General features: G+C 33.0%; 3 protein-coding genes across 5 annotated transcripts in view; 2 read left to right on the top strand and 1 right to left on the bottom strand.

Moving 5' to 3' along the window:
• Window positions 1-3,522: 3,522 nt before the first annotated feature.
• LOC143064885 (putative L-amino-acid oxidase YobN) lies at window positions 3,523-15,062 on the top strand. Of its 3 annotated transcripts, none has more exons than XM_076238076.1 (8): window positions 3,523-3,539; window positions 8,921-9,042; window positions 10,555-10,807; window positions 11,224-11,308; window positions 12,164-12,304; window positions 12,973-13,068; window positions 13,300-13,502; window positions 14,042-15,062. In XM_076238076.1, the coding sequence occupies exons 2-8, from the start codon at window positions 8,942-8,944 to the stop codon at window positions 14,915-14,917; spliced, it is 1,755 nt and encodes a 584-aa protein (XP_076094191.1). In that variant the 5' UTR covers window positions 3,523-3,539; window positions 8,921-8,941; the 3' UTR covers window positions 14,918-15,062. The 3 variants fall into 3 exon arrangements, with proteins under 3 accessions (XP_076094191.1, XP_076094189.1, XP_076094190.1); XM_076238074.1 differs by lacking the exon at window positions 3,523-3,539 and adding an exon at window positions 4,881-4,916 and having other exon boundaries at window positions 8,916-9,042; XM_076238075.1 differs by lacking the exon at window positions 3,523-3,539 and adding an exon at window positions 8,614-8,753 and having other exon boundaries at window positions 8,916-9,042.
• Window positions 15,063-18,090: 3,028 nt separating this feature from the next.
• Window positions 18,091-25,187, top strand: LOC143064886 (L-amino acid oxidase-like). Its single transcript, XM_076238077.1, has 8 exons — window positions 18,091-18,174; window positions 20,066-20,185; window positions 20,683-20,934; window positions 21,325-21,409; window positions 22,323-22,463; window positions 23,144-23,239; window positions 23,471-23,673; window positions 24,188-25,187. Exons 3-6 carry the CDS (start codon window positions 20,821-20,823, stop codon window positions 23,146-23,148), a joined length of 345 nt encoding a protein of 114 aa, XP_076094192.1. The 5' UTR covers window positions 18,091-18,174; window positions 20,066-20,185; window positions 20,683-20,820; the 3' UTR covers window positions 23,149-23,239; window positions 23,471-23,673; window positions 24,188-25,187.
• A 19,306-nt stretch (window positions 25,188-44,493) lies between these two features.
• The window catches only part of LOC143064884 (exosome complex component MTR3-like), a 17,225-nt gene continuing 770 nt past the window's right edge, over window positions 44,494-60,948 (bottom strand). The window contains exons 2-9 of the mRNA XM_076238073.1: window positions 58,140-58,197; window positions 56,178-56,256; window positions 54,718-54,892; window positions 54,000-54,060; window positions 52,595-52,680; window positions 50,825-50,884; window positions 49,264-49,374; window positions 44,494-45,914 (exon numbers count right to left, since the gene is read on the bottom strand). Of these exons, the coding sequence (XP_076094188.1) occupies window positions 45,813-45,914; window positions 49,264-49,374; window positions 50,825-50,884; window positions 52,595-52,680; window positions 54,000-54,060; window positions 54,718-54,892; window positions 56,178-56,256; window positions 58,140-58,197 (732 nt within the window). The 3' untranslated portion in view covers window positions 44,494-45,812. The remainder of the gene's footprint in view (window positions 45,915-49,263; window positions 49,375-50,824; window positions 50,885-52,594; window positions 52,681-53,999; window positions 54,061-54,717; window positions 54,893-56,177; window positions 56,257-58,139; window positions 58,198-60,948) is intronic.

Genomic DNA, 60,948 nt, shown 5'->3' with positions numbered 1-60,948 from the left:
AGAAAATATATGATTAACAATGATTCAACTATTAATCAGAGTGAAAGTACTTTTTGATTTTGCCTTTTGATTTTTGATTTTCCTTTTTGAATTTTCCTCGGAGTTCAGTATTTTTGTGTTTTTACTTTTTATTGATGCAACTGCAGTCAATTTCAGAAGACCATTGTCCACAATATTCAATTATGCTACTTTTCCAAAATTACTGAACTGAACAATATCCGATTGAAACAAGTTTAAAAAGTTAAATAATAAAAATCCCTAACTTCGAAGAAAATTTAAAACGGAAGTCCCTATTCAAATGGCTGAATCAAATGCGCCAAAAACGTCAAATAAATGAATAACAACTATCATAATTCTGAATTGGAACAGGCATTCTCTTATGTATACTCATTAACAAAAATCCTATGAGTTCATCTCGAGTTCATCCATGTAAACTACAATTACTGAGCTTTTTTTTTCAATTGTTGTTCACCTATCTGCAAAAAATACTACAGGCACTGCAGGAAATCTGATCTTCATCATCAGATAAATTGAAAAATTTCAAATTTGATGATCAAAAAAATATGATAAGATACCCATCGAAAAAGTTAGATACCAGCAAAATACTTGAAACCTTTAAGGACATAAAACCCACTAGGAAATCCGATTACATGAAAACCATAAGTATGGGAATTCAAAAATATAAATAGTTTCGGAGCAAAGAAACAACAGCCTAGGCAGCCGAAACATTAAAACGCATTGGAGCATTACAACCAAAAGATTGAGAAACCAAATACATGAAAAGTTTAGGGACATGAACACCATTTGTTAAAGAAGCCGAATACATGAAATGTTCTTGAGCATAAAAACACTAGTATAGAAACCCGATTACTTCATACTATTTGGAGCAAAAAAAAAATAACTCAAAGGTTCGAAAGCCAAATACATGAAACGTTTTGGGGCATAGAATTGACAAGTAATGGAACCCAAATAGTACATGAACAGTTATGGTGCATTATACAAAAGCTTGGGAATTAAGCAGAATATATGAAACATATTGGAGTAAAACAACAACAGTTTGAAAAGGCAAATACATTTAACGTTTAGGGTATAAAACCAAAGGTCTTGGAAGCCAAATACATGAATCTTTTTGGAGCATATCAAAACAGCTCAGGAACCAGAATACATAAAACATATCGGGGCAAAAAACTAAACTTTTGAGATTTTTAAAAAAAAAATTTGTAAGTTTCGTTATAAGAAATGACAAGTACGAGAATCGGTATACGTGAATAGTTTTGGATAATTAAACAACAGTTTAGGTAGCAGAATACATAAAACATATTGGAGCATTAAATTTTGAGAAGTAAAAAACATTAAACGTTTTAGAGCATACGAATGGCAAGTATGGAAACCTGAATACATGAAATGTTTTGAAGCACAAACAACAGCTTATAGGCCAGAATCCAAAAATACTTATCGGAGCACAAAACTAAATTTTTGAGAGCCAAATACATAAAACGTTTAGGGGCATAAAAACCAGAATGGGAACCCAAAGACATAAAACGTTTTGAAGCATAAAAACATCAAGTATGGGAACTCCGATTGCAAGTATAACGTTTTGGAGGACAAAAACCAAATGATTTTGAAAACAGATTCATAAAACGTTTGAGAACACAAAACCAAGTAATGGAACCTGAAAACACACAACGTATTATCACATAAAATTAATATATTTTACGAAAAGCGACATACAGAACAAATAGAAATCCCTTCCCACGTTATCAAAGGGCATCACGATCGTGTAATCCGGAAACCATGGTGAACCATCAGTCCCAAATGAAAATGATTATTAACAAGTGCTTCTGTACTGGTATCAAATAAATTTAACTGTTACGTTATAAATCATGTAACTAAAAAGAATACAGTATTATGGACAATGAAATCGGTTTCTTGTGTCACAAACGAAAAATGTGAAAACGGTACTGATTTTGTCAGAACTCCTTCAAAGCATATCTAATTTTACAGAAATGCAAAAAAGCAAAGAAAAACAAGAATGCAGTTAGTTGTTGATAAGATACTGGTCGTGTGTGCACAGAATAACCATCCGTTGTTTCGTCGTTTTATTTTCTCACTTTATCAACTGGCGATTCGATTGCAATTGTTCCTGTCTTTTATAAAAGTTAAAATATTGTTTTGGCCATTCAAACTTTTTCTTTATTTTTTCTTAACTGCTAATTTCATAAAATACTTGCATCTTGAACACCAAAAAGACAAAATGAAATCAAAATGTACCGCCTTTGCTACGTCCGATGCGTATTGACTTACCCAAAATAAGAGATGTAGTATGAATCAGCCAAAGAAAAATTACAGGTCACAATAACTTAAATCTTTAACACATAATACAATGGTCAAGAAGGTATGGTTATTACTGCTACACGTTAACAAATCGAAAAGTAAATTATGACAGACAGGAACAAATGACATCACTTAATGTCTCCTGACTTTAGACAAGCACACACAGAATATTACGGGATTAACACGTTTATGAGTATTCAATTGCTCCGTGCTACCGCGTGACCACCGAGTGTATTTAGTTTTAAACGCGGACATTAAACCTATTCTTTTACCGAATCATATATTTCATTGTCTAAATTAACTCATTCCAGCTACACGTCTTTATATATTTACAATACATGTACTAGTAACTAGACTCTATTTTAAAATTTTATTCGAAGATGTGACATATATTGTATTTCCTTCTGGTAGTTAATCGTCTCTGTTGAAATACGGCAATTTCAGACTTAAGACCCATCCATCAATGGTGGTCATCGGCTGTGTTCTGCTCTTTGTGCGGACTGTTGTCTCTTTGACACTTTCCTCATTTTCGTTCTCATTTCTATCAAGTTATTGAATTGGGGTTTTCAAATATTGCATCATCAATTAGATTAATCATTACAACTGAGAAATTTGTGAATAATTCATAATAATAGTACGTGTCACTTATTGTTTCTCATCCGGAAATTAACTTCAATTTGCACTGACATGAACCCTCTTATAAGTTTTATTTTCTGAAAATTTCAGGATCAGATTTCCGACTGCATGTTAATATCGGTTACAAAACAATGATCCAAGATGTAAAATCAAGATTCAAAAACTGTTTTATTTGTAACAGTGCAAGTTTTGGGAAAACATTGAAAATTGAAACTCACACACCTAGAGCTTCTTGTCATTAGTATAACTATAATGACTTCTTCATGGAGAACCCTACTTTATTTTATTTTTTATTTTTGAAGGGCTAAGAATATATTTTGCGTTTTTCAGTCTAAAGAAAGTAACTGCTGACTCATAACCTTCAAGACTGACCAGTGCATGTAGGTTAGTTAATCTCAAATCTTTTTTGTCAGAAATTAGAAAAACGAACAACCATTTCTTAAGCTTACCTCGTGAAAGTTGTTGGGAATTTCCTCGTTTTTTTGTAAAAGGAAGTATTTAGATTTCAAATATTATATAAATTCACAGATAAACTGTATTGTGAACTGCAATTCAGGAACACAAAGGTGGTGAGTTTTTTGTCTAAAGAATAATTACAATTATGTCGGAGAGGTCAACAAATTCTTTTTTCAAAATCATGATATTAAACCTTTTTTTTTGGCAAAACTAATTCGTACCAATTACAGTTTTCGTGCTAGACCTTATGGCGAGATTGCGACTTTATCAAATGTTATATACATGTTATTTGTATTGGATGTTGCCCTTCTAGATATTTTCTGGTAATAAGATATGTTGGGTTTTGTATTTTTGACGATACGTGAATATAAACCGCAAACATTTATGAAAGTTAACCTTTATTTCGAATGAAAGCATAATATGTTCAATCCAAATAATAATAATAGGATCTGAGCTGTTCTATTATGAATAATTTATTGCACAGAACAATTATAAGAAGGATTTTCATTTATTTAAAATTCTCAAAACCACAGTAAAAAAGAGCATACAGTACTACTGATAATGGAATCTAATTAATCTAGTAGGAAGACAAAAACTGAGGGATGAGTTGAAGTGGCTTATATATACCTGTACAATTACAACTCACATAAGGGAAGGACATCTGGGCCCAGTTTCACGAAGCTGTCTTAGGACTAAGACATGTCTTAGGATGGTCTTACGACATATCTTAGTCCTAAGTGGGTTTCACAAAGCGGTCCTAAATTAGGACATCTCTTAAAGTTGGTCATAAAGTTAGGACAACGCGAGAGGTGTCTTATGATGGTCTTAGGATAGTTATACGTTTATTTATATAAATTACACTCATTTTTTATATTAATTTTGAAAAAAATATCTTATTATTATCTAATTATCTATTCTCCTGTTCCTGCTTAAAACATATATACATTGACGGATTATCAGGATTTGTCAACAATGAAAATTCGATGTATTGATATAAAAATTGCACGATTTTATCTCTTAACCTTTTATAACCAATAAAATCGAAATTGAATTCAACTCACTTGTACCAAAACAATGTCATAATTTTATATTCTTTTTTCTTAATTTTGCATTGAAAATTTCATATTTATATTGATGTATTGTTTAAAGATAATTTATATATAAATTACTTTTATTTTTTTTATATTTATTTTGCAAATTATGTCATTATATTAATCAATACGTTTAGAATAAGTTATAGTTATTGACCAAGCAAGTCGGTATATAGAATTTAATCTGCACAGCTCAGGTGACCCTTATTAACCCGAACGACGTAGGAGTTCGGGTTAAAGGGTCATCCTGAGCGCGTGCAGATTAAATTCTATATACCGATTTGATTGGCCAATAACTGTTTTAACACATGACGTCATTAATTTACGTGAACGTTTTAGATGTGGACGATTTTCCGCAATCCACGGATCCTAAGAAAGGGGGAAATACGACTTTCATTGGTGAGTTTTAAATTGACAACTTTTTTGGGGTTTAGACTTTTTGTAAAATTGCGATTTAATGGTAGATTTTTTCTTAATGTTTCTGTTTAATCTATTCCCATTTTTTTATTTAATAAGTGACGATTAAGACTTTGACAATTTGAGTACCTTCAAATCGTTGTATGAAAAAAAAATCATAACTGAAAGGGTTATTGAGTTTAGATTAATTGCTTTTGAATATCTTTCCATCAATGATGTGCTTTAATAGAGAAAGATTAACCGAGGAAGATGTTATATTACCTAAATTTTAAATGTTGAATAAACAGAAAATACGTTTCTCTTTCCAATCTTCCCCCCCCCCCCCCTTCCCCCAAATTTCTTTGTATCTACTGTATTAATTTTTAAGACACGTCCATCTAAATGAAGTCTGATTGATCTCCAGCTAGGAATAGATATTGAAAAAGTCGTTATATTAAATTCCATTGAGTCTAAAACTAATCCAAATCAGATTTCTTTTATTCGGATATTCTTAGATACATTTCTTTTTTGGCGGAAATGACCAAACATTGTTTTAACTTTCTTTCTGACTTTAAAACACTGATTTAAGATTTATGTTGTACGCAAAATATAATAAAATTTTTATGTTCAAGCTAAGATGAAAAAAAAAAAGAATGAGAAACCTTTCTTTTTTCCTATTTTGAAACTACGATGTTTGTACAAAGTTAAATTTTGTCGTAATTTCAAGGCAGAAGTCGGATTCGGGGGTGGGGACGAACATGTCGTTCACCCTAGGATTGGACAAAGTATCGTGTTTTGCCTTAAAATCGTCAATATTGTTTTACTCTCGCTACACTCGGTGATATATTTTTTAAATTTGATAGAATAACGCCCCTGTCAACATCTAGGAACCGCCCCTAAAGGTAAAAATAGATTTGAACTGTGCAGTATATCTGAGGTAGTTAATGCACACCTTTGCTGTGCATTATCCAGATTATAGTACAGTAAGAACAAAGAGATTTTGCCCATGTCATGTGTTAATTTATGGTAAGACATACTACATTTATATGATTTTTTTCAGTAGATCATATTTTTATTTGAAAATTTAAAGAACTTGCGACAGGTTTAGGATGTCTTAGCTAAGATGATTCTAAGACAGCTTCGAGACGAGATCTGAGATATGTCCTAGGATAGTCATAAGAGAGATCCTAAACCGGCCCCTGGATACAGAATTCCTATCTTTTTATTTCCATTTTTATTTGGTTGGTGTATATAAAATCATATATATTTAATTATTGCTGAATGTTCTTTTCCCGACAATGTCCATTACTTGTATGGCTGGGGCCGTGTCAACGAAGCTGTCCTAGGACTAAGACATGTCTTAGGATGGTCTTAGGACACGTCTTAGTCCTAAGTCGGGTTAACGAAAGTCTCCTAAAATAAGATATGTCCTAAATTTGTTCCTAAAGTTAGGATATACAATTAGGTGTCTTAGGATAGTCCTAAAGGTTACATCGTCCTAAAACGTAATAAAAACAACACATATGGCATAAACTCAATACTAAAAATACTAATACAATATTAAACTATCATTAGATAAAATTAATAAAAAAAAATATTGTTTAATGTTTGTTAAAGATTTAATTGTATTATATTAAATTATTTCGTGATGCCTTTTTTGAAGCCTAAACAATACTATCATCATTAGCAACATATTTTCAAATATGGGGAAAAGTTTACTTCTTTTTTACCTAATCCTGATTCGATACATGTAATGAAATCGATTGGACCTAAGGAAAAAACTAGTTTATGTACTAAAATTGCAGCACGAATATCACAAAGTTTTGTGACCATTTACTTTTGTTTTCGTATTAAATTCATTTATATCTTTTATCATATTTTTAAAATAACGTATTTATTAGTATTCCGTAAAAACTTTAATTTTTATTTTGCGTTAATTATTTTCTATATAAGAGTCATCCTCCCTCTCTTTACATATATGTTCTAAAATACAATTCAATCTATGTCATACAAATCTCTACATATATTTTCAATTAAATAAATGTGTTAGGATGGTTTAGGACTGTCCTAAGACAGCTTTGTTTTACATCCTAAGACATGTCTCAGACACGTCCTAAGACCATCCTAAATAATGTCCTAGGATACTTCCATTGACACTGCCCCAGATGATTATCATCTGATGAAAATTCTCGCCACAGTGTGTTTATTTGAAGAAAAATAAAAATCTGTTTTTATGTTGGATTAAAACATTGGGTAAAGTAATAGTTTTCCCAGCAAGGGTGATCTCGTAGGGGTGATCCGGCTCAGATCACCCAAGTAGAATAAAGGAGTTGGGGCCGGTTTCACGAAGCTATCCTAAGACATGTCATAAGACATATCTAAGGACATGTCTTATGATCCTCTTATGACTATCCTAGGACATATCTCAGACCTCGTCTCGAAGCTGTCTTAGGATCATCTTAGCTAAGACATCATAAACCTGTCGCAAGTTCTTTAAATTTTCAAATAAAAATATGATCTACGGAAAAAAATCATGTAAATGTAGTATGTCTTACCATAAATTATTCTAAACGTATTGATTAATATAATGACATAATTTGCAAAATAAATATAAAAAAATAAAAGTAATTTATATATAAATTATCTTTAAACAATACATCAATATAAATATGAAATTTTCAATGCAAAATTAAGAAAAAAGAATATAAATTTATGACATTGTTTTGGTACAAGTGAGTTGAATTCAATTTCGACTTTATTGGTTATAAAAGGTTAAGAGATAAAATCGTGCAATTTTTATATCAATACATCAAATTTTCATTGTTGACAAATCCTGATAATCCGTCAATGTATATATGTTTTAAGCAGGAACAGGAGAATAGATAATTAGATAATAATAAGATATTTTTTTCAAAATTAATATAAAAAATGAGTGTAATTTATATAATTAAACGTATAACTATCCTAAGACCATCATAAGACACCTCTCGCGTTGTCCTAACTTTATGACCAACTTTAAGAGATGTCCTAATTTAGGACCGCTTTGTGAAACCCACTTAGGACTAAGATATGTCGTAAGACCATCCTAAGACATGTCTTAGTCCTAAGACAGCTTCGTGAAACTGGGCCCTGGGATGTATATAAATATAGAAGGTAGACACGACTTTGTCGAAACATTCGAAACTGTAAGTAAACTGGTAAGATATGGCGCTAGCCATGCGGTGTATGTGATCATATACAGCCGGAATATTACATGATTTTTATAAAAAGTTAGTACTTGGTATCATTACAAACTCTTGTGCTCAGAGGATATAAATATCCGGTAAATTATCAAGTACCTCAAGTAATTAGTTTGAATAGAACTATTGTTATAGATAACGTCCTTTGTCGATCTTTGTCATTTCCAAAATCTTCAGATTAGTAGTGGAATTATGGTCGGGGAACCAATAAAAAGGAACATAAAACAAAGAACAGATTTAAATCGCTATCTATGGGGTTATAATGGTTAAAAGTACGCATATATATTTCGGTTTATATAAATGAAATCTCAGTCAGGTTTTAACAATCTGTGTTCCCACATGATTGTCTTTCTCTTTTACCACACAATTTATAAATTATGTAATTTGTGCATGTGGGATGATTGTGTAGGAAGATATTTGATAATAAGTAATGACACTGTAAAAAAAGTCGTGTCTTTTGATTTTCTATATGTCAAATGTTTATGCACTCATATCATAGATGTCTATCTTCGTTTTTAAAATTTCCGTATAATATTTTCCAGAAACATATTTTTCTTATGATAGCTATTATATACCATATAAGGATGCATAAAACATTCGGGTGAGTGAGATATAATCTATAATTTTGTTGAAGTTGAAAAAGAAACAAAGTTAAAAAGTACATTCGACAATTATAGACAATTTGACATTTTAGTACATAAGTTACAATAATATTATTTAGAAAATATTTGATTGCAAGTGATTTTTTATTCAATTTCAAAAGCACAGATCTTTCAGCACAGCTACAAAATGATTTCACGACAGAAAATTATAATTGGAGGTTTGAAACAATTTCAATTTTGCCGTCAAATACAGCGTCATTCAAGTCATACAAAATCCCCTGTTAAGAGGTAAGTTTCAGTATATTTTTTATTTAATTTTTTAGTTTTATTCTAGTTTAATTTGAATAATAATAGATTGGATTCTAGCTCAAATTAAAGTCGAAATACCAAATTGGAAGTTCTTTTTTTTTAAAGAACTGTTTTATTAATGGACATTCCAGATTGTATAAAATCACTTGGAATACAGTATTGTGCTGTTGTTACTTACCTCACACAATGTAAACTGTTTCATCTGAATTCTTTTATTGTGATAAATACAAGTTTGAAAGTATAAAAAAGGGCAATAACAAACAAATAACCCGGGATCGGCAGATAAATCTATGACGGAAGGAAACTAGAGGCTCTAAAGAGCCTGTGTCGCTCACCTTGGTCTATGTGAATATTAAACAAAGGACGCAGATAGATTCATGACAAAATTGTGTTTTGGTGATGGTGATGTGTTTGTACATCTAACTTTACTGAACATTCTTGCTGCTTACAACTATCTCTATCAATAATGAAGTTGGCCCAGTAGTTTCAGTGGAAAATGTTAGTAACAAGCAGATAGCTCTTGACCTTATAAACAATTTGACCCTGTCAGATTTGCTCTAAATGCTTTGGTTTTTGAGTTATAAGCTAAAAACTGCATTTTACCCCCAATGTTCTATTTTTAGCCATGGTGGCCAGCTTGGTTGGTTGGCCTGGTCACCGGACACAATTTTTAAACTAAATACCCTAATAATGATTTTGGCCACGTTTGGTTAAATTTGGCCAAGTAGTTTCAGAGGAGAAGACTTTTGTAAAAGATAACTAAGATTGATGAAAAATGGTTAAAAATTGACTATAAAGGGCAATGCCTACTAAAGGGGTCAACTGACCATTTCGGTCATGTTGACTTATTTTTAGGTCTTATTTTGCTGAACATTTTTGCTGTTTACAGTTTATCTCTACCTATAATAATATTCATGATAATAACCAAAAACAGCAAAATTTCCTTAAAATTACCAATTCAGTGGCAGCAACCTAACAACAGGTTGTCCGATTCGTCTGAAAATTTCAGGGCAGATAGATCTTGACCTGATAAACAATTTTACCTGTTGTCAGATTTGCTCTAAATGCTTTGGTTTTTGAGTTATAAGCCAAAAACTGCATTTAACCCCTATGTTCTATTTTAAGCCATGGCGGCCATCTTGGTTGGTTGGCCGGGTCACCGGACACAATTTTTAAACTAGATACCCTAATAATGATTTTGGCCATGTTTGGTTAAATTTGGCCAAGTAGTTTCAGAGGAGAAGATTTTTGTAAAAGTTTATAGACAACGGACGCCAAGTGATGAGAAAAGCTCACTTGGCCCTTCGGGCCAGGTGAGCTAAAAATATGGAAAATAATAAGCAACAATACCGAGATAAAAACGGACTATTTATATAAAACAATCTGATTTGCTATACTCAGTTTAGGAGCGAAATTTGAAAACAGTTTTTCCATAATTAAATTGTATGATTTATTTCTTGTTTCCTTATTGCGGTATGAAATATTTTGCAGAATTGCTGCACATCCAACATTTAGTTGTCCATACTTGGGATCACTTCCGATCCAACAGGATGATTACTGCAAAGATTTTTATATGGAGATAGTAAATGGCAGTTTAGAATCTGCCTACAAGAAATATGGCCCTAGTACATGTTTGGAAGGAAATGAAGTTAAACAAGGATTATCAGGAAAATCTGTTCTGATTGTTGGAGCTGGTGTGGCCGGGCTTGCAGCAGCTTTTGAATTGGAAAAAGTTGGACACAGTGTAAGATTAGATATCATTAGTTAGCAGCTAAGAAACATGACATTATTTACATTTGCGAACTCTGAATACTAGATATAACTATGGTTAACAATGTAATTCGTTGATGTGATTGCTTTCGTTGATTGTCATTATATCTTTTATATTTCAATTCAATTCAATATTGTATTGTCATATAAACTTTACAGTTTGTGATAATTAACAAAAAAAAAAAAAGAAGAAAAAATAACTAAGTAACTTGATATATATATAGGTTAAAGTAAATATTAAAGGTCCCCTTTCCTCAGTTCTATTGACTTTTTAATAAAGGCTCCTAGTTTATTCACTTGTGTTGGTGTTGATGGGTTAAGTATATATTGGTGTTGATGGGTTAAGTATATATATAACTTTGTCATTGTCAGTGAGATTACATTTTTCAGACACAAATACTCGAGTTACAACACAGAGTAGGTGGAAGAACAAAGACTCTTCGTGGTGGATTCTCAGATGGCCTGCATGCTGAAGGTAAATCTATGCCCAATATTTTTACATAGGATACCATGCAATAAATAATCATCGCCTACATGTTTTGTCATATTTATGGCTGGATGCATTGAAAGACACGGAATTGTCTGCAGTATATTGCTTTATCTGATCAAAATTTAGTCTTCATTTGTTTATATTTTCTCCTGATGTAGACAACTATGATTCATTACCGATGTCCATGTTGCATATATCACCTGCCTACATGCCAATTTAATCACATGTTTAAAGTCTTCTAAAACAGAATTGTCTTTCGGAAGACAAATATTACGAAAAATAATTCCTGTTTTCTGGAAATCTTGAATTAGTATGCCATGGAACGCATTGATTATCAATTTTAAATGCAAACTCACAGATAAGTAACGACTTTTGGCCTAATATGGTCTAAAAGAGGAATGAAAGATACCTGAGGGACAGTCAAACTCATAAATCGAAATAAACTGACAACTACATGGCAACATGAACCCCACCAAAAATTAGGGGTGATCTCAGGTGCTCCGGAAGGGTAAGCAGATCCTGCTCCACATGTGGCACCCGTCGTGTTGCTCAAGTCTAAATATTTTTTGTCTTTCACAAACAGTTTAATATCTGCAAATTTGTTTGATATTTCAAGAAGGTTATATGATCTCATATAACCTCCTTGGTTGTTTTAAGTAAACAATGACACCAAAAGCACGATTTTGTATCAGAATAGGGCTACTTTTACATAGTTCTAAATTTGAGGGAGTGAATTGGTGGTCTAACACTTGTGCCGGTTATTGTTAGTTAAGGGCGCATGGCAAAACTATTTAGATTGACCCGTTGAAAGTATCAGGGAATCTTTTATTTCAATTGCAGGTGGAGCAATGAGAATCCCACCAAATCACTACCTGACGAATGGGTACATACAGAAATTCGGCATTCCTGTCCGCCCCTTCATTAACTACAACGATAATACCTGGCTTTACCTCGATGGAGAAAGTAAAATCAGAACAAAAGGTAATAGTATCTACTTATTATTAATTACAATATTTGTGCAATCAATTAGTACAAGCATGTCAGCGAATTCAAATTTAACCAACAGGTCATCCAGTTGACAGTCATTTGTGGAATAAAATAATCTCGTCTCACATTTAAATATTTCACTGATGTTCAATCAAATCATATCTTCAGATGATCTATGATGACTACAATTGTTTCCGTGAAAAATAATTGTTATGTATATTTTAAATATAGATATATAGTCGACGTTTCAGTGTTTATGTTTATTATGTCGTTCTAGGCATAAAGACGTTATCTGTTTTTTCGTGAAGGAGCATTAATTTTTTCCTGCATTGGTTTTCCCGTTTCTTAAACTTAATACATTATAAAAAGATCACATACATGAAACTATGCATAAAATTAAAATCTTAAAAATACTGAACTCCGAGGAAAAACGAAAGTCCAAAATCAATGGCAAAATCAAAAGCTCAAACACATCAAACGAATGAATAACAACTGTCATATTCCTGACTGATGGTGCAGGCATTTTCTTTTGTAGATAATAGTAGATTAAACCTGGCTTTATAGCCAGCAAAACCTCTCACTCGCATGACAGTCGCATTGAATTCATAATATATCTCATGGGTAAAAAAAAACTAATTACATACTTAATGTGTTTTTTTCAGAATGGAATGAAAACAATCGATTTTACTCAACAAAGTTTTTTCCTGGATGGGACTCTCACCTGCAATCTGATATACGTCCAAATGTTGACGGCATAAGTAAGGTTTTATATTAGTATGCCTTCAATTAAATGTTACTTGTCTACAGTTTTTTTTAAACTTATTTCAATTTAATCTTGTAATAAGGCAAACTTCATCAGTGAATAGATTCATGACTTTGCATTTAACAAATATTTATTATTTCTTTGATTCCATGCAACATATTTTTCTTTTCCCTTTTGTACCTCCAACATATTTCAGTAGTTGTTGTATTACCATTCTACATTGCAGTGGATTTATATAAGCGTACAATTGAACCCGTAAAAGAGGATTTGCTTTCCCTTATCAAAGAAAAGGGACCACAAGAAGGTTGGAAAGAGTGGGTAGAAAAGTGGAGCAAGTTATCTGTAGATGATTTTCTCAGAACAAATATAAACTCGGACTTATGCTCTGCTTATCGACCATGGCCAGAAGCAGCTATCAGAGGATTGCAGGTGATTGGAAACGTCTTTTTTAAACTACATGAATCAAAACAAAATGTTACAATTCAACAGGTTTATGTTTTTTTTTTAAACCAAGAACATTTTAGGTTCATTTCTAGTAAACCACGAACATTTCTAGGTTCATTTCTAGTGAACGAGTAAAGAAAAGTTAGTGGATAAAAAAACTTTCAAATGCCAGATCAAGGTAGAAATGAAAGACATTATAAATTTTATATACATGTACAAGTATTTCACAGTTTAATCGAAATCGTTTAAATTTAAAAAATCAATCTAAAGATAAAGCAGAATGGTTTCAATTTGAAAAATCTTGTTGTTTATAAAAACTTGTTTCTTACGATTTTTGCTGTGAAAAACACGACAATTATGAAAATTGCAATGCGCACTAAATTCGTTTATTTTCTAAATTTACCTGAAGTTTTGTGTTTCAGTTGCAATGAAATAAACAAAAGTAATAATACTAATAGGAAGGGATATCTGATTGAATAATTTGATAAGCTTACTTTCATTGATGGCTAGGGTATATATTTTAGATTTCGACATACAGCCCTGCCTTTGGAACAAGTTTAGTTGAATACCTAAGAGATGAATTAGGTGAATGGTGGACAGATCGTCTTCACACTCCAGTTGATGGTATGGATACCATAGCCAAGAATTTTATCCAACCTCAGCACACAAATATAGTAAACACCACTGATTTAGCAAAACGAATACAATTTGGAGCTAAAGTACGAAGCGTCAAAAGAAATCTGGAAAATAAAGTTGAAGTAACTGCACGTAATGTGATGACAGGGACAGATCAGATATACACAGCCGATGCCGTTATTATTACAGTTCCATTGACAATACTCCGACAGATGGACATAGATCTAGCAGAGGATTGTCGTAAAGCTATAGGTAACATCCATTATCAACCATCAACCAAAGTGGTTCTCCAGTGCAAGACCAGATTCTGGGAGAAAGAAGTTGGTCAAGGAGGATTCTCAAAAACTGATTTACCAATTGGACAGTTACACTACCCCAGTCCTAATGATCCACGTATACCAAACGGGAGAGGTCTTTTGGTTTGCTATACTTGGGAACAAGATGCCTTAATCTTTGGTTCACAATCAGAAACTGAAGCAGTTGATAGTGCAGTTCGAGAAATCACAAAAATACATCCTGAAATGAAGAATGAATTTGAGGTTGGAATGGTTCAAGCGTGGTTCAATGATAATGCAGCACAAGGAGCATACGCCAGTCTCCTTCCAAACCAATATAACAATGGAATGAAAACTATGATGACACCAGATCATCCTATTTATCTCGCTGGTGAAGCTATATCATACACCAACGGGTGGATACAAGGGGCCATAGAATCTGGCCTTAATGCTGCTTATCATCTGTACTGCAATGGTCAAAAATCCTAACTGCTTAACTTCCTATGCTTCATGTATTTTTATACATAAATTTAAGATATTTTACGTTTGAAGTGTGATTCAAAACAAACCGGACATAGCTTTATAATATAGTTAATTGCTGCCTTAGTTTGCTATTTATAAATATTGAAATGTGCATTGTTATTAAGTGCAATATCAGTATTTAGTTCAAATGTAATCTTGGGTCAGTCCTAGTTCTATCTTATTCATTCAAATGACGTCATTTTTTATTTTTTGATGATCTGTTTTACAAATTCAAATGACGTCATCATTTTTTGGTCATTTTTTATAATTTCAAATATGACGTCACTTGGCGTTGAGGTTTAAACATATTCGGATGTGTCTACATATTGTGTTGCAAATGTCTGGTTGTTTAATGTATTTGAGTTGTTTCCTGTAATTAGTTTATATTTCAGTTCTATCATGTACAGCTTTTGTTTATTAATTTTATAAATTTACTGTTTGCAAAAGTATAAATTATTCTAAATGATAAGGATGTTCTGGTAATTAACAGAAAACCCTGGCCGTTTTTGGCAAAACTTTTTTGATCTTTTGATCCTCGATGCTGTTCGACTTTGTGCTTGTTTCGGCTTTCTAACTTTTGTATCTGGGCATCACTAGTAGATCTTGTGTGGATAAAATGCACTTCTGGCGTATTAAAATTTTCAACTTGTTGCCTTTTGTTGGCTGTTGTTCGTGTGTTTCTTTGTCAATTGTATTCTCCAATTTATTGATATTGTAGTCCTGTGTTGTTGAGTTGTCATCTTAATGTTATATTTCACATGGCTATAAAAGGGGAGGTTTGGCATGCCACAAAACCAGGTTCAACCCGCCATTTTTTCTTTAAAAATGTCCTATACCAAGTCAGGAATATGGCCATTGTTATATTATAGTTCGTTTCTGTATGTGTTACATTTTAACGTTGCGTCGTTTGTTTTCTATTATTTTTGAGTGTAAATTCACATTGCGATAAGACGTGTCACGGTACTTGTCTATCCCAAATTCATGTATTTGGTTTTGATGTTATATTTGTTATTCTCATGGGATTTTGTCTGTTGCTTGGTCCGTTTCTGTGTGTGTTACATTGTAGTGTTGTGTCGTTGTTCTCCTCTTATATTTAATGCGTTTCCCTCAGTTTTAGTTTGTTACCCCGATTTTGTTTTTTGTCCATGGATTTACGAGTTTGAACATCGGTATACTACTGTTGCCTTTATTGAGAACACTTTCAGATGCCAATGTACTTGCTAATTCTGTCTACAGAATAAATGTTGTTTATCAATCATGTATATTTTTTTAACATCTAGTTCGAATACAAAAGTATCAGTTAATCACACCACTGCAGTGTAGAATAACTGAAGATGCACATTTAGCTTACATTATACTCATCAGGGCACTCAGATCAGAAAAGTAACAAAGTCAAGCAGCATTGAAAGCGAAAACTTACACAACAAATTGGGCCAATTTAAGGTAGGCTATATATGCCCGAGAGAAGATAAGCTATAGTGTTTCGAATATTTGTGACATTTCATTAACAGTTAACCAGAAATGACATATCAGTCATAGTTTATATTAGAACAGAAGCGCTTATAAAGAGGTCCCCATAAGAAAAAGAATGAAGCTATTCAACACTTGAACATTTTTAAGGTACAAAGGAAAGTAAAATCACAAAAATACTGAACTTAAAAGAAAATCAATTCGGAAAGTCCATAATCACATGGCAAAATCAAATAACAAAACGCATCAAAAACGAATGGACAAGAACTGTCATATTCCTGACTTGGTACAGGCATATTCAAATGTAGAAAATGGTGGATTAAACCTGGTTTTACAGTGCTAACCCTCTCACTTTGATGACAGTCTCAAATAAACTTATGTTATCAAAATTCACGTTTGTGTACAAAATTTTGTAATACTTTATTTTCGGTATCATACAAAAAGATAGCTTCAATTTCACCATTACAAACCCTTGGTTCAGTATCTCCCTCATAAGTGCAAATGTGGTCTTTCAATGGAAAGAATCGTGAAAAGAAATGTAAGCCCTGGCATTTCTGATCAATCCATATTCAAATTATGCATTTAATTAACATATTATATTTAGACAGATTATTCGGAGTCTTCGCTTTTACTCCAGAATGAAATATTTTGCTCTGTTCTTGTCAGAGAAGCAACAAATGTATTCATAGTCTTTAATTTGACCTAGTTTGAATCAACAAAGTCGACCAGCATTCATAGGTGAGTCAAGTGAAATATCTTTCTAATGAGCCATAACAACAGAGTAGTTGTGTTTGAAAAACAATGTTTCAACTAAATACTTTACTTGGGGATCTTTTGTGTGCATGACCTAAAACGAATTTTATTTGTGTGCGTGTTATTAATCTTTTATCTCAGATATTTTAAGTCTTCCCATATGCATCTACACAATGTTTAATTAAATGTTTTTTATTGGGTTTTTTAACTTTCAAAAAATCACCATCACAACAGATTAGACAATAATTTTACGTTGACAAAAAGCATGAAGGTATACTTAACAATTCTTAACTTTGGACTTTAAAAAATACAACTGTCATGTAATGATCATATGAATGTTGTGTGACGGCTAAAGGATTTATTAGATTAAGCATTACAACTGAGAAACTTGTGAATAATTCATATTAATAGTACGTGTCACTTATTGTTTCTCATCCGGAAATTAACTTCAATTTGCACTTACCTCATGAACCCTCTTATAAGTTTTATTTTCTGAAAATTTCAGGATCAGAATGCCGACTGTTGAATATCGGTTACAAAAAATGATCCAAGATGTAAAATCAAGATTCAAAAACTGTTTTATTTGTAACAGTGCAAGTTTTGGGAAAACATTTTAAATTGAAACTCGCACACCTAGAGTTACCTGTCATTTGAATAACTATAATGACTTCTTCATGGAGAACCCTAGTTTATTTTATTTTTATTTCTGAAGGGCTAAAAATATATTTTGCGTTTTTCAGTCTAAAAAAAGCAACTGCTGACTCATAACCTTCAAGACTGGTGCATGTAGGTTAGTTAATCTGAAATCTTTTTTGTCAAACATGTCTGATTTGTAAAATATTGATATTAATTAGAAAAACGGAAAACCATTTCCTAAGCTTACCTCGTGTTAGTTGTTGGGAATTTCTCCGTTTTTGAAAAAGGAAGTATTTATATTTCAAATATTATATAAGTTCACAGATAACCTGTATTGTGAACTGTAATTCAGGAACACAAAGGTGGTGAGTTTTTTGTCTAAAAAATAATTACAATATGTCGGAGAGGTAAACAAATTCTTTTTTCAAAATCATGATATTAAACTTTTTTTTTTGCAAAACTAATTCGTACCAATTACAGTTTTCGTGCTAGACCTTATGGCGAGATTGCGACTTTATCAAATGTTTTATGTTTTTGGCGTATTGAATTTTAAACCTGATGCCTTTTGTTATCTATTATTCATGTGTTTCTTTGCATAATACGTTCTCCTATTTATTTGTATTGTAGTCCTGTAATATTATGTTGTCATTTTAATGTTATATTTAACATTGCCATTAAAGTGCGAGGTTTGGCATGCCACAAAACCAGGTTCAACCCACCATTTTTTCCTATTCTGTGTGTGTTACATTTTAACGTTGTGTTTCCGTTGTGTCGTTTGTTTTCTCTTGTATTTAGATTTGATGTTATATTTGTTATTCTTATAGGATTTTGTATAATGCTTAGTCCGTTTCTGTGTGTGTTACATTTTAATGTTGTGTCGTTGTTCTCCTCTTATATTTAATGCGTTTCCCTCAGTTTTAGTTTATTACCCCGATTTTGTTTTTGTCAATGGATTTATGAGTTTTGAACAGCGGTATACTACTGTTGCCTTTATTTATACATATTATTTGTATTGTATGTTGCCCTTTTAGATATTTTCTGGTACTAAAATATGTTGGGTTGCGTATTTTTGACGATACGTGAATATAAACCACAAACATTTATGGAAGTTAACCTTTATTTCGAATGATAGCATATATTCAATCCAAATAATAATAATGGGATCTGAGCTGTTCTATTATGAATAATTTATTGCACAGAACAATTATAAGAAGGATTTTCATTTATTTAAAATTCTTAAAACCACAGTAAAGTAGATGCTTCAGTACTACTGATAATAGAATCTAATTAATCTAGTAGGAAGACAAAAACTGAGGGATGAGTTGAAGTGGCTTATATTTGACTGTACAATTACAACTCGCATAAGGGAAGGAAATCTGGATACAGAATTCCTATCTTTTATTTCCATTTTTTTTGGTTGGTGTATATAAGATCATATATACTTAATTATTGCTGAATGTTCTTTTCCCGACAATGTCCATTACTTGTATGGCAGATGATTATCACCTGATGAAAATTCTCGCCACAGTGTGTTTATTTGAAGAAAAAAAATCCGTTTTTATGTTGGATTAAAACATTGGGTAAAGTAATAGTTTTCCAAGCAAGGGTGATCTCGTAGGGGTAATCCGGCTCAGATCACCCAAGCTGGGATGTATATAAATGGAAGGTAGACACGATTTGTCAAAACATTCGAAACTGTAAGTAAACTGGTAAGATTTGGCGCTAGCCATGCGGTGTATGTGATCATATACAGCCGGAAAATTGCATGATTTTTAGAAAAAGTTAGTACTTGGTATCATTACAAACTCTTATGCTCAGAGGATACCGCAAATGTCATATGTTTATGCACTAATATCATAGAAGTCTATCTTCATTTTTAAAATTTCCGTATAATATGTTTCCAAGAAAATATTTTCTTATGATAGCTATTATAAACCATATAATTAATGACACTGTAAAAAAAGTCGTGTCTTTTGATTTCCTATATGTCAAATGTTTATGTATTCATATAATAGAAATCTATGTATAATATTTTTCCAAGAAAATACTTTTCTTATGATAGCTATTATATACCATATAAGGATGCATAAAACATTCGGGTGAATGAGATATATTCTATAATTCTGTTGAAGTTGAAAAAGAAACAAAGTTAAAAAGTACACTCGACAATTTGACATTTTTGTACATAAGTTACAATAATATTATTTAGAAAATATTTTATTGCAAGTGATTTTTTATTCAATTTCAAAAGCACAGATCTTTCAGCACAGCTAAAATGATTTCACGAAAGAAAATTATAATTGGTGGTTTGAAACAATTTCAATTTTGCCGTCAAATACAGCGTCATTCAAGTCATACAACATCCCCTGTTAAGAGGTAAGTGAGGTTTCAGTTAATTCTTTATTTAATTTTTTAGTTTTATTCTAGTTTAATTTAAATAATAATAAATTGGATTCTAGCTCAAATTAAAGTCGAAATACCAAATTGGACGTTCTTTCTTTAAAGAACTGTTTTAGTTATGGACATTCCAGATTGTATAAATCACTTGGAATACAGTATTGTGCTGTTGTTACTTACCTCACACAATGTAAACTATTTCATCTGAATTCTTTTATTGTGATAAATACAAGTTTGAAAGTATAAAAAAAGGGCAATAACAAACAAAAAACCCGGGATCGGCAGACAAATCCATGATGGAAGGAAAAAAGATGGAGAATGATAAGCAACAAAACCGAGATAAAAACGGACTATTTGTATAAAACAGTCTGATTTGCTTTACTCAGTTTAGGAGCGAAATTTGAAAACAGTTTTTTCCACTATTAAATTGTATGATTTATATATTTTTTCTTATTGCGGTATAAAATATTTTGCAGAATTGCTGCACATCCAACATTTAGTTGTCCATACTTGGGATCTCTTCCGGTCCAACAAGATGACTACTGCAAAGATTTTTATATGGAGATAGTAAATGGCAGTTTAGAATCTGCCTACCAGAAATATGGCCCTAGTACATGTTTGAAGGAAATGAAGTTAAACAAGGATTATCAGGAAAATCTGTTCTGATTGTTGGAGCTGGTGTGGCCGGGCTTTCGGCAGCTTTTGAATTGGAAAAAGTTGGACACAGTGTAAGATTTGATATCTTTAGTTAGCAGCTAAGAAACATGACATTATTTACATTTGCGAATAGATATAACTATGGTTAACAATGTAATTCGTTGATGTGATTGCTTTCGTTGATTTTCATTATATCTTTTATAATTCAATTCAATTCATATTTTATTGCCATATAAACTTTACAGTTTGTGACAAATAACAAAACAAACGACGACATTAACTAAGTAACTCAATATATATATATATATATATAGGTTCAAGTAAATATTAAAGGTCCCTTGTCCTAAGTTTTATTGACTTTTTAATAAAGGCTCATAGTTTATTCACTTGTCAATGTGTTGGTGTTGATGGGTTAAGTATATATATAACTTTGTCATTGTCAGTGAAATTACATTTTTCAGACACAAATACTTGAGTTACAACACAGAGTAGGTGGAAGAACGAAGACTCTTCGTGGTGGATTCTCAGATGGTCTGCATGCTGAAGGTAAATATATGCCCAATATTTTTACATAGGATACCATGCAATAAATAATCGTCGGCTACATGTTTTGTCATATTTATGGTTGGATGCATTGAAAGACACGGAATTGTCTGAAGTATATTAGTTTATCTGGTCAAAATCTATTTTTCATTTGTTTATATTTTCTCCTGATGTAGACAACTATGATTCATTACCAATGTTCATGTTGCATGTATCACCTGCCTACATGCCAATTTAATCACATGTGTAAAGTCTTCTAAAAAAGAATTGTCTTTCGGAAGACAAATATTACGAAAAATAATTCCTGTTTTCTGGAAATCTTAAATTAGTATGCTATGGAACGCATTGATTATCAATTTTAAATGCAAACTGACAGATAAGTAACGACGTTTGGCCTAAAATGGTATAAAAGAGGGACGAAAGATACCAGAGGGACAGTCAAACTCATAAATCGAAAATAAACTGACAACGCCATGGCTAAAAATGAAAAAGACAAACAGACAAACAATAGTACACATGACACAACATAGAAAACTAAAGAATTAGCAACACGAACCCCACCAAAAACTAGGGGTGATCGCAGGTGCTCCGGAAGGGTAAGCAGATCCTGCTCCACATGTGGCACCCGTCGTGTTGCTTAAGTCTAAATGTTGTTGTCTTTCACAAACAGTTTAATATCTGCAAATTTGTTTATTATTTCAAGGAGGTTATATGATCTCCTTGGTTTTTTAAGTAAACAATGACACCAAAAGCACGATTTTGTATCAGAATAGGGCTACTTTTACATAGTTCTAAATTTGAGGGAGTGAATTGGTGGTCTGACTCTTGTTCCGGTTATTGTTAGTTAAGGGCGCATGGCAAAACTATTTAGATTGACCCGTTGAAGGTATCAGGGAATCTTTTATTTCATTTGCAGGTGGAGCAATGAGAATCCCACCAAATCACTACCTGACAAATGGGTACATACAGAAATTCGGCATCCCTGTCCGCCCCTTCATTAACTCCAACGATAATACCTGGCTTTACCTCGATGGAGAAAGTAAAATCAGAACAAAAGGTAACAGTATCTACTTATTATTAATCACAATATGTGTGCAATCAATTAGTAGAAGCATGTCAGCGAATTCAAATTTAACCAACAGGTCATGCAGTTGACAGTCATTTGTGGAATAAAATAATCTCGTCTCACATTTAAATATTTCACTGATGTTCAATCAAATCATATCTTCAGATGATCTATGATGACTACAATTGTTTCCGTGAAAAATAATTGTTATGTATATTTTAAATATAGATATATAGTCGACGTTTCAGTGTTTATGTTTATTCTGTCGTTCTAGGCATAAAGACGTTATCTGTTTTTTCGTGAAGGAGCATTAATTTTTTCCTGCATTGGTTTTCCCCGTTTCTTAAACTTAAAAAATACATTATAAAAAGATCACATACACGAAACTATGCATAAAATTAAAATTTTAAAAATACTGAACTCACAGGAAAATTCAAAACGAAAAGTCCAAAATCAATGGCAAAATCAAAAGCTCAAACACATCAAACGAATGAATAACAACTGTCATATTCCTGACTGATGGTGCAAGCATTTTCTTTTGTAGATAATAGTAGATTAAACCTGGCTTCATAGCCAGCAAAACCTCTCACTCGCATGACAGTCGCATTGAATTCATAATATATCTCATGGGCAAAAAAAAACTAATTACATACTTAATGTGTTTTTTTCAGAATAAAATGAAAACAATCGATTTTACTCAAAAAAGTTTTTTCCTGGATGGAACTCTCACCTGCAATCTGATATACGTCCAAATGTTGACGGCATAAGTAAGGTTTTATATTAGTATGCCTTCAATTAAATGTTACTAGTCTACAGTTTTTTTAAAACTTATTTCAATTTAATCTTGTAATAAGGCAAATTTTATCAGTGAATAGATTCATGACTTTGCATTTAACAAATATTTATTATTTCTTTGATTCCATGCAACATATTTTCCTTCTCCCTTTTGTACCTCCAACATATTTCAGTAGTTGTTGTATTACCATTCTACATTGCAGTGGATTTATATAAGCGTACAATTGAACCCGTAAAAGAGGATTTGTTTTCCCTTATCAAAGAAAAGGGGCCACAAGAAGGTTAGAAAGAGTGGGTAGAAAAGTGGAGCAAGTTATCTGTAGATGATTTTCTCAGAACAAATATAAACTCGGACTTATGCTCTGCTTATCGACCATGGCCAGAAGCAGCTATCAGAGGATTGCAGGTGATTGGAAACGTCTTTTTTAAACTACATGAATCAAAACAAAATGTTACAATTCAACAGGTTTATGTTTTTTTTAAACCAAGAACATTTCTAGGTTCATTTCTAGTGAACGAGTAAAAAAGTTAGTGGATAAAAAAACTTTCAAATGCCAGATCAAGGTAGAAATGAAAGACATTATAAATTTTATATACATGTACAAGTATTTCACAGTTTAATCAAAATCGTTTAAATTTTTAAAGTGATTAAAAAATCAATCTAAAGATAAAGCAGAATGGTTTCAATTTGAAAAATCTTGTTGTTTATAAAACTTGTTTCTTACGATTTTTGCTATGAAAAACACGACAATTATAAAAATTGCAATGCGCACTAAATTCGTTTATTTTCAAAATGCACCTGAAGTTTTGTGTTTCAGTTGCAATGAAATAAACAAAAGTAATAATACTACTAGGAAGGGATATCTGATTGAATAATTTGATAAGCTTACTTTCATTGATGGCTAGGGTATATATTTTAGATTTCGACATACAGCCCTGCCTTTGGAACAAGTTTAGTTGAATACCTAAGAGATGAATTAGGTGAATGGTGGACAGATCGTCTTCATACTCCAGTCGATGGTATGGATACCATAGCCAAGAATTTTATCCAACCTCAGCACACAAATATAGAAAACACCACTGATTTAGCAAAACGAATACAATTTGGTGCTAAAGTACGAAGCGTCAAAAGAAATCTGGAAAATAAAGTTGAAGTAACTGCACGTAATGTGATGACAGGGACAGATCAGATATACACAGCCGATGCCGTTATTATTACAGTTCCATTGACAATACTCCGACAAATGGACATAGATCTTGCAGAGGATTGTCGTAAAGCTATAGGTAACATCCATTATCAACCATCAACCAAAGTGGTTCTCCAGTGCAAGAGCAGATTCTGGGAGAAAGAAGTTGGTCAAGGAGGATTCTCAAAAACTAATTTACCAATTGGACAGTTACACTACCCCAGTCCTAATGATCCAAGTATACCAAGCGGGAGAGGTCTTTTGGTTTGCTATACTTGGGAACAAGATGCTTTAATCTTTGGTTCACAATCAAAAACTGAAGCAGTTGAAAGTGCAGTTCGAGAAATCACAAAAATACATCCTGAAATGAAGAATGAATTTGAGGTGGGAATGGTTCAAGCCTGGTTCAATGATAATTCAGCACAAGGAGCGTATGCCAGTCTCCTTCCAAACCAATATAACAGTGGAATGAAAACTCTGATGACACCAGATCATCCTATTTATCTCGCTGGTGAAGCTATATCATACACCAACGGGTGGATACAAGGGGCCATAGAATCTGGCCTTAATGCTGCTTATCACTTTTACTGTAAAGGTCAAAAATTATAACAGTTTATTGTATAAGCTCCTATGTTTCATGCATTTTTATGCCTAAATTTAAGATATCTTGAGAACACTTTCAAATGCCGATGTACTTGTTAATCTTGTCTACAGAGTAAATGTTGTTAATCAATCATGCATATTTTTTTTACATCTAGTTCGAATACAAAAGTACTAGTTTAACACACTACTACTGCAGTGTGGAATAACTCAAGATGCACATTTAGCTTACATTATACTCATCAGGGCACTCAAATCAGAAAAGTAACAAAGTCAAGCAGCATTGAAAGCGAAAACTTACAAAACAAATTGGGCCAATTTAAGGTAGGCTATATATGCCTGAGAGAAGATAAGCTATTATGTATCTGTATCTGTGTAAGGAATTCCCTCCTTTAAAGGAGCACTTCTTTTCAGAATCGGTTTAAAAGTTCACAATATATATTTACAGGACTATATTTACAGGGGTCTTCGGTATTCAAGAAAAGCAAAAATCTACGCCCGTGGGGTGAATGTTGGCTACATTCAATGGCCCTTTCGTTTGTTTGACGGTAGAGCTTTCAAAAGTTCATTTCTTTTGGTATGTAAAGCATAGCACAGTTTTCTATTTATATACTCTACTTTGAAGCAGTTGTCCATACATTTGCATCTACAGCCACATGCGCATAATAATCTACTTGGATCTAAAATAAGCTGTTTATTTATTACTAAGCTGGTTAGGTTAAAGCATTTATCACAGTTTTTAATGCTACGAAGAAAGCAGTCTAATTCATGCAAGTATGGTATACGAGTGTTATTCAGAGGTTTACAGTCTAGAATAAAATGTTCAACAGTTTCTGAATTTTCATTGCAGAGAAGACACGTTGGATCTATTGAGTTTTGGTTAAATGCAGCCTTATTGCTTTGCAGGTAATAAGTTCCTGTTAATAGCTTTAATTTTGGTTGTAGGCGGCTAATATCTTGTGCAGAGGTACCAACACTTGCAAGACATGGATGAGTATTGTGCCATAGAATATTATTTGCAGATAAATTGCGAAGAGAGCTGAATAATGATACTTTTGTCCAGAATTGTTCATGCCAAACGTTGTCCACTGCCTTCTTAACACTTGCTTTCCATTTGTATCTGCTGACTGGGTTCTGTATAAGTTCATGAGCTGATTGTAGATTGTATTGTGCAAGTAAGCAACGTATTTTAGAAAACCAGTTTTTGGAGTTAAATCGAGATATCGAGAGTTGTCTTTCTGCCAGATCTTTTTCGACGGATGATTCCATACCACAAATCTTGTTGTATATGTTTAAGGCTGCTTTGTGTATAATGCCATGGAGTGGTATAACTCCTGCTATAGTATAAATTGCTGCATCCGCAGTGTTGTTGGGAAGCGACAAGATTTGTTTAATTGATTTTCGATAGAATACTTCTAGTGGCTCTAAATGTTTATTGTCTGGAAGAAGAATGTCAATTCCATAGATAAGAACTGGAAGAACATAAACGTTGAAAATGTGAAGACAAGTTAGTGGGTTTAGCCCGTTCTTTCCATGCAGACCAGCCCCCATCAGGCTATACACAGTTCGTCTTGCCTTTGAGATGTTTTCATCAACGTGAATGCTGATAGTTTTTTTTAAGTCAGAGCTGTGTTTTATGCCAATATGCACAGCTGAATCTGGCTCATTCATTTTTATATTATTAATTTTGAAGTAGAAGCCTGTATCTTTTGAAGGTGGTTCGTGTTTTAATATGACACTTTTGGTTGGTTGGAGTGAGTATTTCTCTTGCATGCTGTAATTCTCAACCGTGCTTATCATTGTTTGGAGGTCATTAGGAGAATTGGCAATGAGAGCAACATCATCTGCGCAGGTCGGGATCCACAGTATATATTTCCGATGTAGGTACCAAGGCCGCTGTTTTCTAATTGGTCCAATACATCATTGATGTTAACTTTGTACAGTTTGGTGCTTAATATCACACCTTGTCTTACTCCTTGTTGTACAGGGAATGGTTTTGACATTAGACCGTTCCATTTAATAGAGGTTGTGGCGTATGTACTCAGTTGGCGGATAAGTAGCCAGAGGGTCCCACCTACTCCTGATAGAAAGAGTTTACGATGTAAGCTGTTAAGATTGACAACATCAAATGCTGATTTGGCGTCTAGCAGAGCAACAAAAACAGGCATCTTTTGGTCCATTGATTCTGCTATGGATTCTAGGAGGATGAGGGCACTGTATAGAGGAGATACCCCAGGAGTGAAACCTCTTTGTAATCGGTTTTGGAGAATATCAATGATGTCTCTTAGCAATTTCCTCAGTAGTATTTCCAGGATTTTTCCAATAATTGGGAGTACAGTGATTCCTCTATAATTTTTTGCCTCATTTGGTAGTCCTTTGTTTTTGAATATTGGTGTTAAGATTCCATGTTTTATGCAGTCTGGTATGGTTGCAGAGGAGCAGATGTTGTTGATTATAGAAGTTATTGCCTACAGTAATGTATCTCCACCATATTTGATATGTTCTGCTGTAATACCGTATATATCAGGTGCCTTGTTGGTATTCAGTTGGTTTATGGCTTTGTCAATTTCTTCAGCTGTGAAAGTTAATGGTACAGCATTTTGTTTGCAAATTTCTTCGATAATGTCTATATCAAATTCTTTGTTGGTATGATCGGAGTTTGTGGTATTAGACTCAGGTGTTGTGAGCTTGCTGAAATGCTCGTTCCAACCTTTTAGTATTTCTTCCCGAGAAGAGTGGGTTTTGTCTTCTACAGTCAGATCTGATATGGAAGATTTTTTGGTTTTCCTTTGTGCATTTACAAGTCTATGGAATATTTTGCTAACTCTTTGCTTAGCGTTCATGATCTTCTGTAGCGATTCATCTCGTTGTCGCGCAATTTCTTGTCTTCGCGCTTTGCGCAGTTGCTTTTTATATTTTTTCCTTTCTTGCATAGTTTCACCAGCCGTTGGTTTTCCTTCCAGTTTCCATTTATCAAGTGATGATTTATTCATTTTCAGTGAGTGTTCAATTTCATCATTCCAGATATGTCTGTTTCGTTGAGTTGAAATTTTAGATGGTGGTACTATATTTTTTTGAGCTGTAACTATGGTTTCCATAAGTCTTGTTATTGCGGTCGAATCATTCAAGTAGTCTATGGGATTTTCTTGAAGGCATTTTGTTAAACTATCTTGGTATTGTTGTAAATCTATTTTATCCCATTTGATTTTATTTGACACTACTGGTTGTTCTTGTTTTTTCTTGCTAACAATCTCGGTTTCAATTTCCGTTAAAAGAGGGTAGTGGTCAGAGGTGTTGTTTGACAACATATCCAGTTTAATGGTGTTGTAAACTTTTTCGGCTAGGCTGTCGTGTACAAAGATATAGTCAATTGTTGATGTTTCATTGCCATTTGGATGAATAAATGTTAATGGGGTTGGTTTAAACATTAGCTTTTTAGAACTTATGAAGTCTTCGAGTTCCTTTATCCGTGCTGATTTATTAGTTGTTTTCATCAGATCACAGTTCCAATCTCCACATAGGACAGGTGTACATGTGTCGGAGTATTTGAGAATTATCTCGTGGAGCTGGTCGAGACATTCTTTGAACTGTTCGTTTGCCTGTTTTGACCCTCTACATGGCATATAAGCACAGATTAACAGGATCGGTTTTGGTTTTACATTTATCTTTATACATATAATTCTCTCTGAGCCATCATTAATTTTTTCTACAAGATGATCTAGATGTTGTTTCCAAAGTATGGCTACTCCACCATATCCTCTAGGTTTTTGTGTTGGAGGTATAGGGTTGTTTTCGTCAACTGACTTGCATGTCCAAGATGTTTTGTTAAAGAGCTCTCCAATATTGTCCTGTTCAAACTTGAATAGCCAATGTTCCTGAATACATATAAAATCGGTAAAATCTAAAATGTCTTTTATACAAGATTGGGAGTTATATACATTTATACAATTGAAGGAGGATATTCTAAGTAGAGTTGAAGTAGAGGCATCATGTGCTATGTGATCCTCTGGATGTTCTGGCAAAGTCCTAAAAAAGAGTCCGGCTTATTTGTTGGATAATCCTCAGTGTTTGAGCTGGGCTCAATAACTTCCAGTGATATTTGATTTCTATCAACATTTGGAACTTCTTTGTCGGGTATAGATTTCTTAACTTTGTTTGTGCAGTCTTGATCCTTGTATAACGTACTGCTGACTTCCTCAGGTTCTGTTTGGAGTTCTTGTTGTGACATTTTGATTTCATTTACTGTGTTAAGAAGTACAGATGTAGCTGTAGAATTTAAAATAGTTGGAGATGTTGCCATGTTTGAAGTTGCATTTTCTGTCGGAGGTGTAGTTGTGACAGATTTATGCGGATGATTGACAGTATTGGTTGCTTGAGGCCCTGTTGTGGAATTAATATCAGTATTTACGGTTTGGTTGTGTTTGTTGTCATGCCTGAAGTGCAGGTTTGCTCCTGTAAACGTTTGCTGGGCTGGCTGACGGTTATGCTGGTTGTTGACCATTGTTTGATGATGGAAATAAGATGGAGGCGGAATATTGGAAGGATGTGGAGGTAATCCGTGCATGTTTGGCAGGTAAGCTGGCATGTGTTGTGGTTGACCTGGCCAATTGGTGTTCATTGGTCTTTCACTGATGGGGATATGTAGGTGATCTAGCCATGTAGGCAGGGCCCTGTGGAATTGGGTACTGGAAGTGGCTTGTATGATATGGCAGATAGTGTGGCCTAGCTGATTGTTATAATGTCAGTTCTAGAGTTCTGAGCCTCTGTTGAATGGACTGCAGTTCCATGTCGTGCATTTGTCTATATAACTGACGAGTATTTTCAATATGGGTTATTCTATCTTTGATGATGTTATTTTCCAATGATGAGATATAAGTATCCATACTATTTGTGTGTTGAGGAGTATACACTGGTTGATTTTCTTGAAAGATAGGTGGAGGTTGTTTGTTCATGGTTTCAGTAGAGCCTGCATGTTGTGTACCTACAATTTTCATCCTCAATATCTTATTTGAGCTTTCCAATTCTTTTACTTTGGACTCCAGACTGAGGGAGTATGTTTTTAGGTGTGCCTGTTCTTTCAGTGCATCATTAATAGTCACTTTTTCCTTTTTTAATTCCTCTTCCATTTTACGCAGTTTGCCTTCCTTATGCCGTAATTCTTTGTCAGATAAGGAAATGTCATTTCTTGTGCCTGTTATTGGGACTCTGTTTGTAAGTGACAGATGTGACTGTTCAGTTGGTTGAGGCAGGTCCTCTATTTGATCTCTGATGACTGTTTCCTCATTTAAGATAGCCCTGGCAGCAGAGACACGAGAAAGTGGTGAAGCTACATCTGGAATGACAACTGGCATAAGTTTCTTGACTTTTTGTGTTTGCTTAATTGGTATATTTCCATCAGCTGGTATAGAGTCTCTTGCATTACATATGGTGCATGTGTACTGGATGTTGTTCGACTCTTTTTCCAGTTCTTCAATTTCTGATTTTTTTAGCTTTTCACAGGCATAGTGAATCCAATGGTTGCCTTTAATGCAGAAGACGCCTCGTGAAAGTAGTGTTCGGTTACATTTAGGACAAATATTGTCTGGAACTGATCTGTCAGTGCCTTTGTTAACTGTGTCTTGGTGGTTTTTGTTAGCCACAGTCAGCTCTTTAGAGAATGTGTTGGTAGTCACAGATTGATCTTCGGATGCACCGTTGTTCAGGATAGCAGGAGGTTTTATTTATTTTCTTTGCAGATGTTTGTTGCAATTTAATACATTCTTCCCTAATTTTCTTATTGACAGATGAGTAGTCTTTGATGTTGTCCATTTGTTTGGATATAGCCTGTAATTCATCAAAAAACATGTGGTGGTTACGTCCATTCACTTCCACTCTGCAGGTGGTATTATATAGGTTGATTCTGTAATGTTGACGCAAGTTTTGATTGCATTTAACTGCAATAGATTGTTCTACCACCTTACCAGATTTGTCCTGTTTATCATGTATGCTGCATGTGAGATCAGTATGTGCCTCAAGATGTTGAAGTAGAGTTTTGCTAAAATGCAGATAGGTTGCTGCAGAGAATTCCAAGATAATGTTACCATGTTTATATTGTAAGTCTACATCCGTTGGTCGTATGGTGGCGTCCACTATTTTCCCGATGGCTTTTTGCTCATTCAATAAGTAGGATTTTACTGAGACGTTGACTTTAGATGGAGTGAAGACTTGTGTAGGTATCCGGTCTCTAGTTGGTCGTAAACTTGCCATAATAGAATGATTGATTTTAGATATATGTTTTTATCAGATGAAGCTTGAGATGATGGAATAGCGTGGTGACATCCACACTTACCAAGGAGAATATTTGTTTCTGAACAAAGTTGAAGTTGGATTGTATCGAGGGTAAGATATTGGTATAGCGTGGGAGTATCCACACTTACCACGTTGTTTAGAGCTGCTGTTAATTGATTTTTATTTATTTATTTTTATTTTGTAATAGATAAGAAAATTTCGCCTAATTCCACAACAGGTCGGACCTCTAGAATAATGTCTGTGAAAAGATGAAGATTTTGGTATAGCGTGGTGACGTCCACACTTACCACTTAACGTAATACTGATATCCACAAGAGAGGAGTTAAGTGTAATTGCAGCCAGATGTGTTTGAAATAAGAAGCTTAGCGTTTAGACTATATATTCCCGTATTCTGATGAGGTATTTGGTATAGCGTGGTGACATCCACACTTACCACTAGAGATATTAACAATGTCCACAATAAGAAGGTCTGTGTAATTATTGAGTCAGCTGTGTTTTAGATAGAATGAGAAGCTAGCTGAAGATTTCCTGGATTATATGTGTATCTTTGGTATAGAGTGGTGACGTCCACACTTACCACAACACCTGTGTCTAATACCTGATGCTGTTTGAGTTAATGTGTCCTATAATTGTTTCGAGGGGAGCCACAGAAGTATTCTATCTTTCACGAAGATTATGATATTAAAAAATATCTCCTTTGATTAATTATATCTGGTATAGCGTGGTAACATCCACACTTACCATGTAATGATGCTGCATGAGTTATAGTTTCAGTGTTAATTATATATAAATTGGTATAGGTTTAGCTTGGTTAGTTCTGTTTTAAATGAAATCTTGATACCGCTTTTTTGGAAAGCTACTACGGATACAAATTTTATTGATAAATCAGATAGATGAGGTGGAATTGGAATAGCGTGGTGACATCCACACTTACCAGTATTATGTAACGCAGAGTTATTTTTCTGGTATAGAAAAAGTTCTGTTTTAAATGAAATCTTGATACCGCTTTTTTGGAAAGCTACTACGGATACAAATTTTATTGATAATCAGATAGATGAGGTTGAATTGGTATAGCGTGGTGACATCCACACTTACCAGTATTATGTAACGCAAAGTTATATTTCTGGTATAGAATAAGTTCAGTTTTATATGAATCTTGATATAGCTTTTTAAGAAAGCTACTATGGATACAAATTTTATTGATAAATCAGATAGATGAGGTGGAGTTGATATAGCGTGGTGACATCCACACTTACCAGTGTTATTCAATGCACAAGTATTGGTATATATATGGTAAATTAGTATGAATTATGCTGTAAGTGAAATATTGTTGCTGCTTTTTCGGAAAAGCTACTACGGGCACATAAATTTTATTGACAAATCAGGTAAAATAGGTATTGGTATAGCGTGGTGACATCCACACTTACCAGTGTTGTGTAGCGCACAATTTAATTCCTGGTATAGAGAGGCTTAGTAATAAATCAGCTTTAAGTGAGATCTTGATACAGCTTTTTGTTTTTGTTTGAAAGTTACTAGGGCGGCGGATTATATTGATGAATCTGTTTTGGTTTAGCGTGGATACATCCACACTTACCACTGATGACTAATGGGACTACTTAAATTTTATTAATAGCAAATCAGTTACGATTGGATTTGGTATAGCGTGGTAACATCCACACTTACCACAGACTTGGATAAAATTGATAAAATTGATAAAATGTTGTAAAATTAGGTATCCTATATACACTTACTTAAGAGTTGTCTACAGTATGTCTTGGATCTCTGTAAGTAGGTTGGTATTGGTGTAGCGTGGGAACATCCACACTGACCACAATATATTTCTTTATAGAGTACTTTAAGGTAGAATTTAAACAAACCAGCAATCAAATCTTATTGTAGTACTAGTTTATGTAACCAAACTGTATTTAGTAAATATCTGGGATGAATCCCATCCTGATAAAGTTCAAAGTTATAGGATAATTTGGAGGCAATTCCTTGTCCTCTACGTGTAGTGTGTTTAGGGTTAACACATAGGTTTACATTAAAGTCTGGTGATGTGACTCTCAATGATCGATTTATAGATATAGGAAGATGTGGTGTGAGTGCCAATGAGACAACTCTCCATACAAATAACTTTGTTAATCTCAGCGTTGAGAATGTGGATCTGATGGAGTAAGTTATGGACTTGTTCAATTACATCCTCAGGATTGGGTACCTTTAGACTTTCGTTGTATTTGTATATGGAGTATACTGGGATATTCAGGAAGGTAACCCGGCAGGATGGAAATTTTTCAATGAAGCTTATAATGTCTCTGTACAGTTTTAGTACTAGATCTATTGAACTATTATTTGAAGATGTTAGAGATATAGAGCCACTTATCGGTACGCACTGAAACCCGGACCGGACCGGACTCCGGACCCGGACTTTGGTATGAAACCCGGACCCGGACCCGGACTGGCCGCCAGACCCGGACTGAATGCCGGACCCGGACTGTGGGTTTTTTACCACTTTGATTTTTTTAAGATTACTGTCATTGAAAGATTGTATTTCCATTTTTCCTTTTTCTTTTTTCTTCATTTATTTCTCTATTTCTGTAGTTATTTGACTATGATCGGAATGATCAATAAAAGACACTAAAGCGGCGTTCAACAATGTAATACACATTCTTGAACAGGTGAGTCCGGACTGTGACCTGACATGACCCCGGACTAGCTTGAAGTTTACTATACCTGCGTGTATTGCATTACGACGACTAACTGTATGTAAACTGTTTATTGTCGTAAAGTATATTGACGGGACATTTGATCAAGCATGTAATACATAAGAAAGTTATAAGATATTTATCCGACATTTAACGAAAAAATGAAATGTAATAGGCGAGTCCGGATGGTGACCTGAAGTAACCCCGGACTAGGTGTATTCGCAAACTATAGACATCGATAGAGATATATAAAACTTCACACATTATTTGATGAGACGAACTTATTCATTTTTATTCATTCAACTTTTTCCTTATTGTATTGTCGTCGGAAACATTAATAAAAGACGTTTACCCGAGAATCAACAAATTAATATTAGGCGAGTCCGGACTGTGACCTGATATAACCCCGGACCAGGAGTATACGGATTGTATATAAATATACTAAATTATTTGTTTAATTGAAAGATTTTTTTTCCCTTTTTGCTTTTTACTTTTCCTTTATTGATTTCTCTATTTCTTTAGTAATTCGATTGTCATCGGAAAAATCAATAAACGACACTTAAGCGGCGTTCAACAATGTAATACACATTCTTGAACAGGTGAGTCCGGACTGTGACCTGACATGACCCCGGACTAGCTTGAAGTTTACTATACCTGCGTGTATTACATTACGACGACTAACTGTATGTAAACTGTTTATTGTCGTAAAGTATATTGACGGGACATTTGATCAAGCATGTAATACATAAGAAAGTTATAAGATATTTATCCGACATTTAACGAAAAAATGAAATGTAATAGGCGAGTCCGGATGGTGACCTGAAGTAACCCCGGACCAGGTGTATTCGCAAACTATAGACATCGATAGAGATATAAAACTTCACACATTATTTGATGGAAATATGTTTTTCATTTTTATTCATTTAACTTTTTGCTTATCAAATTGTCATCGAAAAAATTAACAAAAGACTTTTATCCGAGAAGCAACGAAATAATACTAGGCGAGTCCGGACCGTGACCTGAAATAACCCCGGACTGGGAGTATACGAGTTATATATACATATACTGAATTAAATGTTTAATTGAAAGATTGTATTTCCATTTTTCCATTTTCTTTTTTCTTCATTTATTTCTCTATTTCTGTAGTTATTTGACTATGATCGGAATGATCAATAAAAGACACTAAAGCAGCAATCAACCATGCAATACACAATCTTGAACAGGTGAGTCCGGCCTGTGACCTGACATGACCCCACACTAGCTTGAAGTTTTCTATACCTGTGTGTAATAAATTAATTTTCATTTCACCATAGATGAATATTATAGGACAGACAAGGAACAACCAATGAAATGCATATGCTATGTTTTTAATAAAACTTGGGTCAATCGATTGTGTATGAAAGCTCCAAGTGATTGTACAGTAGATTTGCAAGCGATTGTACAGTCAATAAACATATCTGACATAGAGAAAAGGAATATATTTGGAATTCTTCGGGGACAATGGCTTTGAAACTTTCAGACAGATGAGACTATATATCAGAAAAGGTACACGTGAAAAGTCTGGTAGAAACGATTGGTTTTTCGATGTTTATTTGACATTTTTGATCGCTGTTGTGAGACAGTTTCAATCGTTTTACTCGGAGCTCCACCATTCTAAGAAAAACGTTTGGATGAAAATATCTTTTTTTTATTATCTAATTGGTTCACATTTACATAGAGAATGATTTAGATACCAAAATTTGAAGCAGAAACGTCATTAAGTAATATTAGAGTTCATCAAAGTTTCCATCAAGCAACTTATTTTTCAAATGTCGGAGCCATGCTTGACAGTCTCCCAAATGACAAAAAAAATAAAAAAAACGGTCAACACTTAGATGTTATATCCATAGAACATATTTTATTTTGAACAGACGAAATTACTGTTGAACAAAACACCATCCTTTTCAGAAATGTACATAGTTATATTCGCCATACAAAAAGATTCTTTGATCAATATTACTGTATTTTAAAGTGTACTCGTATCCAGCTGTTATTGTGTAAACATAATATATTTATTGTATATATTTTTCAAACTATACTGAAATATATAATTGCTGTCATCTTGAAACTTTGTAGATTGTACTTATTTGGAGAGGATTATCTTAATAAAAGTTGTTATAACTGGAATCCAATACTATTGTATATCTAGACAATAAAATATGTTTAAACTAACGAGAAAACCGTACAGTTTCGTTCCCACACTGTGTATACACAATACTTGTGACCACAAAACACAGATCAAGTTTAAATTTTGTAGGTGTCATTTAAACCATTCTAGAGTTATGTTCTTTTACAAATGGGAAAAATGCTGAAATTTTCGTTTCCGTTCTCTTACGTACATGAATGTTTGACTTAACCAAATGTTAGGAAACTTATACACAATGCTTAGTACCACAACACAGAGATAAGTTCGAATTTTGGTAGCGTCATTGAAACCGTTCTGGATCCCGGAGTTGTTATACTCCGTTACAAATGAATAATGAAAATGATATAAGATATGCAAGCGGGTGCATCGTCTGTGTCCCATGGACACATTCCCCATTTACTCTGAAACATGTTTACTTCTTACTCAGTCGGAAACCCGGTTGAAAAGACGGTTGAAATAGAACAAAAGAATCGAAGCTCTTTGTTAGAGAAGGCGAGAAATGTTTACTGTAATGTTTACTATAGTGACAAATTTTTTAAAAGTTAATAGAAACAAACAAAATTACAATTTTCTTCACAATTACGAAGTGTTTCAAGTGATATACTCACTAATGAATCACAAAAACAGAGTAGGTGTGTTCGAATAGCTACTTTTTTTACTGAAAGTACTTGACGACAGTCTTTCAAGTTGGATGATGAAAATGCATATCTTCGAAAAATTATATTTTTTTATGTGTGATAACTAGGGTTTATAGTCTTCAACCACTAAAAAAATCTAGTCTGCCCTTCCACGAAATATTAAATTAGAATTTTTTTAAATGTTTATGAATTTTCGAAAATTCCACCTGACAACCGATCAGACAATAGTTTTAAGTTGAATCAATGCAGACTAGATCATTAACTGATGCTCATTAGCTAGTTGATACATTTGTCTTTTAAAATACAACTGACATATAAGGATCGTAATGGTGCAATGTGAATAAATTTATCGGTTTCCAAGAGTAAAATTGGTAGCGCGTCATCCCTACAATGACTTCAATTTCTACGATTGTGAAAATGAACTGGCGTAATGGGGAGATAATTTTGACGAAGTAGAATCCTGACTGTTACTGCTGCTGCATAAGTATTTCGCAATTTAATATATGTAGTAGCTTGTCGCTTGCCTATTTTGTCAAAAAACACAAATATTGACGGATGGGATCCATAAACAGTTCATTGTAATTATTGTAGAATGCCTCTGCTCCATTAGTTGTACGTCTTTCGGTAGATGGGATTTTAGCACTTACGGATGGTGAAACCAACGCACTATCATCAAATATTTGTCTATCGTTATTATGTATGATACAAATGTGTCACAAGTAAACTGGTGCAAATAATTTCCGAATATTGGCGCAATTGATATATTTGAAAGAAAAAATGGCGCAAATGATACCCTTGAAAAACATTAACTGTCACAAAAGGACTACTGCCAACTATAGTCAGTCGTTTTTAAACTGTTTTTTTTTTTTTTTTTTTTTCTTCTAAGTTTATGATTCAAATACATGTATGGGATTATAAATAAGATTATTTTTTTAAATCATTTCATAGTTCAACAGTTTTCAAAATATCATTTTGTTCATAACACTTTTATGTAATACATTTGTTTATGATTCGGTCCTTCCCTAATTTGATTATCAGTATGACTAACGGAATTATTGCCAGAGTTATTGTGAGGTGACATGACCAGGTATTCTAGTGATTTCCTGTCGGACTTTAAAACACATATAGTACACAATTACGTAATGCGTGTTCATGCATCGCGTCACTGCTGCCCATATAAACTACTGTCACGGTATATATCAGTATATGGGGCCGGTTATACAGGTCTGATTAATTTTCATAATTATTATACATGTAATGCATCTTGTTTATTTCTGCCAAAATTAACTTCCTTCTGAATAGTTTTAATAAAAAAAGGAAAAAATAATTCTAAGAAAATCCACTTTCTCCCTATAATTTATAAAAAAATATTTCCATGTTTTTTAAAGTCATTTGTAAACATTCATACTGTATATATGATTTTTTTAAAAGTAATTGCACAACTGTAAATTGAAGATACAGAATCATTGCAAGGGTAACTTGCATGCTTGTCTTCTCTTCTAGACTATACAAGAGTAAGAGCAAAATTTGATTATCTTATCATTATTATAATGTACTATGTTACAGTTCTCAAAAAATTATCTTCCTTCTCCTGATTAAAAAAAGAAAAGGTGATTCTAAGAAAATCCATAATTTTTACCCAGTCCGGGTCCGGTATTTAGTCCGGGTCCGGCGTCCGGTCCGGGTCCGGGTTTCATACCAAAGTCCGGATACGGAGTCCGGTCCGGTCCGGGTTTCAGTACGTACCCCTCGGTGTTTAGTAGTCAGGTTGCATGTAGCTGCCCATACATATAGATGAATATCTCCAAAGTTTTTGATCTCGGTTTTAAAATTTTCTTTTAACCAATCAACACACTGTTGTGTAGAGGCCCCTGGTTTGCATTTAAAGACAATTTTGTCATGGATTGAGTTGTCCGATTGGATTTCTCTTTCAAGCCTTGTTCCTTTGCTATCAGATAACAAGATAGGAGTTCTTCTTTGGATACCTTGTACTGTAGGTTGCTGCCTTGCAATGTATTTTCCAAGTTTGTTTGTTGTCATTAGTAAATTGCAGATTATAATATATAAGCGATATGAAGACTAGTATGGCAATGAAATGTTCAAGTATGAGATGATTGTACAAATGTTCAATGAAAAAATGGCGCCAAATATCTGCACGGACTTAGTGGGTCGCCATATTGGATTTACTAGAATGGCACAAAAAGTTCTGGTAAATTAATAAAAAGTTTATAATATCACTAAAATGATGCACAAGCTGTGATAATAGTAAAATCTAGATGATTATAAAGAGGCACAGGGTAGACAAGCCGCAGCCAACACTCACGCCACGTCGCGCGGTTGAGACAGTTACATGGACATAAAATTATTATTTACAGTTTATAAGGTCTATATTACAGTTCAAAGTGTGTAAGGTAACTATTAAAATGTAAGTTTAAGACTTTTTAACACTTAAAACATTCAAAATTCTGTGCTGCTAAAAAATCCCTCCACCATTCATGAATCTCGTTTACATGATCATGTAATTAGTTTTTTGCATGATGTAAGCTGAATGACATTATTAGTCAATAATTAGTGTTTCTAATATTTGTGACATTTCATTAACAGTAAAACAGAAATGACATATCAGTCTTGTTCATATCAGAACAGAAGCGCTTACTAAGAGGTCCCCATAAGAAAAAGAATGAAGCTATTCAACACTTTAACATTTTTAAGGTACAAATAAACTTATATCAAAATTCACGTGTGTGTACAAAATTTTGTTTATTTTCGGTATCATATTGAATTTCACCATTACATACCCTTGGTTCAGTATCTCCATCATAAGTGCAAATGTGGTCTTTAAATGGAAAGAATCGTGAAAAGAAATGTAAGCCCTGGAATTTATGATCAATCCATATTCAAATTATGCATTTAATTGACATCTCCTATTTGGACAGATTATCCTGAGTCTTCGCTCATACTCCAGAAAGAAATATACTGCTCCGTCCTTGTCAGAGAAGCACAAATGTAACTTGTTCAAAGGGTATCTACACGTCTCAATCTTCAAAATCGGTTATCTCAAAATACTACCATCGCTAACATTTTTAACAATAAAAATCGTGGTTACCCTTCTATCGATAAGTGTCATGCCAAAAAATGACTTACATGTCCCCGTCTTTCCACCAACAATACGGTAAGGTCCACGTTTAATGGTCGCACATTTTCTTTAAATTTTGATACTGATATAACTTGAAAAACAAACAGTATTATTTATTTACTCACATGAAACAAACCGGGGTGTGGTATTCAGTACGTAGGAGAAACTGGACGATATTTATCTAAACGCACTCAAGAACATCTGTATCGTTTTAAAAGACTTAATAAATTCAAAAGTATCATTTACCAACACCTTAAGAAGCACAACCATCCTTTTAAATATTTAGCAGTTCAACCTTTAGAAGTAGTAAATAAGCAGCCTGGTGAATCGCATTCAAAGTTTGTACGATCACGGAAAATAATTGAATTAAATTGGATTAAAAAATTACAGACAGTTTACCCTCTCGGTCTAAATGATAATATCATGGGAATTGGTAATATATCTAGAACCAATTCCGTTAACATTTTGGATATAGTTTCTAAAACTGTTCGTAAAAAACGTTCTCACGGTCGTAGAACAAATCGCAATCAAAGAAAATTTCGGGCCAATCATACCAATATTTCGGACCTAATTTCTATTTCAAAAAACAACGGCAGACATTATCTGTTAACAAAACTCTGTTCGTTACCGGTTAATAAGTTAAATAAAATTTTGGAGGATTGCAACACAATTTCATATAGCAGTCCTAAGTATGAAATTGTTCGAATTATTATGGCATATTGTTATTCTAAATTATTTCCCAAAATTGATCGCACTGAAGATCATAAAAAACATTTTATTAAAATTAAGTATGTCAATAAAGGCTTTGATTTTGTAAATATTGCCGGTATATTTAACGACCATTCTGTTAAAGAACAAATTCCTGGATATTTTGACAATACTGAGCTACCTCTTATTTGTTATATTTACAAGAAATCTACCCGGAAATTTGTGTTTAATTATAGTCAATTGTGTAAAGATGTTAATATCAGTGAAAATACACCTACTTCATGTAATTGCAGTAATTCCGAATATATTTATGGACCCATTTCCCATGTCATAACAGGAGATCTTAACATCGTTCAAGACCGAGAGTTAAAATCATTCCTCAGTAAAGGACCTAAATATCGTCCCCCGTCAATTATTAATTGGAATGAGTGTCGTAAGATCATCCACGACTCACTCCATACTTACTGTATGAAATGGATAAAACGGGAAAAAGCTGACAAAAAATCTTTGGACTCTTTTTCTAATTCAGTAATGAAGATAGTTGATATACGTATTCAACATTTTAAAGAACATTTTACTATTAACAATAACCACAATAAACCTATTTCTCGTATCAAACATAAACTAAAAGAACTAGCCAAGGTATTTGTTTTTGTCCCGGCCGATAAAGCTGCTAATAATATTATTATTGTTTAACGTAAATTTTACATTGAGGTTCTGAAAAAGGAAATCACCAATTCACCAACATTCCAACTGACTCCATTTTCAGAAAACGAAATCTGTAACAAACATAAACTTTTAGCCACCGCTTTACAAGCAGAGCCAAATACAATGAAAGTCCCAACTATGTATTGGCTTCCGAAGTTACACAAAACCCCTTACAAATATAGATTTATTTCGTCTTCAAGCCATTGTTCAACTACTAAATTGTCTATTCTTCTTACCAGCACACATGGTACAATTAAAAACCTGATAATAAATTGTTCAAATAAGGCCTTCGAAAATAGTGGAATAAATTACTTTTGGAGTGTCAAGAACTCGTTGGAAGTACTTGATAAATTGCATGCTTATATTGGTGATTTTGAATCTGTTAAAAGTTTTGATTTTTCTACCCTGTATACCACATTGCCTCACATTCTCATTAAGAAAAAATTCACACACCTAATTAAATGGGCATTCAAAAAATCAGAATGTGAATATATATGTTCAAACTCTTTTAGGTCATTTTTTAGTAGCAATAAACAAAAAAACTATGTTAATTGGACATGCTTTGATACTATATATGCCCTTGAATTTTTACTAGATAACATTTTTGTTCGCTTTGGGGATTCCGTATATCGTCAGATTATCGGAATTCCAATGGGGACTAACTGTGCACCACTTATTGCGGACCTGTTTTTGTATTGTTATGAGTTACAATTTATGACAAAAATAAGCAAAGACCCATCGAAACAACATCTGATAAACAAATTTAATAATACTTTTAGATATTTGGATGATATTTTGGCTCTCAATAATGACGACTTCAGTATGTATATTAATGAAATTTATCCTGTTGAACTTACTTTAAATAAAGCTAATACTAACAATGACCACTGCCCTTTTCTCGATCTTGATATCTATATCACTAATGGAAAGCTGAATACTAAAATTTATGATAAAAGGGATGATTTTTCATTTCCTATCGTTAATTATCCGTTTTTAGATGCTGACGTTCCCTTGTCACCATCTTACGGTGTTTATATATCTCAACTTGTACGATTCGCTCGTGTATGTAACAATGTTTTAGATTTTAACGAGAGAAATGTATGTATTCCTGAAAAATTATTACACCAGGGTTTTCGATATCACAAACTAGTCAAAACATTTACTAAATTTTATCATCGGTATAAAGACATCATTCGTAAATACAGCTCAACATGCAGACTTCTAATACGTTCAGGTATTTCACATCCAATTTTTTTATGGAAATATTCTTTATAAAGCACAAAGGTGTCAGTATTCACCTCAGAAACTTACAAAACCTTTGAATAGACTTATTAAGAAGGGATATAATTACGATACTGTTGTCAAGTCATTAAAGATTGCATATTTTGGCGTTAATATTGAGTCACTGATAAGGTCTTTGCTTCGGAACTAAACACATTTATTCTAAAAACAGTTGTTGGCATGACACGGGTTATGTTCTTCTCATATATGTTATGATGGTATGATACTAAACCCCTAACGGGAAGGATTGTGCCTGATGTTCATATGATGAAATCATAATCTTTCAGTCAGTTTAATTGAAGTCTGGAGCTGGCATGTCAGTTAACTGCTAGTAGTCTGTTGTTATTTATGTATTATTGTCATTTTGTTTATTTTCTTTGGTTACATCTTCTGACATCAGACTCGGACTTCTCTTGAACTGAATTTTAATGTGCGTATTGTTATGCGTTTACATTTCTACATTGGTTAGAGGTATAGGGGGAGGGTTGAGATCTCACAAACATGTTTAACCCCGCCGCATTTTTGCGCCTGTCCCAAGTCAGGAGCCTCTGGCCTTTGTTAGTCTTGTATTATTTTAATTTTAGTTTCTTGTGTACAATTTGGAAATTAGTATGGCGTTCATTATCACTGGACTAGTATATATTTGTTTAGGGGCCAGCTGAGGGACGCCTCCGGGTGCGGGAATTTCTCGCTACATTGAAGACCTGTTGGTGACCCTCTGCTGTTGTTTTTTATTTGGTCGGGTTGTTGTCTCTTTGACACATTCCCCATTTCCATTCTCAATTTTATAGTCTTTTGTTTGACCTAGTTTGAATCAACCAAGTCGACCAGCATTCATGATGAGTCAAGTGAAATACCTTTCTAATGAGCTATAACAACAGAGTAGTTGTGTTTTTTAACTAACATACTTTACTTGGGGATTTTTTGTGTGCATGACTTAAAACAAATTTTATTTGTGTGTGTGTTATTATTCTTTCATCTCAGATATTTTTAGTCTTCCCATATGCATCCACACAATGTTTAATTCAATGCTTTTTATTGCTTTTTTTTAACTTTCAAAAAATCACCCACCATCACAATAGATTAGACAAGAAATTTACGTTGACAAAAGGCATGAAGGTATACTTAACAATTCTTAACTTTGGACTTTAAAAAATACAACTGTAATGTAATTATCATAAGAATATTGTGTGCCCAGATAAATTTATCGGTTTTCAAGAGCTAAATTGACAGTGCGCCATCCCTACAATAGCTTCCAGGTACATGATTAAAAACTAAGGTGGCATAATACACCTTATCGCTAATCCCGGCTGACCCTGCCGCTTGAACTTTTGACGCATACAACAATCACTTTTCCATTGTGGCGTCAGATATTTTGTATTGTGACGTCAAAATTTTACGGGAACCTGTGTGATATCCAGTAATGGCGGACAAATAGCGATAAGGTGTATAGGGAGATAACCTATTATATCTGTTTGATTTCTTTGTTCACAGATCGTTTCAATATAATGGAATTTGATGCGACTGTCATACATAGCTTTAATACCATGTTTAATCCACAATTTTCTTCATAACACTTTTGATTTTGCCATTTGATTAGGGACTTTCCGTTTTGAATTTTCCTTGGGGTTCAGTATTTTTGTGATTTTACTTATGAAGTAGTATTCTGACTGATTTGGATTTTGAAGTTAATGATTTTTTTACAGAATCAGTGATGATGTGTCTTGTAAAACATCCTTTCATGTAGATATTTCAACAAATGTACAGGATATATCAATTTGAAAGAATATGAATCATTTGAATTTCAAAAAGTGTATTGTCACTATTAGTATGATTAACTTTAATATCATATGAAACTGGGTTCTTGAAATCATAATATTAATGAATTCTTGAACCAATGCCTGCATATACATGTATACTAAACCAAGATCTCAATGCACATATTATTGATACACTTATTATGAATCTATTACAAATATAATAATCAACAAAATTATTTTATTCAGTGAAAATTTGTCCTGCTTAATATCTTTCTTGTTTTCTTGCTGAAGTTTACCAAAAGTAACCCTAATAAATAAACAAAGCTGAATCGTGTGAAAATTAAGTGGTATGAGGGAAATTCAAAAGCCATGATTAAAATCTTTCTTTATACAGAATCAATTAAGAATATCTGTCTTCCCTGTTCAAATGCCTTTCCTTTCATGATTTTAACCATGCATTTGCACTGTGTGGTTTCCAAAGTACTTACGATAGGTTTCATGGTTAAGGTCACTGCATACTGAAAACTATCAGTTAATCAGAGTGCAGGAAGACAATATTTCAATAGAACTTTTCTGGAAATTTTGATAAAATAAAGGATTTTCTTTTGAACTGTTTAATAGCAAAACTTAGTCATTCAAGTATATTAAACATAGTAAAGTGCCAGGAAAAACCCTGATGAATAAACAAATAAATGTATTGAAGGTAAGCTAGAGTCATAACTCATGAAGGGTAAAGGTCAAAAACCATCAAATCTGAACAAGATCTGTATTTTATGATCCATGACATTATGCTAAATTTTATAAGATTGGTAAAGTGGTATTTTAATCATTGAACAGTCAGCATGTGCTTCTCTAAATAGCTTCCTCCTTGATGTAGTAATTTTCAAATATATATATGTAGTAAGTGTACATCAATTCTATGCAGAGTACTGTGCTTCATAAAGATTTGCATGTGGCTGGCAGTGAGTGACAGGAGGACTTTTTTTAAAATTACAGAAATTGTCTTATATGTTAAAATAGAAAATACCATGTTTAATAGCAGTCAATATTCTTTTATTTAGAATAATGACTAAATTAAGCTACAACTATGCAGCTTTTTCATGTTTAAACATAATTCACCATATAATGTAATGAAGACATTATAATTACTTTGATGAAAACAAGAAAAATATCACACAGGGCCTCACTTTTTTATGTCTTGTTCCTGCAAAGCTAAATCAATTAGCCCCTTCTTTAGTCATGTATTCCATAAGATATTTCCAACACAACAATTCTTCTTTATTATTGTCTTCTACACAAGTGCCACTTCATAAACATTCTTAATGATAAACATTTTTTAAACATGATGATCATCATCTTTCACTGGCTGTTAGTTTGTCTTTTATAGAAGTGTGTAAAGTCTGCTGCATTGCTGGATAAATCTTCTGACAAGCTTCAACACAATCTGTCATTGCCTGAAATAGGTAAAAAAATAACATGAATTTGGCATTAAAATGGGCAAGATCATATCATGGTTACTAACTTTCAAGGTGATTGGAACTCAAAAACTACCTTGACCAAAAATTTTAACCTGAACCTTGACTAAAAACTTTAACCTGAAGCTGGACAGAGGGAAGATAGATGGAAGGATGCACTGACTGAAAAACATGATGACCTTGGTGGGGCATACAAATGTTGACATGTATATGTCTTTGATTCAATAATTTTGAATTGCTCAAAATGCTAATTTGATATATTAAAATTTATAAATTGTTTGATTTTTGGTTGCTTTATGTCCAGTGGCAATGGTATTTTCTAAAAAAAAAAATCATCATAATAAATATGTGTACCTCATATAAAACTACCTGAAACAAAAACTTAAACCTGACATGGGATTAATTTAAAACCGAGTCATAAATCTTCATTCAAGTACAAGGGCTGTGTTTCCATGAAAAGTTGAACATCCTAAACCAAAGGTAAACTTACTAGATCTATAACTCACCATTAATTATTAAATTCATAATGAGTAAGGATAGGATAATGCTTGATATCAACTCAAGTTATTCAATTTCAATATAATAATAACAAATGAGGCTTTGTTGTTCTTGTTTTGATTTCTACACAGTTTGATGAAGTATATCTGCTTCCTATGTCAAAGACAACAAGAATGTGTCCAAAGTACACGAATGCCCCACTCGCACTATCACTTTCCATGTTCAATGGACAGTGAAATTGGATAAAAAATATAATTAGGCATTAAAATTAGAAAGATAATATCATAGGGAACATGTGTACTAAGTTTCAAGTTGATTGGACTTCAAATTCATCAAAAACTACCTTGACCAAAAACTTTAACCTGAAACATGCACTTTCATTTTCTATGTTCAGTGGACCGTGAAATTGGAGTCAAAGGTTTAATTTGGCTTTAAAATTAGAAAGATCATATTATAAGGAACATGTTTACTAAGTTTCAAGTTGATTGGACTTCAACTTCATCAAAAACTACCTTGACCAAAAACTTTAACCTGACGCGGGACAGACGGACGAACGAGCAGACGAACGAACAGACAGACAGACGGACGCACAGACCAGAAAACATAATGCCCCTCTACTATCGTAGGTGGGGCATAAAAAGAAGATTATGTAGATTTCTAAAAAGTAGGTCACATAACAAAAAGCAGCTTATTTTGTGACTGATCATTGAACACTAAGTACTAAATTTCAAATCAAATGTATATATATGATGGGGACATACAAAGATTACATAACACTATATGCCTAAGCCACTGAGTGATGGGGACATACAAAGATTACATAACACTATATGCCTAAGCCACTGAGTGATGGGGACATACAAAGATTACATAACACTATATGCCTAAGCCTCTGAGTGATGGGGACATACAAAGATTACATAACACTATATGCCTAAGCCACTGAGTGATGGGGACATACAAAGATTACATAACACTATATGCCTAAGCCACTGAGTGATGGGGACATACAAAGATTACATAACACTATATGCCTAAGCCACTGAGTGATGGGACATACAAAGATTACATAACACTATATACCTAAGCCACTGAGTGATGGGACAAACAACGATTACATAATACTATATGCCTAAGCCACTGAGTGATGGGACATACAAAGATTACATAACACTATATACCTAAGCCACTGAGTGATGGGACAAACAACGATTACATAATACTATATGCCTAAGCCACTGAGTGATGGGACATACAAAGATTACATAACACTATATACCTAAGCCACTGAGTGATGGGGCCATACAAATATTACATAACACTATATGCCTAAGCCAATGAGTGACTGGGACATACAAAGATTACATAACACTATATACCTATGCCACTGAGTGATGGGGACATACAAAGATTACATAACACTATATGCCTAAGTCACTGAGTGATTGGGACATACAAAGATTACATAACACTATATGCCTAAGCCACTGAGTGATGGGGACATACAAAGATTACATAACACTATATGCCTAAGCCACTGAGTGATGGGACCTACAAAGATTACATAACACTATATACCTAAGCCACTGAGTGATGGGACAAACAACGATTACATAATACTATATGCCTAAGCCACTGAGTGATGGGACATACAAAGATTACATAACACTATATACCTAAGCCACTGAGTGATGGGACAAACAACGATTACATAATACTATATGCCTAAGCCACTGAGTGATGGGACAAACAAAGATTACATAACACTATATACCTAAGCCACTGAGTGATGGGGCCATACAAATATTACATAACACTATATGCCTAAGCCACTGAGTGACTGGGACATACAAAGATTACATAACACTATATACCTATGCCACTGAGTGATGGGGACATACAAAGATTACATAACACTATATGCCTTAGCCACTGAGTGATGGGGACATACAAAGATTACATATACTATATGCCTAAGCCACTGAGTGATGGGACATACAAAGATTACATAACACTATACGCCTAAGCCACTGAGTGATGGGACATACAAAGATTACATAACACTATATACCTAAGCCACTGAGTGATGGGGACATACAAAGATTACATAACACTATATGCCTAAGCCACTGAGTGATGGGGACACACAAAGATTACATAACACTATATGCCTAAGCCTCTGAGTGATGGGGACATACAAAGATTACATAACACTATATGCCTAAGCCTCTGAGTGATGGGGACATACAAAATTACATAACACTATATGCCTAAGCCACTGAGTGATGGGGACATACAAAGATTACATAACACTATATGCCTAAGCCACTGAGTGATGGGACATACAAAGATTACATAACACTATATACCTAAGCCACTGAGTGATGGGACAAACAACGATTACATAATACTATATGCCTAAGCCACTGAGTGATGGGGACATACAAAGATTACATAACACTATATGCCAAAGCCACTGAGTGATGGGGACATACAAAGATTACATAACACTATATGCCTAAGCCACTGAGTGATGGGACATACAAAGATTACATAACACTATATGCCTAAGCCACTGAGTGATGGGGACATACAAAGATTACATAACACTATATGCCTTAGCCACTGAGTGATGGGGACATACAAGATTACATAATACTATATGCCTAAGCCACTGAATGATGGGGACATACAAAGATTACATAACACTATATGCCTAAGCCACTGAGTGATGGGGACATACAAAGATTACATAACACTATATGCCTAAGCCACTGAGTGATGGGGACATACAAAGATTATAACTCCTGAATTCACATCAGATACTTACTCTTTTAAGAAAGTCAATCTGAATTTCTCCTTTTGATGTTATAGCTGATATCTGGTTTAATGAAGGCATAAATCCTATTGTTATACTACCATGATTTAGCTCTTTACTATTCTACAAATATAATTTCAAGGTTAAATATTCTTGAATATTGAATTCTAATCAGTAATGCTTAACTTTAATAATTTACACAGATAAGACTGAACATTGTTCTACCTAGTTTAATTATATTACCCAACCTAGAGATAATTACTACTTTTTCCCATCAAATGTACATATACATGTAATGGTACTGCAGATATTTGAATACCTATTTGTTCTATTAAAATAACAACATGCCAAACAGCCTTTGAATTCATCACTATGTCTCATAATATTAATATGAAAAGTTCAAAATGGGTAGTTAGAACCCTGTGTTTCGTCTGTGATTGCTACTGTCAGTGAAAAATTGTAATGTTAACATCAAAAAATGAAGTCCATTTATGAGTTAAAAAGGGAAAGACCTTTAAATTTTCTTCAAATTCTATTTCTTTATTTTGAAGAAATTCAGTCAACGTTTTGTAACAGCTCATGAAGCTTTCACAAAGTTATTGAAACAAATTTAATCACAGACTATATGAGCCAGTCCATGCGAAAAGGTACAAAAATGGAAATTTTACGAAATACTAAAAAGTATGCATAATTATTGGTAGTAGACTTGTGATTTATAAAACACATTTACTTTTCCTCATATCCTTAAGCTGTGAGCTACACGCACCTGGAAGTGTTGAGACCCCCCCCCCCCTTTTTAGTTTTATCAAGATTTTTAATGAATTATTTCATATATTTCAATCATTTTCAAGGTACAGTTTAAATGGCTTGATTTGCCAATAGATAATGTTAATCACGGTAGCAGTGGGGGGGATAAGGCTCTCGCTTACAATGCTGATATCAATGCAATCAAACCGGGCAACGATTCGAATCCCGTGCAACGAAGGTTGATTTATATAATATTAAATGACTTAACTTAACTTAAATTTCAATTTCTAAAACACAAGAGGTCATAGTTTTTGTATTTTCCCTCATGTTTTAATGTTGTCTTAATTTCCTTAAACTGGTTAAACTGAAGAAAATTATTGACCTTTGTCTCTCTAGTGTCGTAAAATTTTAAGTTTCTGGTCGGTATAGCATTAGTCCAGGGAAAAATTGATTTTACACTTGCTCAAATACCAAAACTTCAGATATTTCTACGTCTTTTGCTGTTTTAATTGACAAATTTGGAATAGAATTGACAATCTTACGAATGTTTACATTAATGTAATTTTTTTCGGATAAAATCGTTTTTCAAAAATATTATAACAAACTTTGATAACGTGTCCTGTAAAGTTTATTAAAAGGACTTTTTGTACCTTTTCACATGGACTGGCTCATATGTAAATGTTTATTGCTAAATAAATTAGTACATTTATCTGTAAAATACAGGAAACTTATTTCTATGTGATTCTATGCCTATGTCGTCAGGCGGCAAGAAAATTGCCAGTAACTACCAAATATAAAAAGAATACAACAAGCCTTTGCAGCTTACTTGACTGTCATATTCTTCATTAACTGTAGGATCTGTTAGAACTTTGTCTTCATGAATTTTCTGCAACAAAGATAACAAATCAAAATCTTGAATATATATATTATTAGGGAGCTAATGTTTCAGTAGACAATTCAAATATCACATTTAAGGCAATATTTTCACAGCTCTTTTCCAGGCTCTTACTGTAACCATGAATATGACACATGTTATAGCTCAGTGTAAGATTGTTCTGTGAAGAACAAACTAATGCTAAAAAAATGTGTGACAAAAATATTTATTTATCGTATTCATCAAGTATGTGTATGTCAGACTTTAAAAATGCTCAAACATTACAACTTATCTCAGTCAAGCTGTTGATCAAATAAGATGTCTATTTTATATTTATTTTTGGTAGACAACTGCAAATCTATAGAAGTAATCTCGTTTGAAAATAAATCAACCATGTTGAGCACTGTAATCTCAAAGAATGCAAATGATAATCTTTTAGATGGCAAATTCAATATACATGATGGATAACTCTGATTCTCAAATACAAAAGAGTAAAATTCATTTAAATCAAAAATGTTTTTGTTAAAACAATTTAGACAGGACCAAGACAAAAGCACACTGGTACAACCCAACATTTACTGTCAAGATGACAACACAACCAGTCTTGGTAAGGATAGAAATTTAATGACTTGAACTTACAATTTATAGTTAAGCTGTTAATATCAATCCCCCCTGAGTTCAATCAATATATTTTTTATTAAGGTGGTACCCAACATTTTCACTAAAATTAGTTTGGGTCGTTTAATTTTCATAAAATTTTGACAAAGTATTTACTTTGACCCTTTAACAAAAATATAAAAATTTCAAAAATTTTGAACCAACCATTTTATCATAAAAATTACACTGGTTATATAGCAGTTTGACAAACACCAATTTTGATCACTGAGAAGCTTAATATTCCCTTTACTACACAACATAATTAAAACGTTTAGCTGACTTTACAGAGTTATCTCCCTGTAGTGTTAGGTACCACTTTAAATAAACAATAACTAAAGTTTTTAAAGATATATACAAAAAAAATCTATGTCTTTTTTTTTGTGTGTAACTTTGGACTGACAGCAAACTTGACAAGTAAGCATTATCATGATTACACCAAAGATGCAGTATCTGAACTAAACTAACCATGGAACAACCTATTACCAAATCATAAACCTCTATTCCAGCATCTGCTAAGGCCATTGATGCAGATGTTATAGAAGTATCTTATCATAACCAAACTCACCATAGAACAACCTATTACCAAATCATAAACCTCTATTCCAGCATCTGCTAAGGCCATTGATGCACATGTTATAGAAGTATCTTATCATAACCAAACTCACCATAGAACAACCTATTACCAAATCATAAACCTCTATTCCAGCATCTGCTAAGGCCATTGATGCACATGTTATAGAAGTATCTTATCATAACCAAACTCACCATAGAACAACCTATTACCAAATCATAAACCTCTATTCCAGCATCTGCTAAGGCCATTGATGCACATGTTATAGAAGTATCTTATCATAACCAAACTCACCATGGAACAACCTATTACCAAATCATAAACCTCTATTTCAGCATCTGCTAAGGCCATTGATGCACATGTTATAGAAGTATCTTATCATAACCAAACTCACCATGGAACAACCTATTACCAAATCATAAACCTCTATTACAGCATCTGCTAAGGTCATTGATGCACATGTTATAGAAGTATCTTATCATAAGCAAACTCACCATGGAACAACCTATTACCAAATCATAAACCTCTATTCCAGCATCTGCTAAGGCCATTGATGCACATGTTATAGAAGCTGCTAATGCTGTAAGATATAAGGACATTTATTACATAAGGCAGGAAATCTATACCATTCAAATATGTGAATATATCAAAGCAGTAAAAATATGTGAAATATACAAAATTACCGTCAATCATTTGCTCAATCACCAAAAAACTTTTAATTCTTCTCTTGTCGTTACTTATCATTCATTCATTGTTTTCAGAAGATTAGCTGCTGTTACTTGTATTGTTTTAATTTTTGCCAATTCTTTTAACAACTAGAATTTCAAACTTCATATATCATTTAAAGTTGCTTTAGCATTTGGCTCTAAAATTGGAACACTGAAGACTAAATCCATTTCTGGTCATTGTTTTGGTAATTTATTTAATTCTGCACACTCTCTATTTCTTTAAAATTTATTGATAAGTTGTCAGAATGAGGTATGTTTATTAAAAACTATGAAATATGTGTTGGATGCAGTTAGTATGTATCTATCTGACCTTATGCATTGTCAGATATTATTATAAAGCTCTCCCTGTTATAACCTTTGGCATGGATATGTCATAGAGCATCCACATGTCTGATATATGTCCTATGATCATGAGCTGTTTCATGCTCTAGTGATCAGGTTAAGTTTTTCTGAAGTTTTCTATCCTCAATACCTATCCATGATATAATGTCATAATATGGCATTAGCAATTGTTAATATCATATCTATATCTTATAAATGCCATAAGTCTTAACCCTATTTCAAGTGCTTTTTAACATGTCCGGATCTAGTATGAAGCATATAAATTATATTGATTGATTGTTGGTTGCTTAGCGTCCAGTGGCAAATATTTCATGCATATTCAGGACAAGAACAAGTTCACAATAAATACAATAGGTAGGTCTTGTCACAATAGAGGACATCTGGGATGATGATCGGGAAAATTTGAACTGCCACTGGAAAATGAGGGTATATTGGATAGGGACAGAAATTTTGCCTTGCAACAGGCCACCTACGGACCACGCAAAGATTTGTTGCAAGGGTTCTTAACGTGCAAGGAGTGTGGCACTCTCTATACACAATGCATCGGATTTAACGTCCCCATTCTGACCGGACACATATAAATTATAAATCATAGGTTAAAAAACTTTTTATTTATGAGTTGGTTTTTTATTAATTAACAAATACATTTGATAGCTTTTATTTGACCAGTGAGTTTGAGAGAGCACTGCCCTTTAAAGAAATATCACACATTGTATCAACTCTAATGCAATAGCAGCAACATGTTTATAGAGTAATTCCAGTGTAAATGTGGTACTAAAGTAACAAGTTGAACTGTATAGTAATCTGTCATGATTACATTATCTCTTACCACTGCCATCATTCTGTAAAACTTCTACAAAGATGTTAACCTGAGCTTTGGGAAACTTGTGCTGAAACAAAAGTCACAAATGTTAACATTTATTATTGAATTTTTATAGGATGCTTTCAAATAGATGTTAACCACATATCTGTTTGTAAAGAAACAAAAATCCTGGATGCATTATTTTTTAATGGAAGCTATCTTAACTTTATAAATACATGCATGAATTTAGTAATATTCCATGAATTACTGAGAATAGTCAATATTCATAAATTATTTGTACGCCTATTACCTAACAATAACAAAAACTTATTTTGAATAGGTCATAACAAATGTCTAACTTCTCCAGGGCAATTATTCATCCTCTTTTTTAAAGAATTTCAAGTTACAAAGCAGTCTACTATTTCATCAAATATGTTCCAAGTATCCCATTACTTGCATATATATTCAATATTCAATATAACAAGTCTAAAAGGGTACAACATCACCAAAAAATAACAATAAAATGAACAAATGTTAAATATTTTGAATAACAGATATCCTTCATCAGTATGAAAATGAATACATGAATATATATATATATAAGTAATGGAATAAGTATATATTATATTTTGTAGTGAACTGTATCATAACTATATGATCCATCACCCAATAAGATTTATCGTTGCCTATTATTCAGTTATTTAATATTCAATATTTAATATATTAATTAACAGTGTTGAATTACCAGACAAACAGCAGGTTCTAATGCCTCAAGTAACTGGACAGAGAAATCTTTCTCCTCACTGTCTTGTTGATGTTGTCTTCTGTAGCTACATGAAAAAGTGGCATATTTGAATTCACAGGTAAGTTGTCCCTTCATACTGAATTCTTCTTTCCTGACAACTTCTCTAGGACCATATCTAGAAGAAAAATTTAGTAACATGAAACGATAAAATTATTCAAATCATGATAAATCATGTCTGTGTAATCATGGTAATTTGGTATGGTTTAACAGATTAAAAAAAAACACATCTGTCTATCACAAGATAAATATATATTTGCTTTTAGCTAGAAGCAGAAAACCTATCTTTTCTTAAAAGGATTGAACTTGATCAAAATGTTATGAAAAGGGAATAATAGAAAAGTAACACATTTTCATTTGCTTTAACTTTTATGCCCAAAGTAGACTGCATGTGCTTCAATGAATAAAATATGGATTTTTCTTTGCAACTAATTTTATATTTCTGCGACATGATGAAGTGAAGAGCATTTCAGTGACTCTGTGATGACAATTAAAACTTTATGTGTAATTATCTACCTATACATTTCATATAACGAACTTCAAAAGTGAGCTAATACCAACTTTCACATCAGCTTTCTTTTGTCCCTCTTTCTTTAGCAATTTGATAACAAATTGAAAATGGACATGTTCAACTTACCTAGTGTTTTATATTCTTTGATAGGGAAATACATGTGAAATAATTACTGTATGTCGTATAAAGATTTAAACAACAAAAAACTTCATTGATTGGCAGAGAATCTATAAAAATCAAAAATACATATAACTCAGATAACATTCAAGGAAAGTTAATTACTACATTGCAGCTGAAAAGTTGAAGTTTTGATTATTTTATAATCATAAATGTACAAATATGTACAAGAGAGCATAATCAAATCCATGAAAATGAGATTAAATTTACAAATTTGCAGAATATTTCAGTTTTGACATCAATCAACAGATAATTTTTAATTTACAATTATGACCATGTGACTGATTGTTATGGAAACAGAATGACATGTATGATTATGTATGATTATGATTATTATGAATGATTATGATTATTATGGAAACAGAGATTTTTATCAAATATGCACATTTCCGTGACATGCTGATCAACACAAAATACTGATGTTTATATATGATGATATATTTTTGATATTTCAAATTTAGATTAAAAAGAGTTTACATATCGATTCCCTGTATACTTAATAATCAACACTATAATGTTTGAATCAATAAAAAAACAAAAAAAATCTTAGAAATATGAAAGGAAATTTATGCAGCATCAATTCTTTTGCATTTCTTGGTTGCCAGGAACATAGCAAAAGAAACACCTCAGAAATGACTCCTTGATTTGTTGACAGCCATGTCTCTATTTCCATACTACCACTTTCACTATTATATCTTTCATGTTTAATACTTACACAGAACAAATTATTTTTGTTTCCCCTTGTTCAATGTAAGCTGAACCTCTGGCTTGGCTTACTACTCCTGTTTTGATAACTGTAAAAGAAAAGTCTCAATACTATAAGTTATCTACGGTCATATCCCTAGAAATGGATATTGTAACACCCTGAAGTACTCCTGTTTTGATAACTGTAAAAGAAAAGTCTCAATACTATAAGTTATCTACGGTCATATCCCTAGAAATGGATATTGTAACACCCTGAAGTACTCCTGTTTTGATAACTGTAAAAGAAAAGTCTCAATACTACTCCTGTTTTGATAACTGTAAAAGAAAAGTCTCAATACTATAAGTTATCTACGTTCATATCCCTAGATATGGATATTGTAACACCCTGAAGTACTCCTGTTTTGATAACTGTGAAAGAAAAGTCTCAATACTATAAGTTATCTACGTTCATATCCCTAGATATGGATATTGTAATACCCTGAAGTATCCAAGTACACCCTGAGGCGTAGCAAAAGGGTGTACAGGGTACTGAAGGGTGTTAAAATATCCATATCTATGGATATAAACGTAGATAACGAATTTATCCCCAGTCTTAGTCTAATTCTGGCGATTTTTTAGAGAAATTCGACCACAAAGTTTGACATGAAAGTAACGTTTTTTCACTTTTTAAATTTGTTTTATTGAAATTTGGGAATTTGACATATTTTTAACGGGATGTAGGGTATAACTTTGGTAGAACGCTACAGGTAGACAAATATAAGAAGTTTTTAATCTAGAGACAGAGAAACTGGAATCGGTTGAATTTGGCGCTCAATAGTGTGAGAGTTACATCATAGACGGTGTGATGTCAACAAGGGTCATTTGCATAGCTAGGTCAGTCCCATTCATTGACAATGTGGCAGCATAATGATGCATTAACGGAGTGTAAATAACCGACATAATAAGATAAAATTAGTGGATTTATCATTAAGAATCTTATTAAACAGACATCGGGGACAATCTACAGAATTCGATATTTCATAAGGAACAACCATGGAACTATGGAAAATGCGCGCAAATTTCCCTGATGTAATGGGTAGCAACACTCAGGGGCTATGGGTTTTGTAACGACATGCGTTAACCAATCAAAATCCTAGAAATATACTAAGCCGCGGATAACGGTAATTAACATACACGTAAATTCTGTATATGAAAAACATATTGTTGAGTTACCGGTTAAATAAACATTTTTTTTCTTACTTTCACAGAAATAACTAGATAGCATATATAAGTAAATCAACAGTTATCTCAAGTGGAGGAAAAATTGTTTGTATTTTATGAGTATCTCATATGATTTTTTTTTATTTATGAGTCTTATGTTGCAATCTTTTTTGTCTGCTCTGTATTCTATGGACTTTTTTTGTTAGTTTTGGCAATGGAGTTGTTACATTTTTTTTTAACTTTCTGGTATCTTATTTATTTGTACCTAGCATGTTTAGGGTAAATCATTGGGCTTCAACCAAATGGTTCAAGTAAACATTTTAAATAAATTTAATAAATGGTATTGGGTGTAAGAATATCATGAATATGTACATGTTAAAACTTGTTAGCAATCTTTGGATACATGTACAATGTACTTTTATTATACATATCTTTTTTTTAATGCAACATCCAGAAGATAATTTAAGTATGTAATACAGGATGCAATTTTGATATTGATTTACCTTCATGATATATGGGTTTTTATTTAACAAAATAATATTACTGAAAACAATACACATCTTTTAAGGATATTTAGTTGCCAAATTAGTACACCTAAATTGGCATATTGCTTTAGAAGTTATATGTAAAAAAGCTATTTTATTAGTTATGAACAAGCTAATTTAACTTCAAATCCTGTCAACTGCCATATTTTGCATTGTTATGCTTGGACAAAATAATTGTGTAAATATTAAATATACTGTCATGACTGTGAATTGCTCTATCTACTTACACATTTTTCTGAGATCCTCACATTTTCGTCCATCATTACGAATTCCATTTGAAGACACCTACAAAAAGTTATGGTCAGGTACATGAATAAGTAACAGAAATTTGATAGAGAATGTCACATTGTGCATTCATATTCTTATACATAAATTTAATTTTCAAATGAATAATTAGGTTTTACATTTTTTAAAATCTTATTCAACATGTGTTCAATGAAAATTCTATATACTTATAAAACAAGAGCAAATTTGTACAGGCAATAACGATCGATAGGTCATGCTTTCACTATGTAGTACCAAAAATCAAAATTAACTGAGCATTTGACCTTTATCCAATGTACGTCTAGATGTCATAGGTGGACCAGAAGAAGAGAAATAATGTCCTCTACTACATTGTACATGTATAGCTGAGTTTGTCTGGATGGGAGATTCATTTAAATTCTAGTAAATATTTAACTAGTCTGAGATTACTCAGACGTCCAACAGCTGTTTTGCCAGACAAGCAATGCCCCAGCTTGTCTGGCAAAACAGCTGTTGGATGTCAGAGTAATCTCATACTAATAATTAACTAACAATTCTGGTAAGAATTCTGAGTTATACAATATTATATACCACATTGATTTATTATGGGGAGGAAGTCCCTAATTACGGTAGAAAAATAAAAATATTTGTTTTTTAAAAATCCGAAAAATTTTCTGAAATTTTCATCATGTTCATTCTACTAATGACCTTTAATAATATCTTTAACTTTTTTTCCCACACTTTTTTAAATCCCTGCATCTGTGAAGAAAACTACTTCCTTTTTCTGGTCTTGTTTGAATGAGACTTTAATAGTATAGTAAAATGTAGGAAGGAATTCAATACACCTTATCACTCATCTTGGCTGACATGGTCGCTTGAACTTTAGACATCATACATAATCACTTTTCCATTGTGGCGTCAGATTTTTTGTTTTATGTCGTAAAATTTTTACGAAAACCTGTGTGATTATACTGTGAGAATCCGGGTCCGTCCGCTCTGATTTTGGTTCGCCCTAGTTACTGTTGGTCCTAGTTCCGTTTCGCCCTGAGACCGTTCGCCCTCATTTTTATTTTTGATTATAGCGTTGTGTTGTGTGTATTTAATTGATTGAAGCACTTGGTGGAAACGACATGAACTGCAGAAATAGCATATCGGAAAAACGTTACTATAATTTCGTCTTTTTTGATTACCTTTAGTAGGAAGAGCATTATGCACATGTACACTTCCATAGATTATGGAATAATGCACCGGTTCCATAATCCATTTCCATATATAACAAATTTGTCAAAACACACTCAAGATCAAAGAAGCCAAGCTGGGAAAATAATTTCCCTTTAATGCCTAACAATTTGAACATCAGTGTTTTTACCCATCCAAGCTGACTATTTTATTTGAGAAAAATGTTATTTTCATTATTAATCCATCAAAGACAATTCATATACCAATCAGTGATATCAAAGATTTCAAATTATTCCTAATTAGCAATCAAAATTCAATCAACAGTAATTAAAAGTAATTATAAAATAAAGTGTAACAATGCAGCCAAGAATTTTATTTAATTAATATTCTGTATTTAACTTTTAATAGATATACATAAATTTTAATATATATAAATATAAATTTCTTTCATTAATGCAACATGTATATCATAAATGAAAATAGGGCGAACGCACCCAGGGAGAACGAATTGCCAGGGCGAACAAACTTAGTGAGAACGAACCTAGGGCGAACATGTAATCAGGGCGAAAGATCCCGTTACCATACTGTGATATCCAGTAATGGGGGACAAATAGCGATAAAGTGTAATCCAATTCATTTTTATTAATTGTTTGATATAAAAAAAAGTTACCTGATAAGTTTTTTTTTTATTACATTGAATATGACGTCATAACTTAAATTATGTCACTACTAAAATCCCTAACAACAGAACCAAAATCGGAAACGTTTCTGAATTTCAGTTTCTTTTTTTAACAAGTTTGAGTTAAAAAAAATAATTCATACAAACTTCTTCCCCTTTCACAGGTAATGCTTGCATCATATTACAATTAGATTCAGCTCCTACATGCAGTGTCTCATTGGCGTCCAAGCGTTACATGGTCTAGACTGATTTACAGTAGGGGTAGAGACTTATTTTTATGGATGTCTTAATCTGTCTAGTCGGATATGAATAATCAGACATTTTTATGGTAGGTAGTAGGGTCATTAATCAACAGATCCAGGTGTGACTGGTAATATATTTGTCCTTTCATCTTAATCCTTGCTACTAGAATTACGGTTCACTGATTTCAGAATCAGGTTACCTGTAACTTTAACCTCTCAGTCACTTAATTGATTATAGAAGTTCTACATCCTACATGTATTTGGCATAAAATATGTTTACAGGTGAAGTACTGGAGAAAACTTTGTTTTAATAAAAGTAGCCTAATTCTTTTAATCATGGTTTTTATATTTCTGTTGTGATATGACTATACTTATTATATATCTACCGATGTTCTCCACATTTCAACTGCTATTTTACTATTTATTTTCTTTGTTTCTCAAAATTATTTTTATTTTATGTGCCTTGTTGTTTGTTTTTTTTTGTATCTTTTTCTTATTTGTTTGCATAAAATTTTTAAACATATTTTTATTCTACAATGTTCCATTTCTGGAAGGTTATTTTTGTTTTACTGATTTATTTTCCACGTCAATCCATTGATTAGCAGAATGCTGTACAAAGTGCTATTGCATATGTTTTAGTGTGACCCGATCACATGCAAAATATTTCTATATTAATCACACTACATTTGTATA

Source organism: Mytilus galloprovincialis, chromosome 2, assembly GCF_965363235.1.
Source record: "Mytilus galloprovincialis chromosome 2, xbMytGall1.hap1.1, whole genome shotgun sequence".
NCBI lineage: Eukaryota > Metazoa > Mollusca > Bivalvia > Mytilida > Mytilidae > Mytilus > Mytilus galloprovincialis.
This window is presented reverse-complemented; position numbering and strand designations above follow the sequence as displayed.

Excerpts from the sequence above, each read along its gene's own strand:
- LOC143064885 (XM_076238076.1), top strand. The coding sequence starts at position 8,942 with ATGATTTCACGACAGAAAATTATAATTGGAGGTTTGAAACAATTTCAA. Across the intron at positions 13,069-13,299 it reads TCCAAATGTTGACGGCATAA|TGGATTTATATAAGCGTACA; the intron begins GTAAGGTTTTAT and ends TCTACATTGCAG. Across the intron at positions 13,503-14,041 it reads CAGCTATCAGAGGATTGCAG|ATTTCGACATACAGCCCTGC; the intron begins GTGATTGGAAAC and ends TATATATTTTAG.
- LOC143064886 (XM_076238077.1), top strand. The coding sequence starts at position 20,821 with ATGTTTGAAGGAAATGAAGTTAAACAAGGATTATCAGGAAAATCTGTT. Across the intron at positions 20,935-21,324 it reads TGGAAAAAGTTGGACACAGT|ACACAAATACTTGAGTTACA; the intron begins GTAAGATTTGAT and ends TACATTTTTCAG. Across the intron at positions 21,410-22,322 it reads AGATGGTCTGCATGCTGAAG|GTGGAGCAATGAGAATCCCA; the intron begins GTAAATATATGC and ends TTTCATTTGCAG.